This window comes from Crinia signifera, chromosome 8 (genome assembly GCF_055691185.1).
Source record: "Crinia signifera chromosome 8, ASM5569118v1, whole genome shotgun sequence".
Lineage (NCBI taxonomy): Eukaryota > Metazoa > Chordata > Amphibia > Anura > Myobatrachidae > Crinia > Crinia signifera.
In genome coordinates, this window is record NC_139224.1 from 114,121,593 (window position 1) to 114,193,681 (window position 72,089).

Consider the following 72,089-nt stretch of genomic DNA (forward strand, 5'->3'; position numbering starts at 1 on the left):
GGTAAAAAATGCAAGAAAGTCCTTCACACCCCTGATTCCGGAACACTAGCTGTTCCAAAACCAGCGAGTAAACAGCGTTTTTGGGTCAGCGCCACAGGCGCACTACATACAAATCTTATCTACCTTTTATAAATCCTAATTGCAGCGGACTTCCATCGTCCCCATTGTCTGAACGGAAGAGTCAGGAAGCCTGCTGGCCGCTGCGCAGGTAGCTGCCCGCACAGGCAATTTCAGCACTAAACATTGCAGCCGCCGCAAAGCCTGCGGCGGCGACGCCAAAAATGGATCAGCACCAAAACCCGGGATTATATCCTGGGTCTTTTTTGAAAAGCTGGTACTGTCTGAATACCTAGAGGAGGAATTCCGTTTCCCGCCGGACGATGCGTGAGGGAAACCTGCACGGAAGCCAGTTCATCTCTTGACAGCTCGTGGTGGGGGGGCGTCGGCACTGCATCCAACACGGCTGACGGCAGAGATCCAGAAGATTCCACTGGATCCAGGCTGATCCTGACGGGAGCACTTCTGCCGCTGGCAAAGGCAAGAGGGCCGGCTGGGCCCCGGGAAGGATCGCGGGTATAGGTGGAGCAACATTCCAGCCCGGATCCATGGTGGATGGTAAAGAGGTAGTGGTGGCTGGAGCCGGCCACCTGGAAGAAACTTCTGAGGAGACAAAAGATGAAAAGTTACCCGATGCATTAACCACGCTATCGAAGGACCGCAGCGGCGGCCCTGCCATGGACTGCAGCGTGGGGGGTATAGGGGGGGGGGCGTAAGCTGATGCGTATCTGCCTCCCACATACGCATTGGACGGTGGGGCCCCGGGGGGGTATGAAGGAGCCGGCAGGGGACCGAAGGGGTGGGACTGCTGCCAAAAGCGCTGCTGCTGCCACACACTTCATAAATAAACCCTATACAGGTTATATACTAAGGAAAAGTTTTGTTCAGGATAATATCAAGTGCACCTTCAACTGTTTCTAAATACAATTTATGAGTGGCCACTGTAATATATTGAGCCACTGTAATATATTAAGCCTGTGTGTTGAATGCACCAATCCGTTTACTGTGATTTGGCCATTAGTTTTAAAATGATGATACAGTAAATTTAGCTGCAAAGCCAGGGTATTTTCTTCTTATAGGTATTGCTGCTCTACCTATTAGGGGCTAAATTGGTGAAAAATGTGCTGTGCCTGTAACTGTAAATGTAAGACATTTGGGTCTTTGTATTATTTACTACATATGAGCTAGTACTATTAATCTATTTATTATACAAATTGCAATCACGCATAGTAAACCTTCAACATTACACCCTATTCTATTGCATCCCAAGATTATACTGCAATGCTGAGTACCACCCACATACACACACACACACACACACACACAAAGCTAGATTACTGTACTTAGTGGGATTGGAAAAAGTTTTTACATGGCTGTAGTAGAGACTAGGGGGTACTTATGTAGTATCTGGGCTGCCGATTTTTTGATTGTATGCCTTAAGTTAAGGCATACAATCAGATGCGATGCGATGCGATATCGCATCGCATCGCATCGCATCGCATCCGATATCGGATGCGATGACCCGATTTTTCCATAGGAATCAATGTTAAAATGATTCCTATGGAAAAATGGGTCCTTTTCATACCCCTACTATCCAAGTGGGCATGGAGTTGGATATAAACCTGTGGCGAGCGTAGCGAGCCACCGAGCCCGAAGCGTGGCGAGCGAAGCGAGCCCCGCGAGGGGACGGTATTCGTCCCCTCGCGGGGCTCGCTTCGCTCGCCACGCTTCGGGCTCGGTGGCTCGCTACGCTCGCCACAGGTTTATATCCAACTCCATGCCCACTTGGATAGTAGGGGTATGAAAAGGACCCATTTTTCCCATTGAATTCCATGTTAAAATGGACTCAGTCCATTTTAACATTGATTCCTATGGAAAAATCGGGTCATCGCATCGCATCGCATCGCATCGAATCGCATGGTCGCATGCGATGCGATGCGATCTCCCGATCCGACCCGATTTTGAAATCGGCAGCCCAGATACTACATAAGTACCGACTAGGGGATACATTTACTAAAGCTTCTAAAAGTGATAAATGGGAATGTTGCCTATAGCAACCAATCAGGAATGAAAGAGGACTGGGCGGACACCAACTGGACCGCGCCGGAGGCTGGCGCGGCGGGGACCCCGGCATTCCACACCAGACCCTCTGGGGCACGGTGTGGTGCGCGGGGGGGGGGGTACCCCCGGCTCCGGACGAGGGAGCCAGGGGGAGGGGGGGGGGAGGGCAGGACGGTCCGGCGCACTTTGGCCTCCGTGGGCGGTGGTGGTGAGGGCAACCGGTGCCAGTACTTCCCCTGGGGCGGAGGCGGGCGCTAGAGGTGCCTACAGCCCGTTTTTTGGGGTGGCCGTGTAGGAGTACCCGTCCCCCAGCCCGGGAGGGGCCCGGATCGCTGGGCTTTCATGGTTGGGTAGGACCGGGTGCTGTGTGGCTGAGCCTGTGTGGCTGGGGCCAGCCCCGACTGAGGGCTGAATGAGGCCCCTTACTTGATATGCTGGGGACAGGGGTGGGGGCGGGGCCTGGCGAACGGCGGCGCCCGTGGGTGACCATGCACCCGGGGGCCGGGTGCCGCCATCTTAACTGGCAGGGCTGGATGCGGCGCCCCCCTGCCTAATGGCCGTGGAAGGAGGATAATAGAGCGGCGGCAGGGGGGTGCCTCATGCGGCGGCAGAAGGGTGCATGGCTGCAGCGCCCGTCCCGGAGGTGCCGGGATCGGGCGCAGGCGCGAGGGCGGAAGTGACTACCGCCGCGTCACAGGGCTGCGCCGCGTGCTGATACACGGCGCCGGCCCCGAGCGGCTGCTGAGCCGCGGAAGGAGGGAGCGCCTGGCTGAAGGCGCCGGGCGTCACGAGAGAGCCTCCGGGAGGCCCCAAGGGAGGGGGCGGGGGACCTGCCACCGCCACGGGGCCGGGGAAGGTCGGGCCGGATCAGGCCCGCATGATTCAGCAGGGCGTGCTACCAATGGTAGGTGGCGGAGGCAAGGAGCTGAGGGTCCCCGGGACGGGCGGGGGTTGTATGGCCGGAGAACCCAGTGGGGGGGGGGGGGCGGAGGGGGGGCCCACTGACGAACTGAAGGGGCAGATAATCATCCATGAAGCGGCGGGGGGGGGGGGGGGGAGCTGAGCGCCGGGGACGGGACATGGCAGTGCTACTCTGGGTGGACAGAGGGGAAACACAAAATGTACAGACAGGCCTTATCTGCGGTAGAACTCCTGGGCTGCACCACACGACTGCTTGGCTGAAGAAACTTTTGCAAGAGGAAGTATTTCCTGTAAGGACCTGCCTATATACCCCTCTCCTAAGCTCACGCCCCTAAGCTCTCCCATAGTCTGACCACAAAACTGAAACTAACTTTAGCCCACTAGCAGTCATTAACTCTTTCCTGCCAACCCAAAAAATGTAAGCCTCTTAAGTACGCTCTGGCTTAGGCAGCCCTCGCTTTATCTTGTGTTTGGTCATATAGGTTTTGGCACATGAAGAGTCATTTTGATATGTGTAAAAAATGAGTACATGACATGAGTTCATGTTCTGCTTTAGTGATGTTTTTCCTCTATGCTCGCTACACACACAGGGCCCAATTCAGACCTGCTTGCTAGGCTGCAGTTATTTGGAGCTTAGCGTGCAGCATAACACTGCCCCGCCAAAAGCACGCCTCCGCCACCCGTATCAGCTAGCTACGCTGCGAGCGGCTGTGTATGTTTACACATCCGCTCACAAGTGCCCACACAGAGGAAAACTCCTTTGATGGTTACTTGCATCGAAGGATTTTTCCACTGCACGCAGCTGAAAGGAAGCCCAGGAATTACTGCCCGGCTGCACGGTTTTCTCTGAATTGGGGGCGGGTGCTGATGTCATGTGACGTCAGCCACCCGCCCTAAGCAGGCAGGGGAATGACTGCATTCCCTGGGGCCCACCCAGCATTTCTATGCGCCACCAACAGTTTTTGTGGGCACCCAAATTAAACCGTGGGTGTCCACCCCTGCCTGTCACTCACTGTGATAGTGCCCCGGTGACTGGAAATTTTGCCAAAAGGGCTGACAGCAGGGGGTCTTCACTTGCACATTAGCGCCTATGCACATACCCCCACCATGCAAATGTCCTATCAAACCAACACGGAGCATTATTTTTATGCCAGTCCCATTACACTGGACAACAAAGTTTTGAAATTTTTGGGATCTTAAACATTTACATCTGTTTATTAATAGAATTTAGGGTGCTGAAAGTGAAAATGACAATGAAATTTAAAGATTTGTTGCCATTTTAGTTATTCACATTCGCTGTTTTCCAGAACAAATAGCTTAATATACATACACACACCAGTGGCATAACAATAGCACCGTAGCCCTGTAAGTGTGGGCGCTGGGGGGCTGCGGTGCTATTGTAATCCCACTAACCCCATGCCCCGCAGCTTTACCTGTCAGCACTGCTGTGGTCCCGGCACCCGTCCTGACTTCATTCTGAGCCTAGAGAGATGGACCATCATAAAATGTCCGCCCCCATATAGCAGACAGTTCTCTGAAACTGTCTGCTGTATGGGGGCGGACATTTTGTGATGGTCCGTTCTTCATATCAGAATGAAGCCAGGACGGGAGCCGGGACAACCGGAGCGCTGACAGGCATCCCAGCTCCCACCCGCACCGATCACATCCCGGCTCCCACCCGCATCGCTGACAGCCGGACTCTGCTGAGTAAGTAAATATATCGGTGGCGGGTGGCGGGCGCGGGGGGGGACTCAAGAAACCTTTGGCGGGAGGACGCAATATTTGAAGTTACGCCATTGACACACACACACACATATATATATATATATATATATATATATATATATATATATATATATAGAATGCGGTGTGGGGTGCGGCACTCCAAGAATACGCAAATCAATATGGTAACTGCATTTATTAGCAGTCAGCAACGTTTCAACGCTCCAACGGCGTTGTCATCAGGCTATATACAAATCAAAAAGACATACAAACATACCTTTATAGAGACACCCGGTGGAAGACCCGCCGTCCGGAGACCGCCCCGACGCCATCTCCATGGCGCGCATCCATGACGTCAGCGGCAGCCTGCGTCCTAGCGTGGAAAAAAATAGGAGTGTTCCCGTCACCAAGGGAACATGAATACATAAACAAAACATGCGGCACATACCGACGGGCAGAAAATAAGAGATAGAGTACAAAGACATGGAGAATAAATATAAGTAGTGTTAGAAAAAACATATAAGTGCAGAGATAGATGTCAGCAGAAGAAGAAAATCATAACCAGATCATATGCAGAAAAAGCAAAGAGTCAGTAATGCAAATATTATAATAGCACTGATATCCCGGAATGTTCATTTAGTCCATGAGGGGACACTGTGCCCAATTTTATAATCCATTTGGCCTCACAACGGAGTAGAGCTGCTCCTCTGTCACCTCCTCGTTTGGACAAGGGGATATGGTCGATCATTCGATATTTAATAGCTGTTATACTATGTTTATGAATAGCATAGTGACGTGCCACTGGTTGTTCACTCCCTCCAGTAGCGACTGCTTTTTTAATGGATGACCTATGAGCGGCCATCCTCTCTTTAAAACTACGTTCCGTCTTACCTATGTAGGACAATCCACACGGGCATATGATTTGGTATACCGTGTATTGCGAATTACACGATAGCGTATGCCGAATAAATAATGTTTTTCCTGTACGCGGGTGTTTGAATTCTGGGCCAGGGATGAGGTACTGGCACGTCACACATGTACATCGTACACACCCCAATTGTCTACTGTTGCTGATGTTTTTGGAAGGTGCAGCATCAGATTTCACGAGTGTATCTCGCAAATTTCTAGAGCGCTTATAGCTCATAAGTAGATGAGAATTTTTAATGCCAATGTCCACATCTGTTTGAACAATGGGCCAATGTGTACGAGTGATTTTATTCACATTAGGGCTCATGTGGGTGTAGGTGGTTACCCAAGGTAATATTTCAGTGGTTGTGGATGGACGGTCTTTCGTTTGTAGCAGCACTGATCTTTCTGTCAGCATCACTTTTCTCTTGGTTTCTTTCAGCTCAGAGACCGGGTAGCCTCTGGCTGCAAATCGATCGATCATGTCATCCATTTGGGAGGAGGCTATCAGGGGGTCGGACACGATGCGTCGCACCCTCAGCATTTGAGAATGGGGCAAACTCTTAATAGATGCCCTAGGATGGCAACTAGAATATAAGAGTGCATTGTTTCGGTCCGTAGGTTTTGAATATACACAAGTGGCAATTTGAACATCATTGATGCTAATCTGGACATCCAAGAAATGTACCTGTTGTGCATCATGGGTGTATGTGAATTTGATGGGATTGTTACTGCAGTTGTGTTGGTTAATATAGTCACAAAGTACCACAGGGTCACCTCTCCAGAAAATCAATAAATCACCGATATATCGATGGTACTGAATTATATGTGGCGATATTGCCGGATTTTCAAAGAAGAAGGATTGTTCAAATTCGAACATGAAGACGTTGGCATATGAGGGAGCTACCGCCGCCCCCATAGCCACGCCCATCAGCTGCAAGTAAAACTCCTCATTATATAGAAAAAAGTTCTTAGTCAATATAATATTCATGAGGTCAATTACAAAGTCGACATCAGGTCCTTCATAGGATGCATTGTTGGTTAAGAAATGTCTGAGCGCTATCAACCCAAGGTCGTGAGGGATAGCTGTATATAATGCACACACATCGATGGTGAACATGTGTGTGTCCCTTTCGAGCCTGGGTAGCGTTTGTAATGCACAAAGTAGCGCTGTAGTGTCCATCAAATATCGGCTGTGCTTTCTGATGCACGGCTGCAGTATGCTGTCAAGATAGATAGATAGAGGCTGCATCAGGGAGTTCCTAGCAGCCACTATGGGCCTTCCAGGGGGGTCCACTAGGGTCTTATGCACTTTAGGTGTGCAGTAGAAAAGCGGCACCAGTGGGTGTGTCGGTAGAAGTGCCGACATCAGTTTCTCCGTAATCACTCCACTATTGACAGCAGTTAGTAATACTTGTTGAAATTCTTTTTTATAAATTATAGATGGATCACGGCGCAATTTTTGGTATGTCGACGTGTCATTGAGATGAGTCATGACCTGTGTGTGGTACTTGTCTATATCCATCATCACTAACGCCCCGCCTTTGTCGGCTGGGCGAAACACTATAGTGTTGTTAGATGCCAAATTCTTTAAAGCCAAACGTTCATTTTTGCTCAGATTATTATGTGGGGCCTTGAACGAATTTGCAGTGCTTTGTACATCGTTATTAAGGACACGGGTAAAAGTCTTGATGGATGCATTAAAAGACTGTGGGTCATATGATGACCTAGGTAATATGCGGCATAATTGTTTGGGTAAGATTTCCTCCTGGGTGTTGATAGGTGTCAGTTGTCTGGGTGGTGCTGGTTTGTTGAAATGCTCCTTTAGTCGTAACTGTCGGGCTAACCGATGTTGTTCAATAGTCCAGCTTAGCTCATTAAATGATACAGAGGGCACAAATGATAGACCTTTTGATAGCAGTTTGGATTCAGTAGCAGTGAGGTCATGAGTAGAGAGGTTAATTACTACGGTTTCCTCGGTTTTGGAGGCTTCCTTCCTGCTCTTCCTTTTGGCTTTGCCACCTCTACGGGTGTATCGTCGCTGCCGCCTATGCGGGTGCGTGTCGTCACCCCTAAAGGGGCCAGCTGGTTAGGGTTTCTTGATCTGCTACGATTGGATTCACTGCTGGTGGAGTTGAAATCAGTCGAGGAATCATTAGGCTTTTGGTAACGGCCTCGGTTCTGGCGGAAGAATGGTCTTCTCGTACTCCTTTCACCACCAGGGACTGTCCACTGGTAGACACTGTAGGTCTCATAATCGACATCTACTTTAGCTCTTTTGTCCTTCTTGAACTTAATTAGTTCACGTTTATAGGTTTGAAGTTGGGTGTTAAGCTTGTCATACCAGTCAGTGTCTTTATCGTTATCAAGGTTTACTTTGTGTGTTGCCTCAAAGGTAGCAATTTTAGCTTTGCAGCTATTCACTTCTTTATTAGAGAATTCAATAATAAGGAGCATTAAATCAAATGCACACTTGTTGGCAATCGCCACCCAGCGTTGACAGAAAGCTGCATCATTTTTGCCTATGGTAGGGCAATTTTTGATCCTCAGACCTCTGGGTATTTTCTTAGCACGATGGTATTCGCTTAATGAAAGTGCGTGATAATAGTAATCAATTTCTCGCTTTTTTAGCTTTAGAAGATCTCTATATAATTCATCCAGGGGGGTAGCTTCTGCTAGATCGTCTAGCTCTCCCTCTCCCAGGATGCGTTCAGCTTCATCATCAGTATAAGTATATATTGCTCCCAGGTTATATTGGGGTCGTGAGAAACCACTTGCACTGGTGTTAGGTTCACCATGTATGAGAGATTCCATATTGTCACCGTCAGATAATCTGTGCGCAACACGCTGTTGCAAGGTTACACATCAGCTTAGATGGATCCTGTGTAAACAGCGTGTAAATGGTTAAAACAGCCACCAATTCAATCCCGGAGATGCCAGTCCTTCTGTTGAATGGTGAAGTAAGTTCCGGATGCCTTTAAAGAGATGGGGGTGCCCGGGTTAAAGGGATGTGGAGTACCAGATCCGTGTCCCTTATATACATATGCAGTCTTGCCCGGCACAGCCTCCTGTAAAGTTGCTTTGTGGGTGCCCGCACTTAGTAGATCATATAGAATGCGGTGTGGGGTGCGGCACTCCAAGAATACGCAAATCAATACGGTAACTGCATTTATTAGCAGTCAGCAACGTTTCAACGCTCCAACGGCGTTGTCATCAGGCTATATACAAATCAAAAAGACATACAAACATACCTTTATAGAGACACCCGGTGGAAGACCCGCCGTCCGGAGACCGCCCCGACGCCATCTCCATGGCGCGCATCCATGACGTCAGCGGCAGCCTGCGTCCTAGCGTGGAAAAAAATAGGAGTGTTCCCGTCACCAAGGGAACATGAATACATAAACAAAACATGCGGCACATACCGACGGGCAGAAAATAAGAGATAGAGTACAAAGACATGGAGAATAAATATAAGTAGTGTTAGAAAAAACATATAAGTGCAGAGATAGATGTCAGCAGAAGAAGAAAATCATAACCAGATCATATGCAGAAAAAGCAAAGAGTCAGTAATGCAAATATTATAATAGCACTGATATCCCGGAATGTTCATTTAGTCCATGAGGGGACACTGTGCCCAATTTTATAATCCATTTGGCCTCACAACGGAGTAGAGCTGCTCCTCTGTCACCTCCTCGTTTGGACAAGGGGATATGGTCGATCATTCGATATTTAATAGCTGTTATACTATGTTTATGAATAGCATAGTGACGTGCCACTGGTTGTTCACTCCCTCCAGTAGCGACTGCTTTTTTAATGGATGACCTATGAGCGGCCATCCTCTCTTTAAAACCACGTTCCGTCTTACCTATGTAGGACAATCCACACGGGCATATGATTTGGTATACCGTGTATTGCGAATTACACGATAGCGTATGCCGAATAAATAATGTTTTTCCTGTACGCGGGTGTTTGAATTCTGGGCCAGGGATGAGGTACTGGCACGTCACACATGTACATCGTACACACCCCAATTGTCTACTGTTGCTGATGTTTTTGGAAGGTGCAGCATCAGATTTCACGAGTGTATCTCGCAAATTTCTAGAGCGCTTATAGCTCATAAGTAGATGAGAATTTTTAATGCCAATGTCCACATCTGTTTGAACAATGGGCCAATGTGTACGAGTGATTTTATTCACATTAGGGCTCATGTGGGTGTAGGTGGTTACCCAAGGTAATATTTCAGTGGTTGTGGATGGACGGTCTTTCGTTTGTAGCAGCACTGATCTTTCTGTCAGCATCACTTTTCTCTTGGTTTCTTTCAGCTCAGAGACCGGGTAGCCTCTGGTACTCCACATCCCTTTAACCCGGGCACCCCCATCTCTTTAAAGGCATCCGGAACTTACTTCACCATTCAACAGAAGGACTGGCATCTCCGGGATTGAATTGGTGGCTGTTTTAACCATTTACACGCTGTATACTCAGGATCCATCTAAGCTGATGTGTAACCTTGCAACAGCGTGTTGCGCACAGATTATCTGACGGTGACAATATGGAATCTCTCATACATGGTGAACCTAACACCAGTGCAAGTGGTTTCTCACGACCCCAATATAACCTGGGAGCAATATATACTTATACTGATGATGAAGCTGAACGCATCCTGGGAGAGGGAGAGCTAGACGATCTAGCAGAAGCTACCCCCCTGGATGAATTATATAGAGATCTTCTAAAGCTAAAAAAGCGAGAAATTGATTACTATTATCACGCACTTTCATTAAGCGAATACCATCGTGCTAAGAAAATACCCAGAGGTCTGAGGATCAAAAATTGCCCTACCATAGGCAAAAATGATGCAGCTTTCTGTCAACGCTGGGTGGCGATTGCCAACAAGTGTGCATTTGATTTAATGCTCCTTATTATTGAATTCTCTAATAAAGAAGTGAATAGCTGCAAAGCTAAAATTGCTACCTTTGAGGCAACACACAAAGTAAACCTTGATAACGATAAAGACACTGACTGGTATGACAAGCTTAACACCCAACTTCAAACCTATAAACGTGAACTAATTAAGTTCAAGAAGGACAAAAGAGCTAAAGTAGATGTCGATTATGAGACCTACAGTGTCTACCAGTGGACAGTCCCTGGTGGTGAAAGGAGTACGAGAAGACCATTCTTCCGCCAGAACCGAGGCCGTTACCAAAAGCCTAATGATTCCTCGACTGATTTCAACTCCACCAGCAGTGAATCCAATCGTAGCAGATCAAGAAACCCTAACCAGCTGGCCCCTTTAGGGGTGACGACACGCACCCGCATAGGCGGCAGCGACGATACACCCGTAGAGGTGGCAAAGCCAAAAGGAAGAGCAGGAAGGAAGCCTCCAAAACCGAGGAAACCGTAGTAATTAACCTCTCTACTCATGACCTCACTGCTACTGAATCCAAACTGCTATCAAAAGGTCTATCATTTGTGCCCTCTGTATCATTTAATGAGCTAAGCTGGACTATTGAACAACATCGGTTAGCCCGACAGTTACGACTAAAGGAGCATTTCAACAAACCAGCACCACCCAGACAACTGACACCTATCAACACCCAGGAGGAAATCTTACCCAAACAATTATGCCGCATATTACCTAGGTCATCATATGACCCACAGTCTTTTAATGCATCCATCAAGACTTTTACCCGTGTCCTTAATAACGATGTACAAAGCACTGCAAATTCGTTCAAGGCCCCACATAATAATCTGAGCAAAAATGAACGTTTGGCTTTAAAGAATTTGGCATCTAACAACACTATAGTGTTTCGCCCGGCCGACAAAGGCGGGGCGTTAGTGATGATGGATATAGACAAGTACCACACACAGGTCATGACTCATCTCAATGACACGTCGACATACCAAAAATTGCGCCGTGATCCATCTATAATTTATAAAAAAGAATTTCAACAAGTATTACTAACTGCTGTCAATAGTGGAGTGATTACGGAGAAACTGATGTCGGCACTTCTACCGACACACCCACTGGTGCCGCTTTTCTACTGCACACCTAAAGTGCATAAGACCCTAGTGGACCCCCCTGGAAGGCCCATAGTGGCTGCTAGGAACTCCCTGATGCAGCCTCTATCTATCTATCTTGACAGCATACTGCAGCCGTGCATCAGAAAGCACAGCCGATATTTGATGGACACTACAGCGCTACTTTGTGCATTACAAACGCTACCCAGGCTCGAAAGGGACACACACATGTTCACCATCGATGTGTGTGCATTATATACAGCTATCCCTCACGACCTTAGGTTGATAGCGCTCAGACATTTCTTAACTAACAATGCATCCTATGAAGGACCTGATGTCGACTTTGTAATTGACCTCATGAATATTATATTGACTAAGAACTTTTTTCTATATAATGAGGAGTTTTACTTGCAGCTGATGGGCGTGGCTATGGGGGCGGCGGTAGCTCCCTCATATGCCAACGTCTTCATGTTCGAATTTGAACAATCCTTCTTCTTTGAAAATCCGGCAATATCGCCACATATAATTCAGTACCATCGATATATCGATGATTTATTGATTTTCTGGAGAGGTGACCCTGTGGTACTTTGTGACTATATTAACCAACACAACTGCAGTAACAATCCCATCAAATTCACATACACCCATGATGCACAACAGGTACATTTCTTGGATGTCCAGATTAGCATCAATGATGTTCAAATTGCCACTTGTGTATATTCAAAACCTACGGACCGAAACAATGCACTCTTATATTCTAGTTGCCATCCTAGGGCATCTATTAAGAGTTTGCCCCATTCTCAAATGCTGAGGGTGCGACGCATCGTGTCCGACCCCCTGATAGCCTCCTCCCAAATGGATGACATGATCGATCGATTTGCAGCCAGAGGCTACCCGGTCTCTGAGCTGAAAGAAACCAAGAGAAAAGTGATGCTGACAGAAAGATCAGTGCTGCTACAAACGAAAGACCGTCCATCCACAACCACTGAAATATTACCTTGGGTAACCACCTACACCCACATGAGCCCTAATGTGAATAAAATCACTCGTACACATTGGCCCATTGTTCAAACAGATGTGGACATTGGCATTAAAAATTCTCATCTACTTATGAGCTATAAGCGCTCTAGAAATTTGCGAGATACACTCGTGAAATCTGATGCTGCACCTTCCAAAAACATCAGCAACAGTAGACAATTGGGGTGTGTACGATGTACATGTGTGACGTGCCAGTACCTCATCCCTGGCCCAGAATTCAAACACCCGCGTACAGGAAAAACATTATTTATTCGGCATACGCTATCGTGTAATTCGCAATACACGGTATACCAAATCATATGCCCGTGTGGATTGTCCTACATAGGTAAGACGGAACGTAGTTTTAAAGAGAGGATGGCCGCTCATAGGTCATCCATTAAAAAAGCAGTCGCTACTGGAGGGAGTGAACAACCAGTGGCACGTCACTATGCTATTCATAAACATAGTATAACAGCTATTAAATATCGAATGATCGACCATATCCCCTTGTCCAAACGAGGAGGTGACAGAGGAGCAGCTCTACTCCGTTGTGAGGCCAAATGGATTATAAAATTGGGCACAGTGTCCCCTCATGGACTAAATGAACATTCCGGGATATCAGTGCTATTATAATATTTGCATTACTGACTCTTTGCTTTTTCTGCATATGATCTGGTTATGATTTTCTTCTTCTGCTGACATCTATCTCTGCACTTATATGTTTTTTCTAACACTACTTATATTTATTCTCCATGTCTTTGTACTCTATCTCTTATTTTCTGCCCATCGGTATGTGCCGCATGTTTTGTTTATGTATTCATGTTCCCTTGGTGACGGGAACACTGCTATTTTTTTCCACGCTAGGACGCAGGCTGCCGCTGACGTCATGGATGCGCGCCATGGAGATGGCGTCGGGGCGGTCTCCGGACGGCGGGTCTTCCACCGGGTGTCTCTATAAAGGTATGTTTGTATGTCTTTTTGATTTGTATATAGCCTGATGACAACGCCGTTGGAGCGTTGAAACGTTGCTGACTGCTAATAAATGCAGTTACCGTATTGATTTGCGTATTCTTGGAGTGCCGCACCCCACACCGCATTCTATATGATCTACTAAGTGCGGGCACCCACAAAGCAACTTTACAGGAGGCTGTGCCGGGCAAGACTGCATATGTATATATATATATATATATATATATATATATATATATATATATATATATTGCAAGGAGAGTACCCTTGAATGCGCTATAGTGTACAGCAGCACTTTTATTAAGCCCCCTGTTAGTAAGGGGCAGTGGATAGGTAGATTGAAAGAAGTAATAGAGTGCGCTTACTGTATATTGAGTTTTAATACTACCACCACCTTTTTAGGTTAAAACCTCTTATGCATAGAGGAATTCTTCATTTTTATTTTCAAAGGAATTAGTCAAATAAAAACATTCCGTAAAACATACAAAGTACATATGATTTTTCCCATAAAACGAATGCTTGATGACCCAACGCATTTCGTCTTAACGACTTCATCAGGGGAAGTTCAAAGAGAAAGATTTTATTAGATTCAATGTTTCCTTTTCAAAAGGTTCTTCATTAATAAAAATCAGGAAAAAATCACCATGATGACACAATAAAAATAAGCAATTGCTCCACATTTTTTTCCTCGTTAGGAGGGGCTTTTTCCAGAGAGATACCCGACAGACAGTGATCCCACATGTGCCTCCTCCAAACAGAATATGTTTGGAGGAGGCAGTAATACTGTGCGGGTGGGCATCGGCGGCGGCATCAACTGCATCAGGGGGTATGTGCCATAGTGCACTGGCTGGGGCCCTTCATGACAGATGGTGGTATGCAGAGGTACACTGGGGGTATACAGACTGCGATCCGGGCTCTGGCCTTGCCGACAGGGGTGGCAGGCTTTGGGCCCCTAGCATTTTGGGGCTCTAGGCAAACCTTGCCTTGCTCTTCAAACCCATATATTAAGAAGGCCCTGCGCTAATCTGTAGGTAGCTTCTAGATCCCCTTCAGTTTTGTCAATTTTCCCATCATGCACTGGTCCACATAAACCTGGCGGGGGAACTGTGTCTGAGGAGTGCGATTGTAGCGAGCCCGCGAGGGTACAATGCAGCTAAAATAAAACAAAATAACCTACACCTCACTGGTTGCCACAAAGATTTGTCGCAGCCCGTTCAGCCCTAATAGGATCGCATGAGATACATTGCATGCATAAGGACCGCATACAATGTATCATATGCGATCCTGTCCCCCAGGAAGGTCCAACCCACATTGCATGCAAATTGCATGCAACCAGTTGGTGAGATATATCTCACCGGTGTATGGGCACCTTTACAGTGTTAAGGTTCCCATACATGGTGCGATGAACTCCATGCTTTTAATACTCATTTGTATTGTATCTAGTACAAAAAGCATACAATCTGCTACAGTACCATGCTTTTTGTTTTAGATATGAAGCAATCTAGTACTAAAATCATGGGCTGCACAGACTTTCTGTGCTGTGCGATGTGATGTGCGCGGGAGCGCGCATCGCATCTGAAAAACTCACCGTGTATGGGCACCTTTACTGTATGCAGAAACCTGTTGAGAGAAACTGTTGCAAATTCACAAAGAAATATGCCACAGTGGAATGTTGCTGTAAATAAAGTAACTGTAGTATTGCAACAAGTGGTGTCACTGAGTCTGTGAGGCGAATTAACACACACAGCATATATTTGTGAGATTCCCAGAGCGTTGTGCTGAATATTATAGAATACTCAAAGTGCTGAACACTACAATGTATGTGAACATACAAAATATACATATACAGTAAAAACAAGATGCACAAATAAAGTCAGACAGAAGACACTAGGGTGTCAACCTTTATTGAAAGGAATATACAGCATATATAGTGCACTGCCTGCGTCCAACCTTACTTTTAACACACAAATTACCTTTTATTTTTCTAAGTCACTTGTGTGTTTTTTATTTCAAAGTTTTTACTCTCAAAACTTATAAAAGTAAAAATTTGAATGCAAATTGGTGCACCATGAATATGACAACCTTTTCCTCTTCATGTTTTCTCTAATTTTATTTGTCCAGTGGTAACACTCATCCACACAACAATTTTCCATATTATTATTAAGGGGCTTGATTTTCAAGCATATAGGCCCTTATTCTGATTGAGCCGGATGGCTCAGAGTGCGGACGGACATCCAATAGTTGGTGTTTGAAAATGTGCAGGGGCGTATCTGCACATGTGTGAACGCCTCACACGTACGAACACAGCATGAGGTCCCTGCAGAAAATGATCGTATGGAACTATCTGAGCATGGGGTGGACAGGGGTGTGAAGGGCTGTTTGGGTTCATTACCATATGCGTACGCTCCACGTTTCATGGGTGTTCCCATGAAAACGCTGGTAATGAGGCCATGACGCACGTGTGTGTGTAGGGGGGGACGGGACAGATGACATAGCAAGATGTCAGCTGCCCGCCCATATCCCTGCTTTCATATGGAGAAATGTCCGAGTGGTCTGGAGCACTCTGTGCTGTCTGACCACTCGGTCCATCTTTCGGAGGATGGGGGAGGTTCCCACAGATGGAGGAGGTGTTCACATGAAACATCCAGTCGCGGTTCATTCAGTCGGCATTTTACCGCATTTGTACGGTGTGAGCAATCTGTACGATAGGCGGGCTAAGAACACTCGGTTCGTGTCCGAAATACGCATCCGTCCGATTCAACTAGAATAAGGGCCATAGTGTCCTGTGCGATTTGCACAATCCAACTTTTTCTCCATTTATCCCTTATCCCAGGGCTGGGCAATTGCGGCCCTCCAGATGTTGAGGAACTACACATCCCAGGATGCTTTGCATTAGTTTTGCTATGTGGCAATGCTGAAACTGATGCAAGGCATGCTGGGATGTGTAGTTCCTCAACATCTGGAGGGCCGCAATTGCCCAGCCCTGCCTTATCCCCTATTTACATTATGTAACAGTAGAGCCCCAATTACACATTCATTTTTACAATAGTCCCAATTATACATGTTATGCCTCACAGCAGTGCCCCTTATAAACAGTATACCACACAGTAGTGAACCTTTTACACATTATGCCACACACAGCCCCTTATACATGTTAACCACACAATAATACTTTTATTATTAGTAATATATTTCGCAACAGGCATTTGACAGACTGTGGCAGGTGGTCCTGCCCAGAGGTCCCCTGTACCACCCTAGTTGTGGCTCTTGGCTTGCATTAATTAATGGGCTCCTGACAAAGCAATTAAATTGTTGCTCTAAATGAGAGCAAATCATTTGTGTTTGCAGCCTCTTGAGGTGGCAAACAGCAATGTGTGAAAAAAGTCTGTAGTTTGGTATTCGGCACTCTATCTAGCCCTTGAGGAAAGTTTAGCTGATAATGGGCCCGATTCCCACCTGGGTTGCATGGCTGCAAATTCGCCATTTATTGATACAGTGCGCTTGCCATCGTACTACGATTAATAGCATGCTACTTTTTTCTATTTGCAAGGTGATTGAAATTAAGTAGGCGTATGAGGGTGGTAACCGGCCGCTTAGTGTGCCGAGCGTAGTGAGGCACCGTGTCTGAAGCATGACGAAGAAATCCATAGGGGGACCTGTGGAAGGAAATTATACTCACAGGGCTCCTCCGGCATAGATCTGTCCTCTTCACTCCTGAAGTAGTCCATCTTACTTGGCAAAAAAATAAACTGAACACCCGAACCATTGTGAACAGTGAGAAGCGCTTCTCACTCCGAATGCCGCTATTGGGCACCTAGCGGCCAATTAGTAGCCTCTAGACCACAAGCCGGCCAATAGCGGATTCGGGAGGAGGAGCTGCAGCATATAAACAAACATCCTGCGTCTCCTCCTGTCAGTTCGGCTGGATTCGTGTGTGTGTGTGTGTGGTTTAATTTTTAGCCAAGTACGATGGACTACTTCAGGAGTGAAGAGGACAGATCTATGCAGGAGGAGCCCTGTGAGTATAATTTCCTTCCACAGGTTCACCTATGGATTTCTTCAGGACCGGACCATCGATGCTGGGGACAGCCCCAGGCTTCAGCCCTGGATGGGGGTGTTCTGACACTGTCCAGGACTGACCAGCCACGGTGCGCATGGTACGGCCGAGGGACATTGCATAAAAAGTCCGGGTCAATGAGGCCGGGGCTGGTTATGCTAAAAATCACACAAAATTGCATGTCATCGCATTTATTTACAATGCAATTCGCATTCAATTCACGATTTTGTAAAAAAATTAGCAATTTTAAAACATGAGATTTGGTTTGATTTTGAAACAACTAAAAATCTCATCCTATTGCATGTCACCCCCACCGTAGGAGTTGCACAGTGGTGCATATACACAGAAATCAAGATTGTAGCATTTGTATACACTGACCATGTGCTTCTGACATCAGTTGGTTAGGGGATGGATCTATGAATAGACAGCAACTAGGTCAACATGCATGAAAGTCAACTTGACTGAAGGTCGACATGTATGGACCAGCGATGAGCGGTGAGCACTGCATATTTTTATTTTTATTTATTAATTATCAAGATTGGTGTTTAGACTTATTGAGTCTCCTCTGCTTCTACAGAACATAAGGATTAAGAGCCAATCTATCTTCCCAGGCACAAAGGAAACATTTTATCCCGGGGGAGACGGGTAAATGCTCGAAATGTAGGGGATCAAAAGTTGACTTCTATCATAGTATGTGGGATTGTGGACGTATTTGCAAGTTTTGGGACAAAGTAATGGGGTTTATAAATGAGGTGTGTCACCTGCGATTAACCAAAGACCCACTTGCAATGCTGTGTGCGAATTTTGCGAATTGGAATTGACAGGGTCGGAAGACAGTACTGACCCCATTGCTTACAGGATGTTATGTTGTGTAGTTTGTTAGAGTAATAGCTGCTATTGTTTATTATTTTTTGGGAACCAAACAGACAGACAACAACAAAAAAATAGGAACACAGAGTTTGGTCATATATGCTTGTATTTTATTTTACTATTGATTTCACTATGTAATCAGATGTTGATTGTATTGAACATGAAAGCATTGACTTGTCAATTGTTCTTATTCAAAATAATCTATCTGCTACAACGATAAAGTTTTAACAACTAATGTTGCTTTTTATATGTATGGTTATAATTATGCATTTATGTTATTTGGTTATTACTTTGTATATAAAATAAGCAACGGTGCATCAAATACCTCCTCATCATAATACAAAAAGGAATGCAAATAAGGATACTTTTCTAAGTGGGCCGGAAACATACAGAGCTCACAAAGATCTAACACTGATTAATCAACAATGAACACCTGAGCCAAATGAGAAGGCAGGTACTTAATGTCCGGCAAGAGGACAGACTCCCACTCTTGACTTGAAAAAGCCGCCCTGAGAGCGGCGAAATGCGTTTTTACAGGAGGCCGTGGATACACCACCCGACGTCCAGTGTCCCCAGCCTACATCATTGAAACCCGCATACATAATTACCATCATCTAGCGCTGTGGCAGAGTGCTAGGCGGCCAGCACCACCGCCTGGTTGAACTGTGATAAAGCACCAGGCGGCCTGCCAATGCCACACGCAGCCACTCACAGACGCTCAAACACCGCTAGCGATGTGGCAGAGCGCTAGGTGGCCAACACTACCGGCACATCCCTTCTGCCTGGACTGTGACTGAGTACAAGGCAGTCAATGCATGCAGCCAATCACAGATGGCAGATGACAGCGGCACCCGACAAGGAGATCACTGGATTCATGTGCTAGCGGGGCACAGGATAACTGCTGGATTACAAATCATTACCTGCCAGATCCATTGAACCGTGCAAGTTCGGGATCCCGACTGCCTGTACTCAGACAGCATGGCGAGCGCAAAAAAGCCTGGTGGCTCGCTACACGACCCACCTATTCTATTCTCCCTCTATGGGGGTCATGGACCCCCACGAGGGAAAATAGCGGGTGGCCGTCGGGCACCCCTCTGTCGGCGTTTTGACAGTTGGGATCCCGACGTCAGGTAAATGACTGTCGGGATCCCGACTGCCGGGAACGCATCCGGCACCCAGTTCACAGATATAGGACTAACAAATACAGCAAATACTGCCCTTTGCCAAGAACTGGCGTTTACCACCACCATCAAAGGTAATATACATGATTTGATATTGGTGTTACATACAACCTTGTATCAACAACATAAAAAACAGCTCACTTATCAGTGGCGTAACTAGAAATCTTGCACCCCCCTGCCAAAAAATTTCAGGCGCCCCCTCCTCCCCCCCAGTAAGAGCAACCTTCCGTGTCGCTGCCACATACCCTACCCTCCCTCAAGAGAGATCTACCTTCAATGTAGGGTCGCCTCATCCATGGGTATGGGTAAAAACCGGACCAGGACAAAACCCCCGGACCGCCGGACCGGACAACAAATTCTGCATTTTGGGGGCTTGTAGCCTCCGGTCCGGGGGGTGTCCTGTCCGGGGGGGTGTCCTGTCCGGGGGGGCTGCCTGTGACACCTGTCACCAGGTAGAGAAGGAGAGGGAGAATAAAGCCTCCCTGTATGGTCCGGGCATGTAGCAAAAACCGGACGGTCCGGACCACACGGGGAGGCAGTAATCTCCCCTCTCCCATGTCCCTGGTGATAGCTATCACAGGGACCCTCCCAGACAAGACACCCCCCCGGACAGGACACCCCCCGGACCGGACCCTACAAGCTCCGGACTGCAGATTTTGATGTCCTGTCCGGCGGTCCGGAGTGGAGTCCGGTCCGGTTTTTACATAGTCCCCTCTTCCATCCCTGCACAGGCAGTACCGCTGGGTCACCTCTCTGAATACAGGCGGTGCAGGGGCTCCCAGCGGGTCACCTTCTCTCCCCTGACTGTACAGAAGCTGCCGCAGTGCCTCCTGCTCAGCGCTGTACATATGGCACCGCCCGGCTTTCTGGTTTCTGCTCCCCGCTCGTCCCTGCTCTTCCCGAAACCCTCTTCAACAAGAGCTACCGGGCAACAAGGGGCCACATGCCGGGCGGACCGCCCGTAATTGAAAGTGTGGGGGAGAACACTGTAGCCTGTGTAGCTGCAGGCTTTTCATTGTATTCTTTCATGACAGCTTCCGGCTGTCATCAGCTGCCTGTACGGCAGATCGGCACTGCAGCAGAGTGGCCAGAGACTCTGGCCAACCAACAGCCCCTACTTTCATTTTGACTTCCGCAGGTCACTGCATCAGGACCCTGTGCACCCGTGGCACTGGCTCCCCCCACCATGGCTAGGGCTGCGGAGCCATGGCTTCGCCACTGTCACTTATATCCTTCGCTAAAAAAGGGACTGATGACATTTTTAGCCAAGTGAACGTTTTAAGCAAGATTCTATAATTGTATCCATTGTTATATTGACATTTTAATATGTGTTTAGTAATGTTTGTTATGTCTAGTAATAAAAGTTAATATTGTGTACACCTTTGAGTGCCCCATGCTTTTTCTTTTCCCAAGAATGCTTAACTCTTTCAAAACTGAAGCTACTTATTCAAAATAGCAAATCATAATATGCTATATGTGCCCACTTTGCCAGCATATTCCATGCCCAAACCAGTGTTTGACAAGACTCGTTAACCCTTGCAAAACTGAAGGATTTGAATAAAAAGCTGAAGTCTGAATAAGAAGTGAATAAGAAGCTGGAGCTTAAATGAGAAGTGAATAAGAAGCTGGCCGAATAAGAGGCTAACTTCAGCCTCATACCTTTGTCAGCCTGTTTAATAACAAGCTGCTGCTTTCCTTTTACAGTAAATGTCTGCACACAATTTCTTATGAGCTACGGGTTGTCCCTAATTTTGGGGTACGCGTCCTCCAACCTTTTCATACCCCCACTATACAGGTACCTGTGAAGTTATGCGCGTGCTCTCGCCACGCTTCGGGCTCGGTGGCTCGCTGCGCTCGCCATACTTTATAAAATCAACTCCACACTGACGTGGATAGTGGGGGTATGAAAAGGTCGGAGGACGCGTACCGCCGCCCCTCGCGGGCTCGCTGCGCTCGTTGACTTCAATAGTTAGGGGGGGCATTTAAAACATGAGGGGGGGTTTGCTATTAAAATGGGGGGTTTTGGGGCTTTTTACATTGACATCAATGTAAAATCGGGTCTCAGGGACCATTTTGCATTGATTCCAATGTAAAAATCTGGTCGATCGCATCGCATGCGACTTGGTTGGCATTCGATGTGATCAACGCGATTTTTCCGACCCGATCAATACAATCAAAATCGCGGGCACCGTGCTAGGAACCAAGTACCCTATATCTTGCTTTCTTATGAAGCACTCAAATATTGGCCTATTTTGTTTTCACACCACTGGATAAGTCTGGAAGGTACATTCCCGTCCTCTCTGGGAGAGAGACCAGTCCTGAATAAGGGGCCCATTTATCACGGATCGCATTTACAATGCGATCTGGGTGCAATATTACCACCCAGGATCGCATTTTAAAATGTGATCCTAATGGTGGGAAGTATCACCCCTGCCGCACAGGTACAGGGCTCCGAAAGGAAGCCCTGTAGAAACTTATGGGGGATGCGGATGGCAGTGGTGCATGAGGGATTGCAGCAGACCCTCTGTTTCTTGTTTCCCTCTTCTCTTTGTTTTAGAATAGACTTCTGTACCTCCTTAACCACAGACCCATCTTACAAAGTTACATAGTAGGTAAGGCTGAAAAAAGACTTGCATCCATCTAGTTCAACCAAGGTTTTAATAGCTTATACCTTGTTGTATAGTATGCTGTGAAATTTTTAAAGACAGAGTATGATTACTATTTGTACCCATGGACGTTTTTAACCAATAAATGTTTATCCAACCTTAATTTGAACGTATTTATTGTCTCTCCTGACACCACTTCTCCAGGAAGATTGTTCCAAAGTTTGACTGTTCTGACTGAAAATAAGTATTTTCTTCTAAGGGAACAAAATCTTTTTTCTTCTAATCTAAACTCGTGCCCTCGTGTCCTAGATTTCTTTCTAGCAGTAAAAAGGGTGTTTGATAGTTCCTTATATTGGCCCCTAATATATTTATACATGTTGAGATGTCCCCCCTTAAACGTCTCTTCTCTAGTGTAAATGGTCCCAAATTTCTCAATCTCTCCTCATAGCTTAAATTCTCCATTCCCCCAATAAGCTTTGTTGCTCTTCTTTGGATTTTTCCTAAGTCTATGATGTCCTTTTTATAGTGTGGGCCCCAGAATTGTACTCAATATTCAAGGTGAGGTCTAACCAATGATTTGTACAGTGGCATAATTACTTTTGAGTCCCTAGCTTCCATACCCCTTTTGGTACATGCTAGAAATCTGTTGGCCTTTTTTGTTGCTATGTGACATTGAGCACTACACCCTAGTTTGTTATCTATTTGGACTCCTAGATCCTTTTCCAGTGCTGAATTACCCAATGTCTCCCTGCTTAGGTTATAACTAGCACACTAATTATGTCTCCGTAGGTGCATAACCTTGCATTTATCCACATTGAACCTCATCTTCCACATTTTTGTCCACTCATCTAGAGTGTCAAGATCATTTTGAAGCGCGGCGACATCCTCGGTTGATTTAATTACTCTGTTCAATTTTGTGTCATCTGCAAAGATGGAAACATTCCTGAGTAACCCCAGCCCAATATCGTTAATAAAAATGTTAAATAAAATGGGCCCTAGAACTGAACCCTGTGGCACTCCACAGGTATCATATTTGATACGGCACTATTCACAACCACTCTTTGTAATCTATTACACAGCCAGTTCCCTACCCATCTACAGATATTTGCCCCTAATCCCTGGTCCTCCATTTTATTTATCAACCTCCTATGTGGTAGTGTATCAAAAGCTTTAGCAAAATCTAGGAAGATCACATCTACAGCGTTTCCATTATCAAGGTTTTTGCTGACATCCTCATACAAGCCTAGTAAATTTGTCTGGCAGGAACGATTTTTCACAAACCCATGCTGGTTACTACTAAGTAAACTATGAAGGTCTAAATATTCCTGGATACTATCCCTTAAAAATCCTTCAAATATTTTACCCACTATTGATGTTAAGCTCACAGGTCTGTAATTTGCCGGATCGTCCCTTGTTCCTTTTTTTGAATATTGGCACTACCTCAGCTATTCTCCAGTCTTTTGGTACCTTACCTTATCAAAAATGTAATCTGGGGGGGTTGCTAGTTCCACCCTTAATTCCATTAGAACCCTATGATGAATCCCATCTGGCCCTGGTGATTTGTTTGTTTTGATTTCGCTGAGCCTCAATATTATCTCCTCAATATCTTATCTTATTATCTCCTTATCTTCAGTTGTCCTTGTTGATTTCTCACTGATCAGACACTGTTCATGTCTCCTATGTGTGCATGATGGACCTGACATGCACACATGCCTCTATCATATTTTTAAACTTTACAGAGGGCTAGTATAATTGTTTTGTATTTGTTTTGGGGTTTGGAATGGGGCAGGGTTTCATTTTAGTTATCCCACATTTTATTAGAATACATTGGCTAGAGCTGAGCATCTTTGATATGCTTTATGATAAACAATTGAAACCTTAATAAATGTTTGGAGATGCTATGGAGATATTGTTGCTATAACCCATTGATGACTAGGAGTACACTGTTGCCAAGAAACACATCCACAGTTTACCATATATTCCACCACTTGATGGTACGTTCACCAATATATTTGCATGTGTGCGCTTCCGCCTCTCACATGTTTAGGTGACATTGATGTCATTGTCATTCCTTATTAAAGTCTTAACATGTTTATTGTTTTTAAGTAAATTGGGATTTATTCTTCTATTTGGAATCTACCCAATTTGTCATTCACCACAAATACATTCTATCTGCTCTAACCTTGGCTAGTCATACTTTAAGAAACCCGATGTACCTGCTGTATTATTTATCTATGAATATTCTATATGAGTATACCCTGAACACACTATTATGGCCATTATCTAAACATTCTTTATATTCATTGTCTGAATCCTATTTATCCTAATTATCTGAACATTCTATATAATTACCATCTGAATGTGATATATAGACATCACCTAAATATTTTATATGACCATCCCCTGACCATACCAAATGATCACCTTCTGAATATACTGTAGGCTATCTACTGAACATTATATGATATCTAGAGATGTGAGAACTTCACGAACTGAGGCAGGATTCGAGACCGGCTCCGATTTTCCAACCAGACTCAAATCCCAGAATGAGCCAAAATGTCATCATCCCACTGTCGGATTCTCGTGGGTTTCAAATCCTATATAAATCCATCTTCACTCCAGCATAGGAAAGGGTGCAGGATGGACCTCTGTCTGTCTGTGGGTGGTGGTGTCTGGTGGATCTGCTGTCTGCTCTGTTCTATCAGTCTAGGGGTGCCTAGTCTGTCATATACCTGGGTGCTGCCTATCTGCCCTATAATTGTGTTCTGCGTGTCTGCCCCATCAGTCCTGTGCAGCCATATAAAAGTCCAGTAGGGCTTCCTTGTGCTGGTGTATATTAGTCCAGCAGTGCTGCCCTGTGCTGCTTTTTATAAGTCTGGTAGTGCTAACCTGTGCAGCCATATATAAGTCCAATAGTGCTGTCATTTGCTGCTGTATATAAGTCCAGTACCGCTGCCCTGTACTGCCATATATAAGTGCAGTGGTGCTGTCCTGTGCTGCTGTATAAAAGTCCAGTGGTGGTTCGTGCTGATAGAGAAATGGAGGACACACAATTTAAAGATCAGGAACCACTTTCTACTACTAGTGCTGAAGCTGCTGCCACCAGTAAGGACAGTTACTATGCAAGTCCATCAATGTCGTCTGCTAAGGCCGATGCCCAATGTCATAGAGAGCCTGAAAAAAAAACAAATTCCCAAAACTGTATGGGAAGAGGAGGCTCCTTCCGCCATTTGCATGCCCTCTGCAAGTGCTGGGAGGAGCACAGCCAGTACAGTTGTTGACATTGAGGATGCCACTGTAGAAGCACATCAGGATGAAGAGCAGAGGCGTAACTATAGCACCGCAGCCCCCGCGGCCGCAGGGGGGGGCGCTGCGCATGTGTGGGCGCCGGGGGGCTGTGGTGCTATAGTTAGCCCCCTCCCGTCCGCCCATCTGCCGCCCATCTGCCGCCCGCCAATCCACCGCCCGCAGCCTTACCTGTCTTGCTGGTCCCATCCCGGCTCCCTTGCTGGCTTCATTCTTCTGCTAGTGAGACGGACCACAATAAAATGTCCGCCCCATATAGCAGACAGTTCTCTGAAACTGTGGGGAGCCGGGACGGGACCAGCAAGACAGGTAAGGCTGCGGGCGGGGGTTGCGGCGGGGGGTGCCCCCCATTAACGGGGGGGGGGGTGCCCAATTCATAGTTACGCCACTGATGAAGAGGATATTGGTGTATCTGGTGCTGAGGAGGAAATTGACGATGAGGCTTCTGATGTTGATGTTTTTTTTTAATCAGGCACCTATGGAGACAGTTGTTTGTTGTGGGATGGAAAAGTTCATTGTCATGCCTGGGCAAAAGACCAAAAAAGACCAAAAAATCCTTTAGTCTGGAATTATTTGTATCCAAATCCTGACAACTGTCTCACCACATGTAGTCATTGTAAAATAGTAATAAGTAGGGGGTCAGGATGCTTACCACATAGGAACATCCTCCCTTGTAGTCACCTGCAGCACATTCATCATAAGTCATACTGGAAATACTGAAGTATGAAAAAAACTTACCTAACATATAGCCAATTTTGCTGCTAATATAATCACTCCGCCAGTATAAACTATATCTTGCTTTCTTATGAAGCACTCAAATATTGACCAATTTTATTTTCACACCACTGGATAAGTCTGGAAGATACATTCCCGTCCTCTCTGTGAGAGAGAGACCAGTCCTGAATAAGGAGCCCATTTATCACGGATCGCATTTACAATGCGATCTGGGAACATAGTAAAATGCAATCCTAACGGCGGGATGTATCATCCCTGCTGCACAGGTAAAGGGTTCCGAAAGGAGCCTGTCCCTATGATGGGCTGAGCAGGGCGCTGGGGGGGTCTGAGCATGCATTGTTAGCGCTGACCCCCCCGCTGACCACACTGCCCCAGCAGCAGTGCAGTGTGTAGCTAACAGGCTACAATGGGCTACTGCCTTGAGAATGGTGGTAGACCAGAGTTGTGAAGCTGCCCGATGTTGATACATCAGGCAGCTTTGCATCCCCCATAGAAACCTATGGGGGTTATGGCCAACGTTGGTGCAGGAGGGAATGCAGCAGCCCCTCTGTTTCTTGATTCCCTCTTCCCTCTGTAGCTCCTTAACCACAAGCCCATCTTCAGTTCTTCTTGTTGATTTCTCACCAATCAGACACTGTTCATGTCACCTGTATGAGCATGATGGACCTAACATGCACACATGACTCGATCATATTCTTAAACTTTACAGAGGGCTAGTATAATTATTTGGGGGTTTGGAATGGGGGCAGGGTTGCATTTTAGACATCCCACATTTTATTAGAATACAATGGCTACAGCTAAGCATCTTTGATACTCTTTATGATGAACAATTGACACCTTAATAAATGTTTGGAGACGCTATGGAGATATTGTTGATGGAATCCATTGATGACTAGGAGAACCCTGTTGCCAAGAAACACATCCACAGATTACATCATATTGCACTTGCAGATGGTACGTTTATATTTGCATGTACTTGTCTGCTTCCGCCTCTCACATGTTTAGGTGACATTGATGTCATTATCATTCCTTATTTAAGTCTTAACATGTTTATTATTTTTAAGTAAAGTGGGATTTATTCTTCTATTTGGAATCTACCCAATTTGTCATTCACCACAAATAAATCCTACCTGCTGTAACCTTGGCTAGTCATACTTGAAGAAACCCGATGTACCTGCTGTATTATTTATCTATGCACATTCTATATGAGGATCCTCTGAACATTGTATATGGCCATTATCTAAACATTCTTTATATTTATTATCTGAATACTATTTATCCTCATCTTCTGAACATTCTATATAATCACCATCTGAATGTGATACAGGTATATGGACATCATCTAAATATTCTATATGACCTTCCCCCGACCATATCTTATGATCAACTTTTGAATATACTGTAGGCCTTCTACTAAACATAATGTGAAATCTAGGGATGTGCGATCTGAGGTAGGATTTATAAGTCTGGTAGTGCTAACCTGTGCAGCCGTATATAAGTCCAATAGTGCTGTATTTTGCTGCTGTATATAAGTCCAGTACTGCTGCCCTGTACGGCCATATATAAGTGCAGTAGTGATGTAATTTATAAGTACAGTAGCGCTATCCTGTGCGGCCATATATAAGTCCAAGAAAGCTGCCCTGTACAACCATATATAAGTGCAGTATTGCTGTACTGTGCTGCCATATATAAGTCCAAGAAAGCTTCCCTGTACGGCCATATATAAGGGCAGTATTGCTGTATTGTGCTGCCAAAGTCAAGTGGTGGTTCGTGCTGATAGACAAATAGAGGACGCACAATTTAAAGATCAGGAACCACTTTCTACTACTAGTGCTGAAGCTGCTACCCCCAGTAATGACATTTAAGATTCAAGTCCATCAACGTTGTCTGCTAAGGCCGATGCCCAATATCATAGAGAGCCTGAAAAAAAGAAATTCTAAAACTGTATTGCAGTTGGGAATCCCCCCTGTCACTATCTCCCCGGCCCCTCAGGATTCAGAATAGAGGCTGTGCAGGCTGGGGACATAGCCGATAGCTCAGAGAGCCACTAGCCATGCCCCCACAGCATTGAAAATGTCCCCCAAAAGTAGATATGTCCCTCTTCACATCATACCAGAATTGGGAAGTATGATTTTGGTCCTCAGGAAGGTAAACAGGCAAAGGTTGCTTGTGTGGAAAACAGGAGGGGAACACGGCCAAAACTCGGGACAGGTGGCCTCATAGGTGCGTTATCTTCCCAATAAGGTCTATGGCCAGTCTGCTCCTGGCTGAAATACAGATGCCGGTCAGGGGCAAATGTAGGATATCTAACCGGGGAATTCCACCTCATGTTTTCAGGAAAGGGGGCATGGTATCACTTTGACTAGTTCTAGGCTACATCCTCTTTAAATTCTGCGATGGCTATTTTAAGTGAAGACAGCTTCCTGTTCATGAACAGAGCAGTGAAACAGGTGACTGTACTACCAAACTGTTCTGCAGTAAGGACAAGTTGGTGACTAAATAGGACAGTCACTCAAAATCAGGAAGCCACAACAGGATATGGGCTGTTGGAAAACCCTATTCATTCTTATAACTTTATCATCTGTTGCTTGTGTCTTAAGCTTAGGTCCTGCTTTTCTGGATCCTGGATTTTTGTGGCCCTTGTTAGAGAAATGATATGTACTGTAGATAACATATGGAAAGTCTAGCACCAGCCCATACATTAAATGAATAGCTCCTGTTTAATAAACAGACAACCTTCTCTCCAATCAGAACTGACATTATATTAATAGCATTCAGATATTCAAATGATACATATTTCACCTGATCATTCAATTATTAGAATTCACTTGTAATAAATAAACATATACACCCCTCAAAAGCCCAGGCATTTACTTAATAGTATTAACAGTTAATAAATACACCAATTTCTCTCTCCAACATTACAATACAATAATTAATTCCATTCAATAAAAAACATTCTAGGTTATTACATTTGGCACATAGGGGATTATTCTGGTTCACTCGCAAAGGCACAATCACTCTCTAATGGACAAAACCATTTGCACTGCAGGTGGGGCAGATGTAACATGTGCAGAGAGAGTTAGATTTGGGTAGGGTTTGTACTTCAAACTGATATCTATATTGCAGTGTTAAAATAAAGCAGCCAGTATTTACCCTGCACAGAAACAATAAAACACCCAAATCTAACTCTCTCTCGGCACATGTTACGTCAGGGTTGCCGACTTTATTATTCTCCTCTCCGGGAGAAGCCCGGAGAGGAGAGTTTCAGCAGCCGCCCAGGGGGCGGGGCTTAAGCGTGACATCATTAAGCCCCACTCCCATATCCGGAAGGGTTGCCCACCCTTCTGGGGGGCCGGGAGGGGGACCCGATTTTCGGGAGACTCCCGGAAATTCCGGGAGGGTCGGCAACCCTGTGTTACATCAGCCACACCTGCAGGGCATATGGTTTTGTCCATTAGAGAGTGATTATGCCTTTCTGAGTGAATCAGAATAATATTATTCCCAGAGGAGTATTGCGTAATCGACCTGAACGCACTCCCAAAGTCCACTTAGTTATCTGTGCATGCGTCATTGCCACCAGCATAGGCAAGTGTGTATGCACTTGCTGATGCCGGCACCCCGCCGGGTCACCATGGCCAAGGGTGTAACTACCATAGGTGCAAGGGGTGCAGCTGCTATGGGGAGCTGAAGGAGGCCCATCTTTACTGTCTAATATTGTGTAATATTTATTATATTTATTTACAGTTTCTTATATAGAACAGCATATTCCGTTGCACTTCACAATAGTAAACAAAAGTGATTAACAAATTGGGTAGAAATAAACCGACATAGAGGTAGGAGGGCCCTGCTCGCAAGTTTTACATACATTTATCACCATCAGTTGCTAAATAGGGGGCCCTTAAAAACTTTTGCTATGAGGCCTATGAATATCTAGTTACGCCCCTGACCATGGCTGCCTGGGATCGCAGGTGTGCGTGCACCTTAAGTCGTAAGTCAGCCGCTCTTTGACTGACCTGGCATTTGAAGGTGGCAACTGGCCGTTATCTGGGAGTGTCAGAGAAAATGCAGGCATGCTCAAGCATATTCAGGGATGGTGCGTGATGTCAGCTCTGGCCCAGATCAGCCTGTTTCTATTGCTCAGTTAAAGTAGGTTCTGCAGGGGCAAACGCAGGATTTTTAGAAGGGGGTTTCCAGAGAGGGGTGGAGCAAAGCACGGAGATGGACACTTAGGTCACCCAGTATATGCCGGGTCAGTTAAAGTATTATAGATAGACCAAATGTATATAAATAATAATAATAATATACACACACATATATATATATATATATATATATATATATATATATACATACATAACAGCAGTGTAGACCCCTGGGCATAGCAATGTATTGGGGCCCCTACCTATCCTCCAGCGGTAGGAGTGGGGGGTGCTATGAGCAGAAGCTTTGATGTCCTGCGGATGGTAGGGGGTATTATATCAACCGCTCAACATGTAGGGCCTGGATCAGTAATTTTCACTAATTACCCCTTTACTGCACAGATGGTGGGAGATGGGGCCGGAGAAGGGATTTGGATGAATGAACGGGCCCTGATACATAACTTCTAGGGTGGTAGAGGATGGGTGTATAGTGGAGTGGGCTTATTATTCATAATTTTCTGGTGGGAGGACAGCTTGCTTGACTGCAGATATCTCCAGTTCCCGGAACTAGATTTCTTAGCTTTTAATGGAATTAAAAACTAGAGAATCCCACCTACCAAATGATATTGGGGACTAGGGGATCAGAGCTCAGGAGGCAGAGCAATCTGCCAACGAGGATATAAAACTACATACCAGGAGTGTGGACCTGGAGCAGTGGATGGGGACCACTGCTTTGAAGTCAGATATCTCCGGTTCCCCAGGGCCGATTTTTAAAATTCTTGTACCGATGGAAAGAAGGGACCCTTAGCTTTCAGTCTATGGCCCATAAATTCCTGGGGGGGTTTCTGGGTACTCAGAAACCTCCCCTGCGTGCACTAGTGTTCTGGGTTACTCACAGACTGTGCAGACTGGTATAATCGGTGAGGGCAGCATGTACTAAGCTTGAAAAATGATAAAATGGAAAATAATAAACTGCCAGCTAATCAGCTCATATCTGTCATGTCACAGGCTGGGTTTGAAAAATGACAATTGGGAGCTGATTGGTTGGTACTTTATCACTCTCCATTTTATCACTTTTCAAGGCTTAGCACATCTCTCTGAGTGAGTTACATATGGATTTGCAGCTGGCCGCTGTTTGGCATGACATTTGCAAGCTATTCACAACCATACACAGGGCGAGTTTTCACTCTGGCTGGATGGTGGCTACCTGATCGCAGGGATCTGCCATTTAGTAGAGCAGCGATCAGGTCTGAATTAGACCCAATGCCAGTACAAAAATTTGCAATAGTCATCTGAATAGATTTGTCTAATAATCAGTATAAACAGCTGTGATAGTCCGCAATAGTGCTTTGAAAAAACGTACCTAGACTACCGCCCATTAATTTCAATGCACCCCCATATTTGTGATTTTTTTTCAAGGGAAGATGAACGTAATTAATGGTTGCTGCACACAAATGGGTGTGTATCATATCAGTATATAGTTGTCATAAAATACTTGATAGTTATAACTTGCTAGATAACGAGGTTTACAACAGAACAGTATGAAACTCATGCTCAAAGTCACGTAGTTGCGTGCACTGACATCAGTCATGTCTAGTGCTCATTTGAAACCGGAAACATAGGTGAGGAACTTCGGTGCCACTCTTCTGTTATTGCAGTATATATTGGTGAGTATGACCAATGTGATATGAATTATGGCTCCCAGGAAGGAGTTATTAATGACAATGGCGCTTTGAAAAAGGCAGGATCGCAAAGAGATTTCCCTTGGTGGGCTACAGTGGACCCTGAAGAGACATGCCGAAACGAACAGTGTGCGCACTCGCCCATGACCTGGACAGCCTTGTGTGACAACATGAGAGAAAAGCGCGTCAGTCACTATGGTCAAGCACATCCTCAAAGCTGCAGGGTTAAAGGGGTACAGTATGTAGCAGCCCGTAAATCATTGCTGAGGCCCACTAACAAAAAGAAGAGGTTACTCTGAGCTAAAATGCACAAGGACTGGTTGTCAGAGCAATGGAAGAAGGTTCTTTTCACTGACAAATCGAAGTTTGAGCTTTTTGGGTTTTGGGTTTGACTTTATTTTGGTTATTAAGCGCAGGGTGCCCCATCTACACCTGTCTATACTCACATCTACCGGGTATTAAGTAGTGTACCCGTACACCCAGCTGCTATATCCATAAAAACAGGTCTGTGGATTCTCACCACCACCTCGAAACCTATACACCAGCCCACTACTTGAGAAACAGCGGCCTGACCAAAAACAACTGCCCTTTCATACTAATACACCCACTTAGGGGAATCTTAAACCCCCTACCATACAAAGTAACTATGGCACTAAGTAGGGAAGAAAGGTATAAACATCTTGAGACCTCCTCCAACACCACAGGTTATACATCACCTATGGATAACCCCACCCCAACAGAGAGTTTCTGCTCCTTATATGTAAGACTTGAAAAATTGGAGGTATTAGAAATTAAGCATTGGTGGGAAAGCACAACCCTAAATAAATATCTGGAACATAGGATGATACCAAGAGGTTTATGAATAATAAAGAAACCCACATTCCACTCCAAAAATGAAGACTTCGAAAAAAGATGGAACAACACCTTAGATATATGTTCAAATACCCTGATGAAGCTCATCATCGAAGATAGAGAAGAATCAATGAGAGCACTATCTAAGGAAATGGAGGAAATCCAAAGAAAAATTCAACCTTTAAAAAACCATGAGGAAAAGATTGGACACATTAACCAAAAATAAATAAAAAAAAAACAGAGGAAGAAGTGATTGAACAAAAAAAGAAAAAATTCAGACAAGACATAGAAGATTATAAAAAGGACTATAGAAACTGGCACACTGAAAGGTCTGATAGAAGAGATGTAAGAAAGGAATATAACACATCAGACAGAACAGATGGGAGACATCCAAGATACCCACCAAGGGTAGGGGATAGAGATAGAAATCCCATAAATCCACATCCTCGTAGAAGTGTGAACCACTACACCCAAGAGCCCAGAGATAGAAGAATAGGTAGAAATCCACCTTACCAGCATAAGGAGGAAAAGAGGAAAACGATCCGCTATCCAAAGGAAAGGACTCTAATTGAGAGCTTTAATAAAGGGATAAAAGATAATGAAGATAAAGAGTACAATACCTCAGCTAACACCCTAATGAACAGGCTACAGTTACAAGACACAATGTGCAGAATATCAGACTCAGAAGCTGAGGAAGATCCAGCAGAAGAATTTCTGGATCATTTTTTAGACCAGGTATACGGGAACCACACCCTAAACCCCAGACAAGGAGCGATCCCAAAAACCGCACACCCCCTACACAACAAAAAGGGAAGAAGGAGGAAAAGAAGCACTACCGTAAGCAAGGACAGCGAGGAGGAAGAAAAACCCAAAGGAAAGAGGAGAAACCACAACAGGGAAAAAAGAGAGCCGAAGATGAGACACACAAAGGCATCTTCAACATAAGCAAATACAAACTTACCCCATGTGAATATGCAGTCCTCCAAAAGGGGCAAAAATTCGCCCCTACAAACAAATTAAAGAAATTCAATACATTTATAGATCTACATAAATTTATCCGGAAATTGACTCTTAAAAAGTTCTTCAAAGAGAGGGACAAAAAAGACAAAAAAGAAGACAATGACAATATACCAGAAGGAACAGAAGGAACCTCCAAAAAGGGATTTACACATACTGACTTAAAACCTAAATCCGTGTTCTTTCCGAAATATCTTAAAGGAACCTTTATAAAAACATTCGAAAAATTAGTTGAAAAAGATCTTGAAGGCATCCCAGAAAAAATCAACAGGAAGAATTGGAACATCACGAAACAAGAGAGAGATGCTGTGGAGTCACTAAAGAAGAACGACTCAATAATTATAAAACCAGCAGATAAAGGGGGAGGCATAGTGGTGATGGACCGAGAGGCCTATGAAGAAGAAGCCACGAGACAACTCAATGATGAGACCACCTATCAAAAATTGAAGACAAACCCCACAAACCAATATAAAAAAGAACTGGCGAACCTTCTAAAGACGGGCTTAGAAAAAGGAATACTGAACAAACGAGAATACGATCATCTACTACCATCAAATCCGATGATACCAGTGTTCTACCATTTGCCAAAGGTGCACAAGAATATAAACCAACCACCAGGACGACCCATAGTAGCTGGCATCGGGTCCATTACATCAAACCTGTCAGGGTACATCGATAGGTTCTTGCAACCCATTGTAGTAAAACAACGAGGATACATAAAAGATACGACACAGGTACTCAATATGTTGAAAGAAATCCAATGGGAAGACACGTATCTACTTGCCACGTGATATAAAGGCATTATATACATGCATCAAACACGAAAATGGATGCGAACATTTGAGAATGAGACTGAAAGAAGATTCCGACATAAATCAAGAACAAATAGACTTCATTATCGAATCAATTGATTTTATTCTGAATCACAACTATTTTTGATACGGGGATACGTTCTACCGCCAAAGCCAGGGGACAGCAATGGGGACCAAATTTGCCCCCTCTTACGCAAATTTGTTCCTGGCACATTGGGAATTGGAGACCATTTGGTCCAACAATAGATATGGCAAGAACTTACGTCTATGGGCCAGATACATAGACGACGTCATAATTATTGGGAATGGAAATGAAGATGAGCTTAAAGAATTCATCAAATACATCAACAATAACCAAATTAACCTAGAATTCACCAGTACCATCAGTAGCACAAATGTTAACTTCCTGGACCTAAATATCTTTGTGGAAAATGGCAAAATAGAGACGAAAACGTATATAAAACCAACGGACTGCAATGGATACCTAGAGGCCAGTAGCAATCACCTCAAAACATGCAAACAAAACATTCCAGGAGGACAATTAAGGAAGATTTACCGCAATTGTTCTAGGCCGGAAGACTTTGACACACAATCCCAGCAGATGGTCATGAAATTTGAACAGAAAAAATACAATTCCAAGTTTCTAGAAGAAGAAAGACATAGGGTTACCAACTTAGATAGAGAAGAACTTCTTACCTACAGGAAAAAGGAGAAGAAAGAAAAGAATCAAAACCTCCTTTTCATAACCGAATATTCTGCGCAAAGCAAACTGCTGGAGGCAAGCGTCAAAAAACACTGGCACATCCTACAAGGCGACGAGAACCTGAAAGACATCTTACCTCAAGCTCCACGCATAGTGTACAGAAAAACAGATACCATAAGATCTACACTCGTGAAAAGCCACCTGGACCCCAAAACAGATAATATAAGAACTATTACGAACACAACAGGTTTTTCCAGATGTGGCAGTTGCACGGCTTGCAAAAAAACAAGACCAGACAACCTGGGAATTGTGAAAGAAGTAACATCCAACTCGAACAACAGAATACAAAAAATCAGAGAACGCATAACATGCAACACAGAAGGAGTTATCTATATGCTGGAATGCCCCTGTGGGCTACAGTATATAGGAAAAACGAAGAAGAAATTGCATGTACGCATCCAGAAACACATTTGCAATATCACCAATAAGAAAGAAAACCACAGTATTCCCTCCCACTACAAAGAAAAACACAACAATGATCCAAAATCACTAAGGTTCATCGGCTTGAAAAAAGTATAGATCAACTGGAGAGGAGGCAACCAAGATACGGCCTTGACAAAAGAAGAAACAAGAATTATCTACAATATGGGGACCCTGACCCCCAAAGGTCTTAATGTAGACTTTGATATAGCAGCCTTCTTATAAATACATATATAATAAATAAAAAATAATAATATAATCTCATATGGATCATTGCACCCCAAAAACTGAATTCCATACAACTTCCACACAATAAAAGATAGCAAAACTCCACCTCAATTAAGTGGCCACATAATATAGCCTCACCATGTAATTATGTAACATGCCCGTGACCAAAAGTATTCACCCATATTTTAAGCATTAATATATATTTTATCTTTATATTAGCTTACTTATATCCAGCCTTCTAATCGTATAGGTAGTTTTGTATTTTTATACATTATCTTATCTATTCTTATATTTACTTTTATACTTATTCATTAGTCTATTTGGCAATATATACGCAAAATATTAGTTCTATTTATATTATAAGACACACCGTTATTTGTTCCCCCTATGTATCTGTCTATAGTGTATAACAATAACAGCCAAAATTGAACCATGGCGCCTCTGCCCACACTTACGAAGGGCAGACTGACAGGCACCACAGAAGAACTGCATATAAGGAAACACACGCCCCATTTACGCCGCAGACGTGAATGAACATATGACCCGCCATTCCATGGCAACGACGTATGATACAAACACCCGCCCTGCAAGGACGCAGCAGGAGATAATGATCCCACCCCTGAAGCCTTCATAGACGCATTCTACCTCCCGGCGGCTGCACCACGTGATAAACCCGATGAGGATGGACCGCATTCCATAGCCCACAGCTAAGGGCGGAAGTGATGCCAGAAAGGGAGGAAGTAGACTATGGAGTATGGGCGGAAGTCGTAGGAAGCCCCGAAAACGCCCTCAGAAGGGCGTACCGCACCAATTGACAAAGAGTACTTATATCCAAGCCAGCAGGGAGAGCTCCACACACCATCCTGAGGAAGCCTGTGGGCGAAACTAGTTGATGCTGTGGATAAGTATAATAGAATCAGATATATGTGATTACTCACATATATCTAGAGAGCGCCACACCAATGGATGTAATCAATATAGATTTATTACTTTTAAAATTATTATAAATCTCTCAATAAAATGTACAATTTAATAAGTACTCACAAAAAAATATAAAAACACAATGGAATAACAATAGATTTGCATACACTCCTGATAAAGTCAATTTAAGGACTGTGTTTAAACAGTAGTATGTCCTTTGATTATCCCTTGATAGGGACTTAGAGCTTTTTAGACAATGATAGTTTCATTAAGGGTGATAGAACAGACCTCAATTTCTTTTTCTATAGCCGATGGAATGAATTGTTGGCAATCTCTATTCTGTGTGATTAACAGACAGCTCAAGCTCCCCTGTCAGCGGTCGCCGCCTGTTGACGATCCGCTGATGTGATGTTTGTACAGGGGGCGAGCCGTCCGTCTCCAGCAAGCTGTACAGATTAGCTGTATGCCGGGAATCACAATTAGTGACACGGTGCGGGACTCACCCAGGTTGGTGGAATTACCAGTCGGACGCCGGCTGTTGGTATATGCTGGAAACACTGGGGAGATCACCGCAGGAAGGCAGAAGGAAAAGCGGCTTGAAGATTGTGGAGGCAGGTGGTTGTATCTATCACTCAGTAGTAGCTGTAGGAGGTGTATAGCCCACAGCTAAGGGCGGAAGTGATGCCAGAAAGGAAGGAAGTAGACTATGGAGTATGGGTGGAAGCCGTAGGAAGCCCCGAAAACGCCCTCAGAAGGGCGTACTGCACCAATTGACAAAGAGTACTTATATCCAAGCCAGCACGGAGAGCTCCACACACCATCCTGAGGAAGCCTGTGGGCGAAACTAGTTGATGCTGTGGATACCCTGCTACTGCCGCTGTACACACACGGCTTAGAAGGGTAAGTCTGCCGGCAGACACCCCTGCACCTTGGAATACCAGGTACTCACATTCGTATTGACATTGGTACCATTCCACCAAAGGAGTCATATTCAGCTGTTGCTGAACCAGGATTATACCGGTACTGGACTTTTATATGTATTGTCTTGTTTGTGTCTCCCAGTCCTCCTGTGTTCACTTGTATACCGGTATTAGATGTTTTTAATAGCATTTCTATAATGGTAAACTACCAGAATATTTTTAAAAAATGTGGTACTAATTGTGCACGCTACCAGTTTGAATAAACTATCACTTTTTGTTTTACCAAATACTGCGTAAGGCAATTTAATTTTTAACTTTATTTCCACTTTTTACAACATTTGTATTTCCATCTTTGACTTTATTTTGGCTATTAAGCGCAGGGTGCCCCATCTACATATGGATTTGCAGCTGGCCGCTGTTTGGCATGACATTTGCAAGCTATTCACAACCATACACAGGGCGAGTTTTCACTCTGGCTGGATGGTGGCTACCTGATCGCAGGGATCTGCCATTGAGCAGAGCAGCAATCAGGTCTGAATTAGACCCAATGCCAGTACAAAAATCTGCAATAGTCATGAATAGATTTGTCTAATAATATATCAGTATAAAAATCTGTGATAGTCCGCAATAGTGATTTGAAAAAACGTACCTAGACTACCGCCCGTAATTAATGGTTGCTGCACACAAATGGGTGTGTATCATATCAGTATATAGTTGTCATAAAATACTTGATAGTTATAACCTGCTAGATAACGAGGTTTACAACAGAATAGTATGAAACTCATGCTCAAAGTCACGTAGTTGCGTGCACTGACATCAGTCATGTCTAGTGCTCATTTGAAACTGTAAACATAGCTGAGGAACTTCGGTTATTACAGTATATATTGGTGAGTATGACCAATGTGCTATGAATTATGGCTCCCAGGAAGGAGTTATCAATGGAAATACAATCTGCCAATGGCGCTTTGAAAAAGGCAGGCTCACAAAGAGATTTCCCTTGGTGGGCTACAGTGGACCCTGAAGAGACATGCCGAAACCAACAGTGTGCGCAATCGCCCACGACCTGGACAGCCTCGAGTGACAACATGAGTAAAAAAGCGCGTCAGTCACTATGGTCAAGCACATCCTCAAAGCCGCAGGGTTAAAGGGGTACAGTATGTAGCAGCCCGTAAATCATTGCTGAGGCCCATTAACAAAAAGAAGAGGTTACTCTGAGCTAAAATGCACAAGGACTGGTTGTCAGAGCAATGGAAGAAGGTTCTTTTCACAGATAAATCGAAGTTTGAGCTGTTTGGGTTAAAGAGGCGCAAGTTCGTCTGTCGCATACCCAGCATGCATTGAGTGATTTGGTGAAAATAGAAGGAATCATGGATTCGAAGGACTATCACAGTATCTTACAGCATTACGCCATTCCCTCGTGAAAGCGCCTAATCGGCCATGGGTTCACCCTACAGCAAGATCATGTTGAGTCCAAAGAATGCCAAAATGTGATAAAACTGCAAATTATGAGTAAAAATCATCTGTGGGAGGTACTGCAATTGAAGTGGAGGGAAATCAGAGCCGAAACATTGGAAATATTGGCAGCTAGAATGCCCCGAGTGTGCGCTGCTGTGTGTTCTGCTAAGGGCGGGTTCTTTAATGAAAGTAAAATTTAAGTAAATCATCTTTCCAATTGTTTGAAAACCCTGTCAATAAATTCAAATGTGATTACACTTCAATAAATATGAATTTATCACATATAGCTTTTTACGTTATGGTCGACAAGCATTAGGTCGACACCATTAGGTCGACATGCATTTAGGTCAACATGAGTAAAGGTAGACATACAAGAAGGTCAACATGACTTTAGGTCGACATGGGTAAGGTCAACAGGGTCATTAGGTCAACATTGGTAAGGTTAACATTTAAAAAGTCGACATGTTTTTTTTTAACTGGAATGTCAACACAGTCAACATAAACACTAAAACGTAGTACCGTGTGCGCTCGCTCAGCACACTATTTTGTTCTCCCACCATTCCCTAATGGATGGTAGAGCATGAAATACCGCCTGTCGGCACATGTTCTGTTGACATGGATGCCGAAACAGCACCACGTCCCCTCACATGGCTCGCTACGCTCTCCGTGGTTCACTACACTGGGCACACTATTTTATTCTCCCACCATAAGCTAGTGGATCGTAGGGCATGAAATACCACCCGTCGGCACATTTTGGTTAAAAAAACAGTAAAAAAAAACCATGTCGACCTAAGGACCCCGTCGACTTAACCCATGATGACCTAAAGTAATGTCGACCTTCCTGCATGTCGACCTTAAGTCATGTTGACCTAATGGTGTCAACCTAATGCTTGTCAACCATCATGATGGTGACCCAATGACCGTATACCCTCCTTAAACAAAAATCACAAATATGGTGGTGTATTAAAATTAATGGCCAGTAGTATAATATGTCAGAACAAACATCGGCGAAAGTCTGCAGTAGTGATCTAAATAAATGTACTTGTTGGTGAGAAGGTGAGAGGAGGAGTCATTTACACTGTAAATCCTATTACACATGATTGCCACACACCGTAGTGCCCATAACACATTGTCACACACCATAATTCCTATTACATGTTATAACCCACTGTAATGCCTATTACACATTATGCCACAACCGTAATGCCTATTACATATTATAACACACGCCATAATGCCTAAAACATATTACTGTATACCACACACCATAATACCGGTTATACATTATGCCACATAAGTGGCGCTTACCTACATGTTCATTGCCAGGAGTTACATGCTCGTTGCCAGGGGTTTCTTGCTCAAATACAGGGGTTACATGCTCCTTACTAGGGGTTTCATGCTTGTTGCCACGGATTTACCATTAAATGCTTATATGGTAAAGGTAGACAGCAGTACTGGGGCAAGGGGGGGGTTAGGGTCAGGCAATATATATAGATCAATTCATGAACTAAAACCCCATTATTTATTTAATTGATTATTTGAATGTTAAGGTGAGTTAGTTTGTTGTAGTGAGTGCTGGGCCCCCTGTGTTTGTATTTACTAGAGTGTGTGGTCACAGGGCACTCTGCACCCCATCCTGGGAAGTGGGTGCTGTTTGCACCCCATTCTTAGGAATGGCGAGTGTGTTGGTACTTCTGTAAATATATATATATATATATATATATATATATATATATATATATATATATAATGATGTCGTACATTGAATTTGGTGGTTTTGGATAAGCATATTTAATTGCTTTTAAAATGAGCAGTTTATCTATTGTAACTCTGCTTTCCCTGGTGGTCTAGGGTGGAAGCACTCAGCAAGTGTTTATTACCAGACAACCTACCCCTCCCCCCTTTCCCAGCAGTTTTGGGGTTGGTGGCAGCCAACCCAGTACACCTACCCCAGGCAGTGAAGAGAAAGCAGGGCTGGTCCATGCTGTAGCTGCAGCTCCAGGCGTGTCCCGCGCATGTCACATAGGCAGCGCAAAGCACAGCAACATTGCAGCTGCTCCAGCGGTGACCAGGCTATTGCTGAAAATACTGGTAACTGGGACGCGGTGGGGAAGACCCGATTAAGCGATAGCCGATGTGGTAGTCAGCTCTGCATTGTTGATGTGCTTCCGGCACCGCTGTCTGTATGACAGGCGCAGTACAAAAGGCAGTGTGTCCCGGCAGAAGCAGAGTGGTAGTGCAGGGAGAGGCTTGAGCGCCTCTTCAGTCCGGCGCCTCCCTGCACCGCAGGAGCTGCTGAGTGGGTAGCGCCGGCCCTGCCCACTACCGCTGGAGAACCACTGGACCTCCCTGCACACCAGGAAGGTTTGACACTTATGCTATAGTGGGCCTCTGTCCCTGCATCTCCCCCCTGCCTTTGCCCTGCATCACCCTGCCATCTCTGTACCTGTGTCTTCCCCCTGCATCACCCCGTCGTCTCTGTCCCTGTGTCACCCCGTCATCTCTGTCCCTGCATCACCCAGTTGTCTCTGTCCCTGCATCACCCCGCTGCCTCTGTCCCTGCGTCACCCCGCCGTCTCTGTCCCTGCGTCACCCCGTCATCTCTGTCCCTGCGTCACCCCGTCATCTCTGTCCCTGTGTCTTCTCCCTGCGTCACCCCGTCGTCTCTGTCCCTGCGTCACCCCTTTGTCTCTGTCCCTGCGTCACCCCGTTGTCTCTGTCCCTGTGTCACAACGCAGTCTCTGTCCCTGCGTCACCCCGTTGTCTCTGTCCCTGCATCACCCCGCTGTCTCTGTCCCTGCATCACCCCGTTGTCTCTGTCCATGCGTCACCCCGTTGTCTCTGTCCCTGCATCACCCCGCCATCTCTGTCCCTGTGTCTTCCCCCTGCGTCACCCCATCCTCTCTGTCCCTGCGTCACCCCACCATCTCTGTCCCTGCATCACCCAGTCGTCTCTGTCCCTGCGTCACCCCGCCGTCTCCCTGCGTCACCCCATCGTCTCTGTCCCTGAGTCACCCTGCCATCTCTGTCCCTGTGTCTTCACCCTGCATCACCCCATCGTCTCTGTCCCTGCGTCACCCCACCGTCTCTGTCCCTGCATCACCGAGCCGTCTCTGTCTCTGTCACCCCGTCATCTCTGTCCCTGCGTCACCCCGGCGTCTCTGTCCCTCTGTCCCTGTCCCTGTGTCTTCCTCCTGCGTCACCCCACCATCTCTGTCCCTGCATCACCCCGCCTTCTCTGTCCCTGCGTCACCCCATCGTCTCTGTCCCTGAGTCACCCTGCCATCTCTGTCCCTGTGTCTTCCCCCTGCATCAACCCGTCTTCTCTGTCCCTGCGTCACCCCGCCGTCTCTGTCCCTGTATCACCGAGCCGTCTCTGTCCCTGCGTCACCCCATCGTCTCTGTCCCTGAGTCACCCTGCCATCTCTGTCCCTGTGTCTTCCCCCTGCATCAACCCGTCTTCTCTGTCCCTGCGTCACCCCGCCGTCTCTGTCCCTGTATCACCGAGCCGTCTCTGTCCCTGCGTCACCCTGCCATCAAAATTCATGGTTTGCCACATATCGCTATACGCTGAGCGACCTGTGAGGGCCAGTATTTTCCGGTGAGAACACTGTCCCTGACCGATTAATAACCAGCTTGCTGGTTATTAATCGACAAGGCGATAATGACGCATGGGGCTGCACATCGCTAACGCTATGGCCCTACACCCGGAGCGATGTAGGGGCATTTTCGGAGCGATGTAGTAAAATCGCCCTTCACACAGATTTGAAATGTCTTGTGCGGAATCTCCCATTATGAATCTCTGGCACAAATCTCTGCATATGTAGGGCCCTTTAGTTCACACTGTCAGTTATTATGGTACTGGCATCCTGGATTCAATTTAAAGCATGTTTAGTCTATATAGAATTCTGTATTACTACTGTACCATAATTATTTACTAGTTATTGGATCTAGCATATGGCAGGAAACACAGGCCCCGCCCTTGTCCTTCCTCCACTCTGTGCCGCATGTTATCAGGCCAAAATCTCCAGGGCATGTAAACTTTTGATCGGGGTCATTTGGGTAGTTTCTGTTGTCATTATGATTTAAAAAGAGTAAACATAGTTGTTTGACAATAAATGGCTTCACCCAACCACTAACCATGAGTGAAAGAAAAGTTTGTGAGTTATTATTCATATTCTCTAACAAATGGACAGAAAATCACAAAATCTGCTCGGGTATGTAAACTTATGAGTACAACTGTATATCGGTATCCAGTTGGCAGCGAGAGAAGATGCAAACAAAGTCCAGTACTTTTATTCCTCATGTATAGGTTGGCGCTGCTGATGGCTAAGATGTTTGCTGGGTCCAAGATGTCCAAATGGGGTTTCCAGGGCTGGTTCGGGCAGAGCTTCCAATGTTGAGGTCCAAATAGTTGGCAGTGCAGTGTATCCCTGACATGTTTCACTTCATTAAGCAGCTTTACAATGGTTTATTATAGTTTCTTCATCAGGACATAATACATTTACAGAGAAAAAATGTGCATTTATTTATGCATACCCTTGTGCAGACACGGCAAAGCAACACGCCAACGGCGCCACAAAAAACTGGAAAGCATATAAAGCTAATAACATTACAAATTTTTAGGATTTACAAATAGCAGTAAAAATGTTCACAAATACATCACAATAAATCATACCGTTACAACAAGAAATACAAATACAAGCTGACTACAAATAACCAGGATATAGAAGTGTACATAAGACTGCTCAAATAAAGGGGCCAAAGTCCAAACCTAAATCAAACCTATAAAAAAACAATGAAGACAATGAAGTGACTCATTCAGGCCATTAGGTGCCAAGGTATTAAGATGTTGTATCCAATGGAATTCACACTTCAAGAGCTAAAGAGATCTATTACTACGTTGGAGTATTGACGGCACACCCTCAATGATAATAGATTTTAACATAGGTACAGAGAGGCCGATTTATTAGGCTCTGTGAAGTGATAAAGTGTCTGGTTTTCATTACCGGCCAATTAGCTCCTAACTGTGAAGTCACAGGCTTAGTTTTAAAAATGACAGGTAGGAGCTGATTGGCCGGTGATAAAAACCAGACATGTTATCACTTCACCGAGCTTAATAAATCTACCCCAGAATGCCTAGCTTGCAGGAAGTGGCAAGCCAAAGGTTCTTTGATGGCTGAGCAATGTAACGCCATCTGTCCATGTATGCTCATTCTTCCCGATATAATGTAAACCACATGGGCAGGAGATCATATATATTACAAAGCGTGTAATGCAAGTCACTCTAAACAATATGGTAAAACTGTGCCTCTAAAAAGGTGACAAAGAGTGTCACCGGTCACAAGACAGCGACAGTTTAAACACCTAAAGCAGCCAGGATGGAACCCCAGAAACTGTTCACTGCCCCGGTTTTGTTAAATCTGTGATATTGGTTCTCGTCACAAAGTCCCTAATACTTGTCCCTCTCGTAATCTCTGTATTCTCAAGTTTCAGCGCACTGTCAGTCTTGACAAATGGCCACAATAGTTAACAGCTCTGTTTATCCCAGGGATAGTGACATTAAAGTTATTTACCCAAGGTAATCTATTATGTTGAGTAACTACTGCCCGATATTCGAGAAGCGATTCCCGTTGTACCGCTGACACTTTTATTTTTGCTTTCAATAGTAATGATCTTTTGTAACCTGTGAAAGCAACTCCACTGCAAATGCATCTCGTATGCAAAATATGCTAGTAGAGTAACCCAAACTTCAATGGTTTGTGGTGGCAACTAATCACATGTAGCAGTGTGTTGCAACCAGTGGCTTTAGTGTGTACACTCGTGCTGATGTAGCCGACCTCTGCAGTTATTTTCACATCACAGACATAAATATATAGTCTTGTGGTTTGAACAATGGCCCTTATTCAGATCTGATCATAGTACAAATTTGTTCTCAAAATGGGCAAAACCATGTGCACTGTAGGTGGGGCTGATGTAACGTGCAGAGAGAGTTAAATTTGGGTGGGGTGTGTTGAAACTGAAATCTAAATAGCAGTGTAAAAATAGTGCCAGTATTTACCCTGCACAGAAAAAAAATAACTCACAAAAATCTAACTCTCTCTATACTGTACATGTTACATCTGCCCCACCTGCAGTGCACATTGTTTTGCACATTTTGAGAACAAATTTGTACTGCAATCAGATCTGAATAAGGGCCAATGTCCGTTTCAGTTTATCAAAACTGAAATCCTCCTCCTGGGTATTTTTTTTATGGCTGCGGTTCCTTGGAGCCTGGGTCACAAGACAGCGACATTTTTAAAAACTGTTGTTGGGATATACTATAAAACAAGACTATCTGCTAACAGAAGCGACTTAAGACACTTCATCCATTTCAGGGTCCACTGCTTTGCGTCTTGGGAGGTAAGTGAAGCCAAATCATTCCAACTTGACTAAAAACAGGATTTGGTGAAAGTACCACAGAGTGGGTTGGTAGTTGTCAGACGTGCTAGCTCCGGACCTCTGTGAATTCTCCTTCTTTCTCCCTCACTCCGGGGCCCATTTATCAATTATCGCAATTACAATGAGATCTGGGCGGAATGTTACCGCCCAGGATCGTATTGCAAAAAGAAATATTAGCGCTGGGATGTATCATCCCACAAGTGCAGCGACAGGGCTCTTTTTGTTATGCAGAAAAAATGGTTATATTTATGTTTATGGATAAAAAATGGTTTTATTTTTGGTTAGAGTTATGGTTAAAATAATGGTGTAAAACCGTCAACACTTTTCGTTCCATAGAATACTGGGACTTTTTCAAGTCTTGGGAAACCAATTTTTACTTTTACCCACTTTCCTAAACCATGAGCAGATCTCACTAGTTTGTGCAGGGTTCTATCAAACTCTCCTGCCAGAAAGATGTCTATTTTTGAAGTGATTTTTGGTTAGAAAACATCTGGATGCAATTTTTGAAGTGCGATTTTTTTTGGTCACGAAGAAACGTGCAATTTTTACCACAAATCGCACCTCATTACAAGTTCGATTTGGGATAAATGTGCTATTTTGCCCATTTTTGAACCCCAAAAATTGCACTCTATTACATCTCGCCCAATTTATCTATTTTTTAATATTGGTCAGTATTGCTCAGTTGTAGGGTCTGTGCTACTTTTTCAGGCACATCAGTGTATTAGTGTTTACTATAATATAATGTTTTAGCTTTATTTTCACTTTTAAGCATTCTTTAGTATAGATTCTATTAAAGGGCCTAATTCAGCATGGATTACTAATTACAGAATTCGCGATCTGCTTGATTATGGAACGACTGCGCGTGTGTAGCATTTGGATTGTGCCTGCGTGGCCACAATTAGCCAATGAATAAATATTCATAGTAGTTGCAGCATTTAGTGGTGCAAACATATTTTCTAGGTTCGCTTGTGAAAACGCAGGTGTGCCCAGGCTTTGTGTCTGACGTCAGCGATGACCACTACCAGTCTGGTTCTTTATCAGATTAGTGGAAGCCCTAGGCTTACTCAGATGAAAAAAAAAACTGATGGTTTGGTTATTGCGAATTGGTCTGTGAATGCGGTAAACTAAAAATGCGGTAAAAATCCCGTTATCGTTTTTTTACCGCCTTTTGGGATGCTCTAAGCATCCCCCACCGGGTTACCACGGCGGGGGGCATCACCAGAAAAATCTGGCGATGCCCCATAGAAGCCTATGGGCTTCTAACGCAAACCCACCGCCGCCCCGCAACGACCTACCGCCGACCCCCGCCGCCCTGCACCGACAGTGCTGTGCTGCCAGGACCTGTGACCTCCTCCTCCCTCCACTTTACATCCTCTTTCGGGTGCAGGGAGAAGGAGAACCAGCCCCCCTGCAGCAACAGCCAGCCGGGTAAGAGAGGGAGGGGGGAGCCGCCGGGACCCGCCGCTCATCGCAGGGTCAACGCAAAAGACAGCTCTTAACACAAGAGCTGTCTTCTGTGATAATTATCGCATATGTTACAGCATATGCGATAATTATGTTTGCGGTAGCCGGCGATGGGCGGTGGTAAGGGGGCGCGGATGTTAGAGCATCCCCCCCAAATCTTTTACTTTCTGAATCTCTCATCCTATTAAATTTCACCCCTGGTATTGCTCATTTGAGAACGAATTGCGAGTGAACCAGAAAAAGGGCCACAGAGCATGTGCTCTGCAGGTGGGGCAGATGTAACTTGTACAGAGAAAATTAGATTTGGGTGGGGTTTTACCTCAAAGTGAAATCTATATTGCAGTGTAAAAATAAAGCAGTCAGTATGTTCCCTGCACAGAAACAAAATAACCCACCCAAATCTAATTCTCTCTGCACATTACATCTGCCTGCCTGCAGTGCACATGGTTTTGTCCATTTGAGAAGAAATTTGCCTTTGCGAGGCAAAGGCAAATTTCTAGGTGGCAACTATTTGATTGCAGCCAGCTACTTTTCTCTAACTAGTGATCCATGCTGAATAAATGTGCCAACACACTAGAAAGATCTGCGATCTTAAGATGTGCATATAAATTAGCCTTGAAATCTTTTTGTCCATCCTGGACAAAAGACTTCAGGCAAACGCACATCTTCACCAAAGATTTCTTGTAAAATCACATGTGCGTTCCTTTGGATCTTTTGCTAAATCTTCTGATATTTCATGCAACATGTAAGATCAGAAGATTTAGCAAAAGAACCACAGGAACGGGCATCCGATATAGATCGGCCAGTTTTTGGACCGATTTGCGGTTAATTTTGCGGTAAAAATCGTCTGATCAGCAAAAAAATAATTCTAAACCTTAAGGCCCAAAGTTTGCAAAGTGATTGCACAGTGATTATAAAGTGTTGTATTAGGTATGGAAGGTGCTATTGTTGTTGGCTCCATTGAGTCTACTTGTATGTATTGAAGAACAATAGAACTATGATAACAGGAGGTGTTTAGCTTTGGACAGACAGAACATAATTAAATTAGCTGTGATAGAGGAGCTATATTTACATAATGAGTTCTGGTTTATAGCCAAAAGTAGGATACATTAACTGATATAAACCAGATACTGTGAAATCCTTTATATAATATTGTAACAAGAATTATTTTAAATGTTTTTATAAAATGAGTGACCAGAATAAATAGATAAAACTTAAAAACACTCAGGGGCCCATTTATCAAGGATTGCATTTACAATGGGTTCTGGGAGGAATATTAGCACCCGTGATCGCATTGTAAAATGCGATCCTATCGGTGGGATGTATCATCCGTGCAGGGAGGGACAGGGCTCGGAAAGAAGCCCGTCCCTGTTATTGATTGCTGTAATCACAGGAAAAGAACCCAAATTGCAAGTAAATCTCCCAGTGTATGGGGGCCCTAACCATTTTCCTAAAGGAAAGCCTGGATGGACACCTGGTTTTTTTTCCTCCATTAAATTCTGTTTCTGTATTACATTGGTGGCACTATGGGCCTGATTGAGACCCAATAGGTATCCCGTTTCTGATTGCGCGGGTCTGCTCATGTGCGAATATGCGCATGTGCAGACCCCCTGTGCGGACACCTTCGGCGAGTATCCCAGTCGCGGAGGCATATACATGGGCAGGGGATGGAACGGGGCAGACAGGGGGCTGGTGCAAGGGAACGTCTACCATTGTATGGGTGTCCCCATGAAAATGCTGGGCTTTCCCTGGGACGTCAAATGATGTCAGCGCCTGCAAAGATATGCAGCCTAGAGAACCAGTCTGAATCAGGCCCTATATACATACATGCCAGTAAAATAATATTTACGGAATGTTCTGTGTTTTGCTAAAAGATAGGGAAATGAATACACAAGGGGTGATTCCAGGGCTATTTCTAAGTGATCTGATGAGATCGCTTAGGAAACAAGCACGGATCGCTCCATGTGTATACCCCCAGCGATGGTGATGTGCGATCCCTCACGTCCCCATCGCCATCTCTTCACAGAACCCCGGTCAGCACAGATCATTGTGTACACATCTCTGGTGCACATGTAGGGTGGCCAATCCCGGGATCGGGATCGGCGGGATCCCGGGATTTGGCCCCCAAAACGCCGGGATTTTAATCCCGGGATTGGAGTTTCCAATCCCGGGATTTCGGGATTAGACTGCGCATGCGCGCAGTCTAATGCCGGGCAGCGTCTGAGCATTGCTCAGACGCTGCCCGACTTCTCCCGGCAGCACTGCGCAGCGTGACCTCTCAGCGTGAGATCAGAGGTCACGCTGCGCAGGAGGAAGAGGTCGCACCCGGCTTTGTAATGCCGCACCGCCCGCCCGCCCGCCCAGCCAGCGCACCCATCCACCCACCCACCCACCCAGACAGCCAACGCGTCCACCCGACCAGCCAGCCAGCAGCGCGCCTACCCAACCAGCCAGCACGCCAGCCCGCACCCAGCGGCATTGACGACCCGCCCCCCATACAGCAACCCCTCAAAACGTAAGTAATTTTGGGGCAGTCTTTTTATTGGGAAAGCCAATCCCGGGATCCCGGGAATCCCGGGATTGAGCATTTTTCAATCCCGAATCCCGGGATTGAAAAAATGCCCCGGGATTGGCTTCCCTATGCACATGTGAGTCAGTGATGTGTGCTAAGGGATCTGTGCTTAAGCACCTCACTCAGCATGGGGCTCCTGTTGCCCTGGGAGTACAGGGCTTAGTCAGTATTGCCTAATGGGGTGTACACTCGGGGAGATTTTGGCTAGATGCAATGGGGATTTTGACTAAGCGATTCTGACTAAGTAATGATAGTCTATGATCTAATCAAAATTGCCTTGCCTGCACAGTCAATCTATGCTAAGCAATCTATGCTAAACAATATTGACTAAGCAGGAGAAAAATAGGGAGGTTTTGGCTAACCTTCTAGGAGATTTTGACTATCTAGTCGAAATCTCCTGCCAAAATCTCACTGTGTGTACACCCCTTAACATAGATAGACTGTGCAGGCAAGCAATTTTGACTAGATCATAGACTATCATTAGTTAGACAAAATTGCTTAGTCAAAATCTAAGGTTAAATGTAATAGGATGAGAGAATCAGAAAGTGAGAGATTTGGTAAGAAATCTCCAGGTTTTTAAAGCGGCAATCATTTACACTGCAAATTCAGTTTGATTTTGAACTGTAAATGATTGCTGCTTTAAAAATACCTGGAGATTTCTTACCAAATCTCTCGCTTTCTGAATCTCTCATCATATTACATTTCACTCCTACAGTGCATCTAGCCAAAATCGATTGTGCATATAGCATACTTGCCGACTTTTCAGCTATCCTCTCCGGGAGAGGGCAGCCAGCTCTGATAGGCAGGGGGGGCGGGGCCACATCCGGGAGTGAAAAGAGGAGGTTCGGGGGCGTGACCACACAGATGCTGCCCTGTTGGGGGGCGTGCTTACAGTGTCGCATCGTTTTAGCCCCGCCGTGCAATGCCGGTATTTCAGGCATTGCACGGCGGGGCTAAAATGCCACAATCGCATCATTTTACCGGCTGACCCCCCCGCCGAGGGACACATTGGGGCAGCTGGGGGGGATATGCGGGAGGATTGCCACCCTTTCCGGGGGGCCGGGAGGGGGACCCGATTTCCGGGACCCTCCCGGCCATTCCGGGAGGGTAGGCAACCCTGGCATATAGTCAAAATAGCTTAGACGGAATTGTCCAATAGCCAATATCTCACTGGGCCAGTGTGTACACGTCTCCAGTAGCATCTGCTAACTAGTGTAATTTTTTATTTACTGAAATATTAGCTAGAAATCAGAGAGAGAACTAAACACTTCCACAATAGCTGGAATCCTTTAAAAGCATTTGGTTGTTGTTTTAGACATGGCCAGATACAGGAAAAAAATGTTGGCCTAAGCCAGGGTTAGGCAAGTAATTTTTGTCCGTAAGTTTGTAATTATTTTGATCGAGGTCCACAAAAATTGATAGAAAGATACTTTTGCCCCACTTTAGAGGTCTGGGACGCCATTAATTCTTTACTCCCAGGGTGTAAGAATTAACCCCTTCACGACATTTGACGTATATATACGTCATGGTCGGGAAGTACTTCCCGACACATGACGTATATATACGTCATGACTTCTAACTGTCACTGCGTCTAGAGACGCAGTGACAGTTAGGTGATGTCTGCTGTCCCTGACAGCAGACATCCCCCCTCGCCGCCCAGGGGGGGCAGGGGTGCCCCCCCCGGTCGGCGATCGCTGTGATTGGCTGTTCAAATCGGAACAGCCATTCACAGCGTTTCCTGTGTTACCGGCGGCTAAGCCGCTCGGTAACACAGGGATCGGTGGTGATCGGTGCTGTCAAGTACAGCACCGATCACCTCCGATGTGCAGCCCCCCCTCCAACCCGCCGGGCACTCACCCGGCAGCAGCAGCAGCTCCCCCGGCTCCCCCGGAGCGTCTGAAGCGCACGCAGCGCTGACCTCCTCCCCCCTCCCCCCCGCAGCAGCAGCAGCATCAAGCTGCAGAAAAAGTAAAAAAAAAAATATATGCACTGAAAAACTATATATATATATATATATATATATATATATATATATATATATATACACACACATATATATATATATATATATATGTGTGTGTATATATATATGTGTATATATATATATATATATATATATATACACACATATATATATATGTGTGTGTGTGTGTGTGTGTGTGTATACCGCACCGATCGCCAGCCCCCCCCCCCTCCCACCCGGCAGCCCCCCTCCCTCCCACCCACCCGGCTGCCGCAGCACCAGCACCCCTCCCACCCCCCCGCCAGCCGCAGCGCCAGCCCCCCTCCCAAAGCTGGTGACTAAAATGGGGTCACTTGTGGGGGGGTTCCACTGTATTGGTGCTTCGGGGGTCTTGCTAATGCGACATAGCACCCACCATTCATTCCACCACCAAAAATCACTCCTTCCCTTCTGAGTCCTGCCATGCACCCAACTGGTATTTTTTGGTCACACGTGAGGCATTGCCGTACTCGGGAGAAATTGGGGCACAGATTTTGGGGTGCTTTGTCTCCTTCATTCCTTGTGAAAATAAAAAATTTTGAGCCAGAACTGCATTTTTCTGTAAAAAATTACATTTTTTTACACAAAAATGCAGATCTGGCTCAAAATTTTTCATTTTCACAAGGAATGAAGGAGACAAAGCACCCCAAAATCTGTGCCCCAATTTCTCCCGAGTACGGCAATGCCTCACGTGTGACCAAAAAATACCAGTTGGGTGCATGGCAGGACTCAGAAGGGAAGGAGTGATTTTTGGATTTTGCAGCACAGATTCTGGTTGAATGACCCCCGAAACACCCATACAGTGGAACCCCCCCACAAGTGACCCCATTTTGCAAACTACACCCTTCAGGGAATTCATCAAGGGGTATAGTGTACATTTCAAACCCCCCGGGGTTTCACCAATTTTGATACAACTGAGCTGTGAAAATGAAAAATTAATTTTTTTCATTTTCACTGCCCAGTTGTACCACAATTGGTGAAACCCCTGGGGGTTTGAAATGTACACTATACCCCTAGATGAATTCCCTGAAGGGTGTAGTTTGCAAAATGGGGTCACTTGTGGGGGGGTACCTAACTTTTAGCATCTTATGGTGCCTAGAAACCTACATTGTGCCTAAAAAATAATCTCATAAAAAGGAGGCTCCAAAATCAAGTAGGTGCTCCTTCTATTATGAAGCCTGTGGTTTGGTCACAGTGCACACTAGGGCCACATATAGGATATTTATGAAAACCAAAGAATTGGGGGAATCAATTTTTAGTCACATTTCTCTAGTAAAATCTACTGTGTTCCTTAGAAAAATGTATTAAAATTGCAAATCTGCAAAAAAAAATTTTTTTTTTTAATTTCACCTACACTTTGTTTTAATTCCTGTGAAACACCTAAAGGGTTAACAAACTTCCAAAATGCTGTTTTGAATACTGTGAGGGGTGCAGTTTTTGAAATGGCATCATTTATGGGGGTGTCTCACATACAAGTCCCTCAAAGTCACATCAGAACTGAACTGGTCCCTAAAAAAATCAGTGTTTGAAATTTTCTTGAAAATTTGAGAATTTGCTATTCATATTTTAAGCCTCCTAGTGTCCAAAAAAATGAAAATGAGGTTGAAATAATGATGGCAACATAAAGTAGACATATGGTCTATGTTAGTTATTCACTATTTTGAGTGGTAAGATTATTTGTCTCACAAGCAGAAAATTTAACATTTTGCAAATCGCAAAATTTTCCATTTTTTTACGACATTTTGGTATTTTTCACAAAAAAACACAGACTGTATCGACGAAAATTTACCACTAACTTGAAGTACAATGTGTCACGAGAAAACAATCTCAAAATCACTGGGATAAGTAAAAGCAAAAAAAAGTTATCCCCACTTAAGTGATACATGCCAGATTTGAAAAAAAGGGCTCTGTCATGAAGGCACAAACTGGCTCTGTCATGAAGGGGTTAATTTCCCGGGCTCTACAGTGGATTGCAGACCCAGTCCTCTACAGTGGAGTGCAGTATCTTTCTATCTATCTATCTTGCAATACAGGCACATGTTTACACTGCTCACATTTAAATACAAACTCCGCATACAAGGGGACGGGCAGGCCGCAACCCGCAGATGCACTAAAAAGTGCCTCCCGGCTCCGCTACCTGCACCGCTGCCTGAGGTCTCCTGGGGACCAGGTCCAGTCGGGGAACGCATGTGTATGGGAACCAGAGCCACCGTGATACCGCCAGACCCTGCTCACGAGTAACGCTGCAACAGCCCCTGCTCACATGGGGCACGGCATCTGCCCCTGCTCATGTCAGCTTGCTCGTCAGAGGTAGTGAAAGATGGATGCTCTGGCTCCACGTCATCTTCCTTCCACTGCCACTGACATTAGTAACTAGTACGCGGTCCGGAGATCTGGCTTCTGCGGTCCGGAGTTGGACCACGGTCCGCCAGTTGCCTGCCCCTGGCCTAAGCTAACAATATGATGGTTTTTATAAAAAATGTAAACAAATAATTAGGGGCTCGCTTAAGAAAGATTGCATAGACAAAGCAGTTTTCCTGCCCAGGATCTCATTGTAATGTGTGATCCTAACACTCAGGGTCAGCGTCTCGGAAAAGGGTATGGGTTATTGGATAGACCGATATTAGGTCGACATACATTGGGTTGATTAATGAAGGTCAACATGGCTTAGATGGACACATGAAATAGGATGGCATGCCTAAGATCAACATGGTTGGAAGGTCGACACAAGCATTAGGTCGACAGTCAAAAAGTCAACATGGGTTTTTGTCCTGCATGTTGACATGTCGCTGCGCTCGCCATGCTTTGGGCACAGTGCTCTATTCTCCAATGGTAGGGCATGAAATGCTGCCTGCCGGCACATGTCGGCTCAAAAAAAAAGTGCAAAACCCATGTCGACCTAACCAGTGTTGACCTAATGCTTGTGTCGACCTTCCAACCATTTTGCATGTCAACTTAGGCATGTCAACTTATTTCATTTGTCGACCTAAGCCATGTCGACATATAGTAGTCGACCCAATGCATGTTGACTTTATATGTGTTGAGCTAACGGCAATATACCCTCATAGAGAACCCTGAACTGATGAGATGCTGCCCGATATTGATAAATCGGGCCTGCATTACATCCCCCATAGAAACCTGTGGGGGATGCGGCTGCCGGCAGGGCAGGAGGCATCTCAGCATCGATCGGAGATTCTCTGCTATTATTCCTCCTACATAAATTTGGGGGGTACTTAATATTTGCTGCTAACCCCCGAAAATGGGCGTTTTCATGGAATTTGCTGCAAATATTAAATGATAAATGGGCCCCTTAGTGGGAGCAGGGCCGGCTCTACCATTAGACAGCTCTAGGCAGCTGCCTAGGGTGCCAGGATCTGCGGGGCGCCACCAATTCTGCAAATCAAAAAATCAAGGATGTTTATGAGGATCCTTGTTGTACTTAATGGAGGTGGTGGCTGTGGAACTTCTAAGACCTCACCTCTATACTTTCCCTTGAGGCATACTTCCCTACTTTGCTGCCCCCTCCTCCTTGTACTCTGTTGTGGGTGGCAAAGAGGAGGGTTCAGAGGGCCTCCAGGGAAAGCAGGGGACTTGCCCACCTTTGGCTGGTACTTTATCTCTCTCCAACGCTTAGTAAATCTGCCCCTTAACATATATTAATGATATGTTCTTGTGAAGTTTTTAACTTTAGCAACTGTATTATAAAATAGTTGTGAGCTGCAAGTAATTGTGTGTGTGTGTGGGTTGTGCTGTCACTTATGGAGTTTTGTAGCTCCCACTAAAGACATAAAGCTGGCCATACATCCACAGATTGATTGTCAGATTGGACTGGTTGGGACAAAAACCTGGTAATATCTGAGTGACAGTTTTTGGCAGTTTTCCAGCATTTCAAAGCAACTGATAAAATGTAATTTGCTCTCATCCATTACCAGGTGTTTGTTCCAACCAGCCAGACCTGACAATCAATCTGTAGATCTATGGCCAGCTTAAGGCAATGCTGAGTGTTCTGAGTGATCTAGCATTGCTCAGAACGCTCAGCAGCACATAGCCTTGTGTGTAGGCCCCATTAGGCACCCTGGTGTCTCCATGCACAATATTATGGGGTAAATTTACTAAGATGGGATATTACCCATAGCAACCAATCTGATTCTATATATTAACTTCTAGAAGGTGCTAAATAAATCAGAAGTACCCATAATAATATGGTACATGGAGATACCAGGGTGCCTAATGAGGCCTACCAAGGAGGCCTACGTGCTGCTGAGTATTCTGAGCGATGCTTGATCACTCAGCACACATTGCTGCATAGCGATAAGCTGCTGAGCGATCTGTCAGGGCCAGTGTTCTCCGGCCCTGACAACAGGCAATTATACATGTATCCAGCATGCATACCTCCCAACTGTCCCACTTATCGCGGCAATGTCCCGATATTTTGGGACATTCCCGTGTCCCTCCCGCCGCCGGCAGTGTCCCGCGGCGGGGGGGGGAGTTCCCCCTGTAGTCCGTGAATAGACGCTGTGCATGCGCACAGCGTCTATTCTTGCAGGCAGAGGGGCTGGGGGCTGGGCATGCCCAGCAGCTCACAGAGCTGCTGGGCATGCCCCCACCGCAGCAAAAACCGGGGGCGTGGCCTCGCGGCAGCGTCGTGAGTATATGCCACGCCCCTTTTCAATAGGTCACGCCCCCCAAAAAATTGACGCGCGACGAAGGCGCGCACACCGTCCCTCCTCCACCTTCGCAGAAGTTGGGAGGTATGAGCATGTACCACAGCGATAGCGATGCACAGGGCCGCGCAATCTAGTAAGATCACATAGAAAATGCCCCTAATTTGCTATGTGTGTAGGCCCCATAACAACCCCTTTTCCTGTGTGAGGAAGATAAGATGTACTATGGAGGTGGTAAATTGGTAATAAAGTAATAAAATATTTATTTTATCTAGATACAAATGAAAACGTTTAACATTAGCAACTGACACAGCCCTAAAAATATAGGACCAAGATAATGTAAACCATAAACAACAATAAACTACGTCAACTGAATAAAGGAAAAAATAAAAGGCAACACCTTCTAAGTGGTATTGGATAACGACTTCTGAATTCTAACCGGCATAAGACAGTGACACGTATTTGAATAATTATTAAATTAATAACAGTAAATAATGGTAACACACAGAGGGCCAGATGCACAAAGCTTCAAAAGTGATAAAATGGAGAGTGATAAACAGCCAGCCAATCAGCTCCTACCTGCCATGTCACAGACTGTGCTTGAGAAATGTCAGGCAGGAGCTGATTGGCTGGCTGTTTATCACTCTCCATTTTATCACTTTTGAAGCTTAGTGCATCTGGCCCAATATGAAAGAAAAATGTAGACAACAAGTGAAAATGCTAAAGTTCTGATGTTTCAATCAGGGCAGAATGGGATGTTACCCTAGTGTAGGCTTAGATTACATTTTCCCCCTAACCAAATATATTCTAGGTATCAGTGCAAAAGTGGGGAGTCACGAATGGGGAATCACGAGTCTCTAGTCCTGGTGGGTGCGTTTGGGGGTAGATGGCTGCAGCTTTCCTTGAGATGTTCCTTGGGTTGTCTCGTCTTCATTCCCCTGTGCTCTTCTGCTGGCTGAGCGCAGACGATATTTCCAGGAAGAGGACGAGGGTAAAGGTGTAGGCTGTACAAGCTGGTGATCTCTTCTTATCCTTTTCACAACTTGTCTCAGTGCATCTCGTTTAGGCATATGAAAGGACATATATGAAGGCAACTCACTGGTAACTTTTTGAATTATTTGCTCTGGGGTCTCAGTGGTATTTTTTGCCCGTTCTTTGATTGCAGATATTGCAACAAGGACTTCTGTTTCCTCTACTCGTGGGGAATGGCTGTGCTCACCATGTGAACGTAAATGATGATGTTCTCCAACGTTCTTAGTACAAGCACGTCCTGGGCAATAATAGATTTTCCTCATTTTGCACTGCCAGTAGCAGATGTCTCCTCGTTGTTTGTTTTTGGTTAACAAATAACCATCAACATTGAGAAGCATGGTTCCTCTCCGAGAAGGAACAAGGCGACAAACTGTTTCTTCCATTTCTCAGATAATAAAAATGTTAAAATCTCCAAAAGCTCAATTCAATACTGTAAAACGAGGCCTTTCCCCAAAAGCTCACTCCAGTGATGAGAAAGTATGGGTTTCTCCAGCAGGTCAATAAAGACTCAGGCCAAGAAAGGTTCTCCAAACAATCCATATAGTTATGAACACCGGTAAGTTGTGCGCTCACCTTTAAAGAATACTTTGGCCAATCAGTTTAGCAGTGGAGTTTTAATTCAAAGGATGTTTTGTTCAGCTTGGCTGCTGCTGGCCCCGGATGAAAAGGGTTCTGTTACTGAACCCACCCCTACTATGGACAGGTAACCAGAGTTATGGGCGTGCCAGACCTAAGATAGACGTCTTTGTGTCTGATTGCAGGCTGATAGCAGAAACACTTATAGGTCCAACTGTAAACAGAAAGGAAAATCTAATTGAAGAGGACACAGTATTGTCAACATGCTGCTAAACAGCACAAGCAATAGGAACTATTTGACTTAAAAACAAAACAAAAAAAAGCTTTGTCAAATTAATAGCATGAATAGCACATCCGTGTGCAATGGAACAAAACTGAGACCTGAGGTTTCAATAACAAAAATTACAAGTTTATCACAGGAAGACCAAGAGAAAGGGAAAGGAAGGTCCAAAGGGCATCAGTTGCCTCCCTGTGGGAGCACAGCTGGCACACTTCTGGGAAGATTCAATTGCTGGCAGGAAATATAAAAACACAGCGGTGCAGAGTTTGCTATTTAGTTGCTGGACATAAAATAGGAAGCAGTGATTTTTACATAAACTCCAGGGCAAGTCTGATTTTTCCTAAAAACACCTGGCCATTATGTGGTTTCCATTGCCTTTATATCTTTTCTGGGTACTTGTTTCCTAGCACAGCGCCCACAATTTTCAATCGTATGGCATCTTATGAATTGTATTGCATGCCATATAGCCGCATGCGATGCGATTTTAAACTGTATAAGCACCCTAATGGGTGTTTTCAATGTTAAATGGCCCCCCTATACGATTTTTTTTATTGTATAAGCACCCTAATGGTTGCTTACAATGTTAAATGCACCCCCACTATCAACGCAAACCCGAAGCGTGGCTAGCGTAGTGAGCCCCCGAGGGGTGGCGGTACGCGTCCTCCGACCTTTTCATACCCCCAGTATCCACGTCGGCGTGGAGTTGATTTTACATAGTGTGGCGAGCGCGAGGGGGCGCGTATTACTTTACATGTATTCCGCGTCCCCTCGCGGGACTCGCTGCGCTTGCCACGATTCGGGCTCGGTGGCTCGCTGCGCTCGCCACACTATCTAATGTCAACTCCACACTGGCGTGGATGGTGGGGGTATGAAAAGGTCGGAGGACGCATAGCCACGCTTCCGGTTGATAGTGGGGGTGGCGTGGGGGTGATAATTACATTATAAGCACCCATTACGGTGCTTATACAATTAATAATCTTATAGGGGGGCCATTTAACATTGAAAGCACCCATTAGGGTGCTTATACAATTTAAAATCGTATCCCATCGCATTGTATGCCATATACAATGGTATAATATTTTAATTTGTATAACATCGGGTGCCATTGTGTCGCATCGCATCGCATACCATTGTAAGGCTTATGGTATACGATGCGATGGGCACTTTGCTAGGAAACAAGTACCCTTTTCTGTGCATATGGGCAATTTAATAATATTTCATATTTATATTCAAGGCCATATATTTAGTTTTGATAAATAAAACTATATTATTGCTTTCATAAATTAGGGTCTGATACTGAGACACAAGAACAGTGGCTGAGATGCAGGCAACCGCAGAAGCCAGGTTTACTATATTATGCTAATGTGAGATTTTATTCAGCTAATATGGGGGTTTGTGCACCTGCAAGCAGAAAGCTGCTTAACCAGCAACTGCATCTGTCACAGGGCTGTATCTAGGTGTGTGCCAGAGGTACCTTGCCCACAGAGCATCTGCACTCTGGGTGCACCACTGGCAGGGGTGGAAATACTGCCGGTGAAGACGGTGCCCAAGGAGTTCATGGGGTCCGTGCCGCCTGCACCGCATGCTGTCATTTCCATATTATTTTTTTTACTTACACTTTGGCAGCGTGGGTGCGGGGGCCCGCAGGGGGAAACGCGGCGGCGGACGGATAGAATGTTGTGCGGGCAGAGGAGGTGTTGACAGGGTGGGGGGTGCTCGTCTCCTAGCATCAGTAGGCGCCAGCAGCAGTGCCCTTCCTCTGACATGTAACAGCGGGGATCGAGCGGCTCTCTGCACAGCAATCTGCAGCAGTAGCTCCAGATCCCCGTGCGCACCCACTTCAGCAGTCCGCGGCAGCAGATCCCATGCCAGGTGCACCCACAACAGCATATGAGGCTGATTGTCGCAGATGCTGACGTGGGTGTGCACGAGGATCTGGAGCTGCTGCCGCGGATTGCTGACGTGGGTGCGCACAGGGATCTGGAGCTGCTGCCGCGGATTGCTGACAAGGGTGCGCACGGGGATCTGGAGCTGCTGCCGCGGATTGCTGTGCTGAGAGCCGCCCGATCCCCGCTGTTACATGTCAGAGGAAGGGAGTGTCTTCACACTGCTGCTGGTGCCTGCTGATGCTAGGAGACGAGTCTGTCTGAGCCGGTTGGCAGGCATATGCCGGCTCTTTGGTCCCATGCTGCATCCTCCCTGCTCCTCCAGCTGCGTGGTCCGGGGTCTGTATCCTCTCACTCGTTTATCAGGGCCTGATAAACCATTAGGATGCATGATCAGGCAGGCTGCAGCCTGCAGCCTAGAGTGCTGGATCCTAGGGGGGGGGGGGGGGGCAGCACATGGCCACTCACTGCCCATCGCCATGGCTGTGTCGTGTACCCTCAGCTCCTTGGCTGCTGAGGGGCTCAAACCACCACTGACAGACATTTGAAATATGGCTCCTGCCTACCAGCCTATCAGAGCTCACGTACCGGAAGCCGCAGTTAGCGGACCTCTGCCGGACCATCAGCTCCAATTGGCTCACTACCCTGTGCCATATTTCAAATGACCATCAACAATTGTATGAGACACTACAGTGTGCAGCATAATGTGGAATTGGTTCTGCAGTGGGGGGCCTGAAGCATATTTTTGCACCTGGGCCCACAACTCGCTAGTTCCGCCTCTGACCACTGGCACACACCTACTGTGCATTGGGGAGATGCGAGCAGGAGAGGCACCCTACCTGCTCTGCACTGCAACCTGCTGCTCAGACAGCGCTTCTGTCTTCACAGGGTGTGGAGGAGCGCTACAGCAACTCTGCAGATATTGGCTGGGGTAGTAGCTTCAATGCCCTTGATGGGAGAGGAGATAGACAGGGGGGCAGAGCTAATGGGACAGGTGGCTGCTGCTACTCCTGGGTTAGAGCAGGAGACGGAGGAGAGGCTGCTTCTGTGAGTAGTTTGCTTGTGTGTTTTTTTGTGTGTATCAAAAAACCTTAGGGAAAGGTTAGGATTAGGGGGCGGTGGCAAAGGGGGTTTGGGTTAGGCTATGGGATGGGGGTAAGAGTTAGGTAGCATAGGCCACAGGGTGAGAGATTGTGGAAGGGGGGGTGCTCTAACATCCGCACCCCAGCTCCGCCCCCTATCGCCGCCCATCGCATTCATAATTATCGCATATGCACTAACATATGCGAGAATTATGGCAAAGGACAGCTCTTGCGTTAAGAGCTGTCCTTTGAGATAGAGTCAGTGGGTCCCGTGGGGACCCGGCGGCTCTCCCTTCCCTCCCTTACCCGGCACTGCTGCTGCTGCGCCGGGCTCTCCTCCTCCCTGCGGTATCCGGACTATTTGTCTACAACAACAAGATAGACAGCCATTAGGTCGACACCATTAGTTCGGCAACTCAATAGGTCGACATGCCATTAGGTCGACATGTTATTAGGTCGACATGCCATTAGATCGACACTGCCATTAGGTCGACAGTGTCTAGGTCGACAGTCAAAATGTCGACATGGGGTTTTCACTGTTTTTTGAGCCGACATGTGCCGACAGGCGGTATTTCATGCCCTACCATCCACTAGGGCGAGGTGTGAGAATAAAATAGTGTGCCGAGCGCAGCAAGGCACCGTTCCCGAAGCATCGCAAGCGAAGAGAGCGATGCGAGGGGCTGCAGTTCACTTCAAACTGTGTCCAAGTCGACTGTGTCGACATTTGAGTAAAAAAACTGTGAAAAACCTCATGTCGACCTAGACACTGTCGACCTAATGGCAGTGTCGACCTAATGACATGTCGACCTAATGGTATGTCGACCTAATGGCATGTCGACCTATTGAGTTGTCGAACTAATGGTTTCGACCTATTGGCTGTCTATCTTCTTGTTGTAGACAAATGGTCCCGCATCCCTCCCTGCACCCGGAAGAGGATCAGTGCAGGGAGGAGGGGGTCACAGGTTCGGGCAGCAGTGGAGGGTTGCGGTAGAAGCCCATAGGTGATGCGGGGCGGCGGGGGTCCGCGCAGGGCGGCGGTGGGTCGGTGTGGGGGGGCGGATGGAGGGTTGGGGTAGAAGCCCATAGGCTTCTATGGGGCATCGGCGGGGGATGCTTACAGCATCCCAAAATGCTGTAAAAACCTCGATAACAGGGTTTTTACCGCATTTTTAGCTTAGAGAATATCCCCCAGAGTCTGTGTCATAAAGTGCAGGCCGCAACGTAAGAGAGCGTGTCAGTATGACAGAGTGCATTTTACAAGGTATGGGAGTGTGTCAATGTGATAGAGAGCGCAGGCCATGGAATGAGGGAGTGCATTAGTGTGATAAAGAACATGTTTTAAGGTGAGGGACTGTGTCAGCGTGATAGAGGGCAACTTGTAAGGTGAGGGAGTGCGTCAGTGTGATAGAGGGCAGGTCGCACAGTGAAGGAGTGCAGATATAGGGCTAAGCCCCCAGGCCGTACGTCAAGGCATCTCTGTTACTGGGGGTGCCTAATACTGGGTATGGGTCTGGGGTGTGGGCCCCCAACATGCCGACACAGGCTGAGTACTCCAGGGCAGCACAGAAATGAAAATTAGTAGGGGTTAATAAGAAGCACATAATTGCTATGTAGGGAAGTGAAGGTGTGATTAAAATTGTAAGATGAGGGAGTGCGTCAGTGTGATAGAGGGCAGGTGCACGGTCAGGTATTGCGTCAGTGTGATAGAGGGCAACTTGTAAGGTAAAGGAGTGCGTCAGTGTAATAGAGGGCAGCTTGTAAGGTGAGGGGGTGCATTAGTGTGATAGAGGGCAGGTCGCACAGTGAGGGAGTGCGTCAGTGTGATAAAGGGCAGGTTGTAAGGTGAGGTATTGCGTCAGTGTGATAGAGGGCAGGTGTACGGTGAGGTATTGTGTCAGTGTGATAGAGGGAAGGCTGTGGGGTGAGGTATTGCGTCAGTGTGATAGAGCGCAGGGCAGTGAGAGATTGCGTCAGTGTGATAGAGGGCAGGTATACGGTGAGGTATTGCGTCAGTGTGATAGAGGGCAGGTTGTAAGGTGAGGTATTGCGTCAGTGTGATAGAGGGCAGGTGTACGGTGAGGTATTGCGTCAGTGTGATAGAGGGAAGGCCGTGGGGTGAGGTATTGCGTCAGTGTGATAGAGCACAGGGCAGTGAGTGATTGCGTCAGTACGATAGAGGGCAGGTTGTAAGATGAGGAATTGCGTCAGTGTGATAGAGGATTGGTCGCATGGTGATGGATTGTGTCAGTGTGACAGAGCGCAGGCCATGGGGTGAATAACAGACACTACCGTGTGGTGTAATGAGAATTAGGACTATTATGTGACCAAGGGCCAGATGCACTAAGCTTGAATAGTGAAAAAATGGAGATTGATAAACCACCAACCAATCAGCTCCTAACTGTCATTTTTCAAACACAGCCTGTAACATGACAGGTAGGAGCTGATTGGCTGGTGGATTATCACTTTCCATTTTATCACTTTAGTACATTTGGCCCCATGCCCTTTCCTCATGAAGCAACACCCTTAAATGTTGTTTAGATGTGTGCTTTTGGCGCGCACTGTCCATATTTTAAGTAGGAGGGCAAAGGGCATTAAAATGTCTAGTTAGGGAACTGATCTGTCATCATTAGGACTGCCACAGGTACAAGCAATGTGTCACAGTCTTCCCTTCTTCCCTGTATGTACAACTCGGAATCACACAGAGCTTTGGTTACATTTCCACACTGCCGTGACATTATATCAGCCTGAATAGTTATTAAAATAATACATTCTAGACCAATTTAGTATCTTGATGTAATATTCACTTTAATAACTTAGTCATTGAAGACACTTCATTTTAAATTAACGTAGTTATTCACGTGACAATATCAGCTCCATCCAGCCGTGGGTATGGGCCATAGGGTCGACAGTACTTAAGTCGATAGTAATTAGGTGGACTACTATAGGTCGACATTTACTAGCTCGACACATGAAATAGGTCAAGCAATAGGCTAACATGGAAAAGGTTGACATGTAAAAAGCAGATAAGAGTTTATCATGTTTTCTTGGTGTCTATGTCGACTTAAGTGGACATGGACACATATACAGTAAGTGTACCACATGCTTCGCTCATCATGCTTCAGGCACACTATTATATTCTTATGCCCACTTGGATAGTAAATGATGAAAAATCACCTTTACTGTATGTGAAAAAACACATGAAAATCTCATGTCAATCTTTTTCATGTCGACTTAATGCTTGTGCTATTTCATGCGTTGACCTAATGAATGTCAACCTATAGTGGTCGACCTAATGCTTGTAGATCTAGTGACGGCATCCCCCAGCAGTCTCTCTACCCGTTTTGACACTTGGGGGTAAATTTACTAAGAATACGAATACAAATAATTGTATTCGTATTCATTCTGCATACCTCGTATGCAAAGTCGTGTTCTGGAGGGGGATTTACAAAGCAGTCATATACGACTGCTTTGTAACCCTCCGATGTCGTATTAATTCGTATTAGCTGGCCGTATATACGGCCGCTAATACGAATTCCTACAGGCAGTCTGCACGGATCAGTCAGATCCGTGCAGGCTGCAAGGTGTCAAAAAAAAATAGAAATAAAAATAAATAAATAAAAAAACGGCGTGGGGTCCCCCCCACAGCCATAACCAGCACCAGGCTGACAGAGCCGGGGCCGGTAATTAAAAATCAGGGAACCCGACAAATAGGGGTTCCCTGACTTTTAACAACCAGCCCCAGGCTCCAGGTCCGGGGCTGGTTCCCAAAATACGGGGGACAAAATAAATAGGAGTCCCCCGTATTTTAAGAACCAGCCCCAGGCACAACCAGCCAGCAGGGTAATGCCACAGCCGGGGGACACTTATTATATAAGGTCCCGCGGGCAAAGCATTAACCCTACCAACCAGTCAGCCTGGCCAGGGGTCCTGGGGGAGTGGGGACCCCCCCAATAAAGGGGTCCCCCCCCCCCTCCAGAACTTACCTGACCAGGCTGAAGCCTGGTGCTGTCCTCGATGCCCCTGCGCTGTGGGCATCGAGCTGATCTTTGTGGATAAAAATAGATTAAAAACTTTTGTCTTATACCGTGGGTCTTGTAGTTCCACAGTACAAGAAATAGTTAAATAAACACACTGACAAGCCAGAAAAATAAAAGTTTAATACATACATTACACAAACACAATGATACTTACCTATCTTGAGCCCGTCGGTAGGTCCCTGGGTCCGGTGGCTTGGTTCCGGGGCTGGTCCGGGTCCGGGGCTCCAGGGCTGAAGAGTCTACTTTCTCGGTTCCTGATTGGCCGCTGAGTAGAGGCGGGGAAAGATGAATATCTCTGCGTCTCTCCAGTGTCCAAGCGGAGCAGGTACCAGCAGACGGGAGAAGCGCGACTTGAAGAGAAGATGCCGGGATGGTCGCCAGAGGACCAGGTGAGTAGAATTTCCTTCCACAGGTACCCCTTTGGATTACTACGGATCCTGGACCCCGGACTCTTCAGCCCTGGAGCCCCGGACCAGCCCCGGAACCAAGGCCCCGGAACCAAGCCACCGGACCGGACCCAGGGACCTACCGACGGGCTCAAGATAGGTAAGTATCAGTGTGTTTGTGTAATGTATGTATTAAACTTTTATTTTTCTGGCTTGTCAGTGTGTTTATTTAACTATTTCTTGTACTGTGGAACTACAAGACCCAGCGGGCCCTTTAATGCCCCGCATGCTGGGACTTGTGGTTCTCCAAGTCCCAGCATGCGGGGGAGGCTTGCTGGGACTCATAGTTCCACGGTATAAGACAAATAAGACAATAGTTTTTAATCTATTTTTTTACACAAAGATCAGCTTGATGCCCACAGCGCAGGGGCATCGAGGACAGCACCAGGCTTCAGCCTGGTCAGGTAAGTTCTGGAGGGGGGGGACCCCTTTATTGGGGGGGGGGTCCCCACTCCCCCAGGACCCCTGGCCATGCTGACTGGTCAGAGGGTTAATGCTTTGGCCGGGGGGACTTGTATAAAAAGACTCCCCCCGGCTGTGGCATTACCCTGCTGGCTGGTTTGGCCTGGGGCTGGTTCTTAAAATACGGGGGACCCCTAGTCATTTTGTCCCCCATATTTTGGGAACCAGCCCCGGACCTGGAGCCTGGGGCTGGTTGTTAAAAATCGGGGAACCCCTATTTGTCTTTCAGCCTGGTGCTGGTTACAGCTGTGGGGGGGACCCCACGCTGATTTTTTTTAAAAATGTATTTATTTTACAATTTTTTTAACACTAAAGCCTGCATGGATCTGACTGATCCGTGCAGGCTTCTGCCAAATATAACAGGAAAATAAAGTGTATTTTCCTGCCGTATATTCGTGGCAGTTTTACACTAATTAGCAGCCGTATTTACAATAGTAAATCAGTCAATAGTAAATCAGGAACCACCATTCTTTTGAATGGTGATTCCTGTCGTATTCTATTGATGGTGTAGACATTCGTATTTGTAAATACAAATACTAATGTCCCATCAATATGAATACGATTATTTGTATTTTTGGTATAGTAAATGCGTAGGAAAATACGATTTTTTTCTACTAAATCATCTTAGTAAATCCCCCCCCCCCCCCCCCGGTGCGGGAATATTCACAGTCCAACATAAAGGGGCGTGGTCTCACAGGTAGAGGGCATGGACTCTCTGGTAGGGGGTATGGCTTTGCGGCCTGAACTCCTGTCATCTTCAATCTGGGGGAGGGGGGGCTGCTGGGCTGCCCCGAGGCACCAGTCATTGTACGTTATAAAAGGAGCCAGGTGCTGCACATTATAGGGGTTATTCTGATTCATTCGGTCCCCTGCGCGTTCGCATTTCATGGGCGTTCCCCATGGTAATGCCACAATGACACGGGTGCAGGGGGCAGGCCGCTAACCAGCAGATGTCAGCTGTCCACGCTGTCCTCGAACAGATCTCAGATTTGCGACACTGACCATCAAATGATTTCTCCCCCACACCCAAGGCTGCGGAAGGATGATTATGCAAATCATCCATTCGCATGGCTGCGGGGGTTCGGGGGGGGGGGGCATCTGGGGGACTCGCAAGCAGTGGTGTAGCTAGGTGCCATGGTGCCCGGAGCAAGGGCATATATTGCGCCCCCCCAATTTTTAGTAGTCGGGGCTCTGGCGCGGCGAAAAGGGGGCACAGCCTAACATTATACCACACACTATAATGCCCATTGCACATTTTGCCAATTACACATAAGACCACACATGATGCCCATTACATACTTTATAACAGAAATGTATATGATTAACTTAGAAATATTATAGAAATCGAATGCCTAACACATGATTTTGAATGTTTACATTTTTCTTGGTAGTTATTTCAATCACTACAACACAGACATTTGAACTTATTTTCCCCACCGGCAAAATATATCTTAAAGAAGTTTCCCCTTTAACATAAGAACCATAGCTTTTGGGCTCATCACAAAACAAGCAAAGGGATTCCGAAAGACATGAATTAAGGTGCCCACAGACGCATCGATCCCGGCGTGCGTTCTGTGCTTAACTAGCACACATAGCATCGCATCGTATGCCTTATGCATGCGATGCGATGCTATAAAAAGCTAGTACAAAAAGTATGTGCAGCACATACTTTTTGTACTGTGCGATGAGGTGCCGCGGGAGCGCGCACCCCATCGCATAGCATCGCACCGCCGGGATCGGTGCGTGTGTGGGCACCATTAGTGAGGTATGGATGTTATGTGCATGCTCTGCGAAGTAATGGGATATGCAACCATAGGCGTAGTGGCATGGCTCATGGTGATGCCAAGCAGGGGCTATGCCATGGAAACAGCTACAGGAGCAACAGACACTACAACAGGGGCCATGGAGACAGGGGCAGGAGCCATTCCTTGATCAATGGTTTGCGCCAGCGCAGCTGAAAGTGGAGATATTTCAGGATTTAAGGGAGAGAGAGAGAGAGGGAGGGAGGGAAAGAGGGAGAGAGAGAGAGAGAGGGATAAAGATAGAGAGGGGGAGAGAGAGCGAGAGGGGAGAGAGAGAGAGAGGGGTGGAGAGGGGGAGGGAGGGGGGGGGGGGAGAGGAAGGGATGGGGGGTGGAGAGAGGGAGGGGATTGAAAGCTTGTGACAGTCAGCCATCACTTTGTCCCATGATCTAATCCACCCCACCTATCCCAAGTACAGGGGGACCCCTCAGTTCAAGTGGGCAGTGCAGGGCTCCCTACTGAGGAGGGCCACCAAATAAATCCACGATGTACTCACAGCGGGAATCAGGCAGCAGCCTGCAGAGCATCAGTCACAGATTCAGTATGTGTCACTCCCACGAGGCTGCTGCTGCTGCTGCTGCTGCTGATCTCCAGTAGTCAGATGTGTTGGGCTCCACCAATCAGATCTCACAGCATATGCTCCTCTGACCCTTCAAAACAGCAGTTTTGGGAGTAGTTACCCAGTAATGCATTGCCACAGATGGTCCCCATTTCCTATTGCAGCCCGGCCTGATTGGTAATGTTGATAATTTTATTATCAATACTTGCTAATTTCATTTTTGGAAATACAGTGCATAGTTTTATACTGCCAGTCCGGGATATCTGTCACAAATAAGTATATCAGTGTTTTAATGTATCCTCTTATGTAATACATGGCTAACATTGCTCCCCACCTCTAAGGGGGGAATTCATGTGTTTTGCATGCCGGTACCACTATGCAAATGTTGCTTTTTTCAGACGTGAACAGCCCCCAGCCCTGAAATTACTGTTATGCTATTTTGTTGTTTAGATGTGCTGGTAACTAGTACATTTTTTGTTTAGTTTTGAATCGAATTGATTTGTTTAGTTTGATTTTTCCATGATTTTTAGAATTAATTAATTGTGTGTGTATATATATATATATATATATATATATATATATATATATTTACATTTTGAAATCCCACTGATGTCTGTATTGTGCATATGTTTGCAAGGTTATTGTAAAATAATTGAGCTTTTCTATTTGTTATGGAAGGTGCTAGTGTGTTGTTGGCTCCATTATGTCTACTTCATGGATCTTCAAACTGTGGCCCTCCAGATGTTGTGAAACTACATGTTCCAACATGCATTGCCACATTTTTTCCTATAAGAGCATGCCAAAACTGTCAGGGCATGCTGGGACATGTAGTTCCACAACATCTGGAGGGCCGCAGTTTGAAGACCCATGCTTGAATGTATCTAAAGGTACCCATAGACGGTCCGTTCCCGGACCGTCCGTTTTGTACTATGCGATGCGCGCTCCCGCGCATCACATAGTACGGTACAAAAAGTATGTGCTGCACATACTTTTTGTACTAGCTAAACATCGTATCGGATCGCATTGCATGCACTAGGCATCCATACCTCCCAACTGTCACGATTCCGTCGGGACAGTCCCGATTTTCGGGTCCTGTCCCGACGTCCCACCCGCGGCAGGCATTGTCCCGCTGCGGGGGGTGGCAGTTGGGAGACCCCCCAATCTAGTAGAATAGACGCTGTGCGCATGCGCACAGCGTCTATTCTCGTATGAAAATGAGGTCGCGGCTAATTAGCATAAGCCGCACCATCATTTGCATACGCCCCGCCCCCTTTTCGGGCGCTGCGCGAGTGTCCCTATTTCATCCGGACACAAGTTGGGAGGTATGGGCATGCACTAGACATGCGATCCGATACGATGCATGCTAATTAAGACCCAAACGGATCCGTTTAACGGACCGTGTATGGGCACCATAAGAACAATTGGATTTAGGGGGTCACGCTAGTTGACTCGCTAAGCAGCGGTAGTTCACTGCTTAGCAAGCCTTCTAACACAAATGCCACCACCGTGTGAATATCTCTGCCGCACTGCGAATGGATGTTTTGCATAAACATCTATTCGCATTTTAGCATGCGCGATTTCTGACATGCTCGCAAATCTAAGTCAGTATGGACTGACTTAGACTTGCTGTGTCCGGTTCTGAGAACTGGGCAGATGGCTGACATCTTGTGACATCAGCCATCCACCCCGGAAGGCAGGTTCCCACCTGTGTTTGCATGGAGATGCCCAGTGTTTTCCTGAGTACACCCAGAAATTTGGTGGGTACGCCAAGCAAATTCAGGGTGTTTGCATGCGAATGTCTCCATCCCGCCACCACCCTGTGTGAGCACCAAGGAGACTATGTAAGTCTCCGAAGCCCTGCCCTGAATATGAGCATGCGCAGTGCTTAAACATCGGTCCCCGTGTGAACACGCCGGGGACCGTAGCAACAAGAATCAGGCCCATAATGTAGAACAACAGGAGGTGTTTAGCCTTGTACAGACAGAACATAATTAAATTAGTTCCAGGATTTGTTGATGTTAGAGCAGTGATGCTATCCTTGACACTCCAACTGTTGTTGAACTACACATCCCAGCATGCCCTGCATAAGTTTAGCATGGCCAAATAGTAAAAATGTAGCAGGGCACGCTGGGATGTCAAAGTTAGCCATCACTGTGTTAGAGCATCTCCTTAGAATTGAGGAGTACTGGTTCGTATCCATAAGGTGGCAATACACTAGTATGATTTGGCCCTTTACTCTTTGGACGCATCAGGACGGTAAATTGTGTGAAAAGTGTCAAATCATATGCAAAGTACTTACATTTCCAATCAGATGTGTGATCATATCTGCAGATTGTCACTGCTACACCAAGGATACTTTGTATCCCGGGGCAGTGAATGAGATCGCATGTAAACATTGTATGCAAAATGACAGCATACCATGTATTACATGCAATCTAGTCACTGCGGAGTTGGTAAAGTTGTTCAGGTGGATGAATGCGATACCTTGGCATAATGTATGTATCCCAGGGAAGGATGAATAACCTGATATACAGTAATTCAACTAAAGTAAAAGCCTTTATAAAATACTGGAAGATTTATTATAAATGTATTTATTTCCAGAGTGACAAGAAAAATAGGTCAAACTCTAAAAATTACAAAAGGACATATTTTATATATGACAAGCAAACAGAACATGACACACAGACAGAAGTTGACACACTGATGCTGACACACTGACAGATGCTGTTACATGGACACTAACACACAGACTAGGGAGGCCAATCCCGGGATCGGGATCGGCGGGATCCCGGGATTTTGGCCTAAAATCACCGGGATTTCAATCCCGGGATTGGCTCATCCAATCCCGGGATTTCGGGATTGCTTACCGCACAGTCTTTTTCAGAATTTTGGGTTTGTTTTTCTTTGCCGGGCAGCGCTGAGTATCAAACATTGCCTGGCTGCCCCTCTTCTGTGCGACGCTGCGCAGCCCAACATACGTGTCCACCCGCTGGGTCTCGTGCAGACGTTGCCCGGCTGCCCTTTGTGCGCAGCGTGACATCAGAGGTCACGCTACGCAACCCGACAGCCGCATCTCCCAGCTAGGTCTCCTGCGTGCCGCACCATGTCTCTCCAGCCAGGAAGAAACCAGCACAAGACAACTGGCTAGG